General features: G+C 42.1%; 2 protein-coding genes across 4 annotated transcripts; both read right to left on the bottom strand.

Moving 5' to 3' along the window:
* Positions 1 to 1391: 1391 nt before the first annotated feature.
* Positions 1392 to 28136, bottom strand: BVES (blood vessel epicardial substance). Of its 2 annotated transcripts, none has more exons than XM_059842376.1 (8): positions 28012 to 28136; positions 23035 to 23268; positions 20764 to 20888; positions 14813 to 15000; positions 13787 to 13895; positions 11662 to 11829; positions 9408 to 9549; positions 1392 to 1706 (listed from the first exon to the last, which is right to left on the bottom strand). In XM_059842376.1, exons 2-8 carry the CDS (start codon positions 23255 to 23257, stop codon positions 1582 to 1584), a joined length of 1080 nt encoding a protein of 359 aa, XP_059698359.1. In that variant the 5' UTR covers positions 23258 to 23268; positions 28012 to 28136; the 3' UTR covers positions 1392 to 1581. The 2 variants fall into 2 exon arrangements, with proteins under 2 accessions (XP_059698359.1, XP_059698360.1); XM_059842377.1 differs by lacking the exon at positions 1392 to 1706 and adding an exon at positions 5483 to 6062.
* A 10492-nt stretch (positions 28137 to 38628) lies between these two features.
* On the bottom strand, positions 38629 to 52133 carry POPDC3 (popeye domain containing 3). 2 transcript variants are annotated; one of them, XM_059842379.1, is made up of 4 exons: positions 52019 to 52133; positions 42621 to 43360; positions 40770 to 40878; positions 38629 to 39798 (listed from the first exon to the last, which is right to left on the bottom strand). In XM_059842379.1, the coding sequence occupies exons 2-4, from the start codon at positions 43109 to 43111 to the stop codon at positions 39469 to 39471; spliced, it is 930 nt and encodes a 309-aa protein (XP_059698362.1). In that variant the 5' UTR covers positions 43112 to 43360; positions 52019 to 52133; the 3' UTR covers positions 38629 to 39468. The 2 variants fall into 2 exon arrangements, with proteins under 2 accessions (XP_059698362.1, XP_059698361.1); XM_059842378.1 differs by lacking the exon at positions 52019 to 52133 and adding an exon at positions 51351 to 51505.
* Positions 52134 to 55934: the final 3801 nt, after the last annotated feature.

Genomic DNA, 55934 nt, shown 5'->3' with positions numbered 1-55934 from the left:
TCCTCTTTAAAAGGAGTTTGAACCCCAGCAGAAGTTTGGGGATATGACAAGAGGGCAAGGACATTACTCTTTGTGTGTCCTCAAAAGTAAAACAGTTCCCATTTCCTCTCTTACTGCCCCAGTAGCCAAGGGGCAACCTCAGAGATATGACCACTGTCCCTGAGACATTGACCTAACGATGCTCTTAGACTACTCCATCACCTCCCCCAGGAGTCACTGTGATGCCTTTTGCATCTGTGAGGTCTAAAGATATTCTGTACCTATTTGTGTATGTCTCAGCTCTGCGTGCCATTTATAATAACGCAAAACTGTTGGAAGCACAAGACACAATGATGTAATCCTAAACAACAGATTTAAATTCCCAGAAGCAGGAATGCTGGCAACACAGGTCAAACCTCCAATCCCTTAACATGTATTTTGAGATTGCATGAGGTTTTAAGGAGAGAAGAAGCGGGTTGTATAACTTGGATGCAGGTTTATTCAAAGAAGCTCTGTCAAGATAAATTTTAGAAACAATAGGGAATTATATAAACAAAAAAACCCCAGACTATGACACTTCTAATTGCAAGAGAGTTGACACCAAACATCTATTATTCTATGTATCAGTTCTGTGCAATTCAATAAAAGAAGTCGTAGCTATTTTTTTTTTAATATTTAGTTAAAATATACTATTTGCTCCATGATTTTCAAGAGTTGTCAAAGCTAAGTGGTATAGCTACCATCTGCATGTCTACACATACCACAGGCAGGACTGCTACAAGCACCTTCTATAAAAGCTTCCCAATACCTCTCTTTATGAGACTGGGCTTTACTAAACTTGCAGCTACCCCGTTTTGGGGTTTGAACAGAATTTCCTATATCAAGTGTCATCTGTGTGCCTCTTTGGGGGAAGGTTAATTCAGAACAGCTCAGTCAGTCCATGGATAAGGCTAAGGAAAATCGTGAAGCTCAGTATAATATAGTTGCCTAAAGAAGAAAAAGTTAAGGTTGAAAAGGTAGCATTAAGTTTAAATCTTTGGCCAATAAAAACTAAAATTGAAGTCATTACTACAATTGTAGAATCAAGAGTGAGATTCAGAGGCAAATACCTTAAAAAAAAAATTGAGGCAGAAGACCGAGTGTGTTCTTCACATGAGACTGACATAACAATGATGGTTGGTAACAGCAACATGGCTCTGTAATCAGTTTCAAAATCTCCCACTGAAAACACTAAGATACAGGCTTCAAAGGAACACAGGTAAATGAAATGGGATATTCTCCATCAGGTAAGTCTAGAAATTTTCAGCTAGTCAGCAACACAATACTAAATTTATAATGGCAAAAGTCAAATTAGAAATAAAGCAACCAAATTAGAAATAAAGCAACCAAAAGCAACAAAAAACCCACACAAGTTTTTATTTATTTTATTTTATTTAGAAGTAAAATAATACATGACATTTCCATCTAGAAACCACTGGCATATGCTGCAGTAAATTCAAACATGGAGAGGTGGGCTTAGCTTTCAGACTCCTCCCAAATCCAGCTCCTTCCTCTTGCACTGGAGCTTTGAGCAAGCTCTGATACACCTGAGGACACAACTGTTTAAGGCAGCCGCTGGAGCTCGAGCTTATCAGCAGACGGTGCTTCAAAGACATCGTCTTCAACACTTTCTTCTATGGGCTTCATCTTTGCTGAAGTTCTCAGGTAAGGAGATGTGCGGCCTGGGCCTGTCACAGGTACAAAGAAATTACCAGTTAATTTAACAACACACACCTGCTACATAGACCTGTTTGTGACAAAGTGGACACACACTGATGACCCTGCACTAGTTGCTTCATGAGAGGATTTCTAAGTGAAGGTTTGTTTGTTATCTGGCCAGAGGCGCCAGGAAATTCTAGACATGGAACAGCCATGCTGCTATGAACCAGCAATGCCTGCTGCTAACCACAGACACACCATTCTCCCCAGGTTCAGTGCAGACCCCAACTGCACAGGGTGCCCACTGCTTGTTCCCCAGAGATCATTTTCTCACCCTTACACTCCCTCACTGACCCATCTCCATTCAACCACAGCAACACGAGTGGCTGCCCCAAGTACAGAGGGTGCGTACATCTGCACCCTGCCCTGGCTGCGGGGAAGGCTCCTCAGTGCACTGGGCAAACCTTGGAGGGACACATCATCAAATCCACAACTGCCTTTAAAGCACTAAGTCACAGAATGTGCTGAGTTGGAAGGGACTCATCAGGATCAAGTCCAGCTCGTGGTCCTGCACAGGACATCCCAAGAGTCACACCATGTGCCTGAGAGCATTGTCCAGACACTCAGACACAACACTCTTGAACTCTGCCAAGCCTGGTGCTGTGACCACTTCCCTGGGGAGCCTACCCAACCACGCCCTGGGTGAAGAGCCTTATCCTAAAAGCTGACCTAAACCTCCTCTGACACATCTTCATAAGTTTTACGCAGCATGATAATGTAAAACTTATACAAGATTTATACCTCCATAAACAACCACAGAGAAAACAAGATTTACAGGCAAAAGACACATAACTTTCAACTGACAGTGATTTCACTGCAAAAAAACTACCTTTTAGAAAGGCAGCAACTTGTCTGCTCACCACAACTATCACTGTCAAGACATTAAATGGAGTTTTTGGGCAAGTTACCACTGCAAACTACCTCTACTGCAGTTAAATTTTCAGTATGAGGGTCAAACCAGAGGAACTCCTTTGAGTCATCAGCTGAACAGTTCTGTTTTCCACTGTTCATTCTGAAATCGAATCTACTCGTGGACATGTATTTTTCTCAGTACCCTCTTCTAAACTTAGACCACCCCAACAGTATGAGGTTGCAAACAGCTAGTATATGATGACCAAAAAGATTATGGAAATCTCTGAAATCCCATTTGAGAAGAAAACAACAAGAGATAAAGGCCATGCTAACAGACTGTTTGCATACAAGCTAAAAATTTAAATGTTTTTGAAAAAAATACTGATAGCTGTAACACACTCTTATTTTTAAGAAACATTTATCAGGTAGACAGTAAAGTGCTGTGTTAAGGAAGCCCACTTACGAGGAAAGACTCATTTACACTGGATGTGTTACACACAGAGAACAATATACAGACACAGGCAACACCAGCAAGTTATGACACTAATGCATTTTTAAGTCACATTCACAAAGACGCCGTTTGGAATTGGTGTTTCAGAACTTTTTATGTTGAAAATGTATTAGTGTTTTCTTTTGAGATTTAAAAATTACTTAAACTGCCACAATACAGGGTTACTCAAGCACATTTTTAGATGTGACATTATTAAACATTTTAAATTAAAATTATTTAAACATATTAAACTGAAATTATTAAACATTTCTTCCCAGACAGATATGTTTTATGGCCTAAGCAAAGGATAACGGAGCAATTAACTGGCTAATGTGCCCCACCCGACATCTGTGGGTACATTTGGATACAAAATTGGCTTTTCGGGGAGACACCCAAAGGTAAAAGGGCGCCTGAAAATTATGAGTTACAGTTCCAGCTGCTTTTTTTGAGTAGATCTTTGTTTCAGTGTAGTTTATTGTCATTTTTTAAATGGTTTTCTTCTGTTTAAAGCCACTTAATTCCCTCCAGAAAACAGAAGTAAGCAGCCATAAGTTTGTACAACAGGATCCAATATAAGGCTTAATTCCCTCAGCCTGTTTGTTTCAAAGACATGCTCTTATTTGCTCCAAATACAAAATTTTGTCTATTGATGCCATTATCCAGTGTTGGACAGATGTTCAAGTGACTGAGTCAGACCTTCCTTTCACTACATTTTGTTGCCCCTTCTTGAGGGTCTAAACCAAAATACGTATTTAAATTCCTGTGAAATCCAATCCTACTTTTAATCACAAGCAAGGAGCATATAATTTTATAATACCACTAAAACCATTACCAAACCAAAATCTTTTTACATTCCTGCTCAGCTTAGAAGTTAACAAATACAGATGCATAGACCAGCAAAACTGAGATGTCTAAAACAAGTACCACAGAAAAAGAGACTGCATCTCTAATAAATATGTGAATGGCTGTCAAGCAATAGAATTACAGGACAGAAACTAATACCAAAATATTATTTAAAGGACTGAAATTCAGGTAATACTAGGCTTGTGATCAGGTTAAACTATTTTTGCTTAACTCAAATTTTGGGAAAAGAGATACCCTTATTTCACTTACTAATGAATTACATACAGATGGACCACAGATGTCAAGCACAAATGTCCCATGATAAACAAACTCCACTTTAATACCTTTTTGAGGATGCCTGCTGAGTTAATGTGATGTTATCAACAGAAAACATCATGCTGCAAACGACTCACTCCGTAAGCATTATAGAACTCTTGTTGGTTATTTCCTTAATATAAAAGCAAACAGTTAGTTGGGTTTCTTAATTTATTAATTAAAAACATACTTTTGTTAGTAATTGTAGCTTGGGAACTACTAATTAGTAATTTTAACCCTTTTATTACTAAACACTTTGAAATAGGATTAATATTAATTTCTTGAGAAAATGAGTCAAAGCTTATAATTTATAGCACTGATAAATGCATAATTTTAAAAGATGGGATTATACAAAAATATAAATGCTCATTTTTTCAAGAATATGGAAATTAGGAGAAGAAAACTTATTTGGATTATAGTAGTAAAAGTTATATTTGTAGTGGGAGGCTTTGTCCACACAACAATCACCTAGCAATGACAGAACAGTATTCCTATAGAGTTCCTGTACAAGAAAGTTTCCTTCATTAATTTTTTATTCTACTTTTATAAAAAGAAAAAAAAAAACCCTGAAATTTCCATATGTTTCTCACAAAATCTTTTGAGGATTTTGGATTGTGTTTTTCTGTTCTAAGTTAACAAATGAATGCCTGTAGAAGGAGGATCCAGGGAACAGCACTGGAACTGTAAGCCTCAGCATGTGCCTTATAGTAAATCTTAAAAAAAAAAAACCAGACAAAAAAGCTGTTGCACTGAGAGCACCCAGCGGAAGATTTTTGAAAACATAGCAGTGACAAGGCAAATGGCAGATTTTTTTTTCAGTTTTCCCTGTTATCTGAAAAAAGGGCATACATGGCCACAATCCACACTGAATACAAATCTTTAAGCAGAGCTCACCTGGGTAGCAACCCCATCATTGGCAATGACAGTACCCAGGAAAAAACTAACAAGCTATCTTGGCCAAAACAAAGATTGAAGTATTACAGTTCTTGGAAATGAACAAACAGAAGTCAGAAATTTCACAATCAAAATACAAAGAAGAAATAACAATTCTTCCCAAGGTGTATGTTGCAATGGTATAGGGGCAATCCCTCTGCCTCCCCAAAAGGAAGGGAAAGTACTTGGACTTGGGACGCTGCTGCCTCAGCTGGGCTGAGGAATTTCAGAACATAAAAGACACATAAACCCCTTCTCTTGGGTAAAGCACACCCTGTATACAAAAAAAGGTACACAAACCAAGGAAAAGTACAACAGAGAAAAGTGTATTTATCAAGTATGTGCTAAGCACAAGTGCATCTTGGAGATTTATATAATTACAGCTGAACTTGTCATGCATTTCAAGTACTTTCTCCCAAAACTGAAATACTGGTGTAAGAGTTTTGCTGTTAAGCCTGAAAGAGACATTTTAATTGTAACTAATGACACAAGCACAGTTTTACAATTTCTTTCTGAGTGTGCAAGTTCACCCAAAGGCTCTCAATGCAAAGGAGTGGCTTCAATTTCACGGAACTTTGCTGTGTGTGGAACAGGTGAAAAGCCACTCGAGGGCTTAAAGGCAAAGATCAGAGAACAGACCAACAGAGGAGACTTCACGGCAGGAATCTCTACAGGCTGCCTGATCAAGCAGAGCAAGGAGAAGGGAGCCTTCTTTCAACTACTGGATCACAGGCCTTGGTGCTCCTGGGGAGTTTTAACCACCCTGGTATCCGGTGGGAAGGCAACAGGGCTGGGAGCAGGCAGTCCAGGAGATCTCTGGAACGTAGCAGGCAATTTCTTTGTGCAAGTGATCGATGAGTCAGCTAGGGAAGGCGCTCTGCTGGACCTGTCACTGATGAACAAGGAAGAACTCATCAGGGAGCTGAAGGCTGCTGGTCATCCAGCAGCTGCTGGCTGCAGCGTCCTGGAGCTGGTGGAGTTTAAGATACTGAGTGGTGTGCAAGACAAACAGTTGAATTACAACCTTACAGGACAGGGACTGTGGCTTACTCAGGGTTTTACTTGGCAGGAACTGATGGGACAAGGCCTGCAAAGGGACCTAGGGACAGATGGTTGATCTTCGAGGACACCTTCCCCAAAACACAAGGACAGTCCATTCCAGTGCACAAAAAGCTGAGCAACTAGGGTAGAAGGCTGGCATAGATGAACAGGAAAGTTCTGACAGATCTCAGACACACACAAAGTGTAAGTGGGGATGAGCTCCTTGGAGGGAACGCAGAGCCGTGGCCCAAGCATGCGGTGATGAAATGAGGGAAGCCAAATCTCAGCTAGACCTGGATCTATCTAGTGAAGGGCAACAAGAAAGGCATCTACAAATAAATCAGCAACAAAAGAAAGACCAGGGTAACTGCGAGGTGAGAGTTCAGTGATGCACAGGACACAGGAACGTGAGAAGTCTGAGATATTCAGTAACTTTTTTGTTTTGAGTTTTTTCTTTAGAGGTTTGTCCTGAGGTCTGTTGGGGCTCTGCATCCAGTGGTAGAGACAGAGAGTGATGCCTGACTGACAGGAAACCTGGACTGAGTTAGGAACACCTCAAGTCCATAGGGTGAACACAAGATTGTGGAGCCACATGGGCTGCATCTGAGGGTGCCAAGCATTGGCTGATACAATTGCAAGGCCCCCTCTATAATCTTGGAAAGGTGATTGCAGTCAGGGGAGACAAACGGAAATGCCAACATCACAGCCATTGTAACGAAGGGGAAGATGGAACACCCAGGCCTAATAGTCTAAATTCATTTCCCAGGAAGATTATGCAGCTTGTCTTCCTGGAAGCTATGCCCAAGCACACAAGGGATGGGAAGGTGACTGGGAAAGCCATCACAGATACTGCTTGCATCTGACCACTCTGACCACCTTCCATCTTTGGTGGTGAGATGACGGCCTCTGTGTATGAATGGAGTGCACTGGATGTTGTTTACATGGATGGTAGCACAGCCCTCCACAGTCTGCCACTGGGTCCTTCCAGACAAATGGAAAACAGAGTGGATACATGGACTACAGCTTGGGTGGAAAATCTGCTGTACTGCCAAGTTCAGAGGGTGGTGAACAGCAGGACAAAATCCAGCTGTCAGGTGGTTGGTTACCAGGAGTGTTCTCAAGGGCCAACATCATGGCCTATAATATTCAAGATATGAACGACCTGGTTGATGGGATGGAATGCACTCCCACCAAACTCACAGACAAGATCCAGGTAGTGAGGGAAACTGCAGACAGGCCAAAGGGTAGGGCAGTGAGTCTGGACAGGCCACTGGAAAAAGAGGAAAGAACTGACAAAAACGACAAGTTCATGAAAGACAAATCCCTGAACGCGGGACGTGACACACCTACACAGCATTACAGCCTAGGCCCCAGCTGGCTGGAAAGCAGCTTTGCAGAAACAAACCTGGTGGACACAAAATAGAACATCAGTCAGCAGAGTGCCCCTGCAGTGAAGTGTTCCATCCATATACGGGGTCACACTAGCAGCATGTATATAAGCAAGAGCATAGCCAGCAGGTCAATGGAAGAGATTAATCCTCTCTATCTGGCAATTGCGAGACAGGATCTGGAGTGCTGCAGCAGTTTTGTGCCTCTCTGTACAAGAAAGACATGGACATACTGGAGCAAGAGCATCAGAGTGCAACCCAGATGGCCAGAGGCTGGAGCAGTGGCGGAGAGGCTGCAGGACCTGAGTGTGTTCAGCCCTAGGAGCAGAAGGCTCCCAGGGGATCTGTGACTCTTGTCTGTGGCTACCTAATGGAAGGCAACACAGAAGACAGAGCCAGACCCTTCTCAGAGGCATGCACTAAAGAAAGAAGGAAAACAAGCATGAGTTGCAATACGGGAAATTTTTTCACTGTGAGGGTGCTAAGTCCCTGGAGCAGGTTGCCTAGGGAGGCTGGAAAATATTCCAGCTTGGAAATATTCAAAGCTTCACTGGACATGGCCCTGCTCTAGCTGATACTGCTTGGGACATGAGGCTGGACCTGATAATGTCCAGAGGTCTCTTACGACCTCAACTACCTCTGAATGTCCTTGCAGCGAACAGAGGAGAAAAGGAAAAAACACTGGAATTTTCATCAAACTATATCTCAGGTGTCACCCTTGATGATCTAGTAGGGTAAAACATTAGTTAGGGCTTTTTCTTCCATCTATCTGGGCATGCAGACGACACCAATGTTAAGGAGTAAAACCAGACAGGCCCTCCAGGTCTGAAGGTGTTACTGGATGAGAACTGTGAGGAACACAATGGAAAACAGATAATTAAACAGAAAGATGCAAATATTTGAAAACACTTCCTCTTCTTAGCAGAGACTTTAACCATAACAAATAGCAATGTTTTTTTTCTCAGATATTTGAATTCTAATCACTAAAAAATAATATTCCCAAAATCAAAAGAAATAATCCTACATGATCCTTTTAAATGCTGTTAAACTAACAACTTATGCCAAATGCAAAAATAGAGAATCCTCTGGGGGTTTTTTATTCAAACACTGGTTTCAGAATTCAAGCTAATGTTGATGTTTAGATTCAGATGATCTAAAAATAAATGACAGCAAAAGCCTAGGAAGAATAATTTAGAATGTTTTCATAAAGGAATAAATTAAAATAATAGAAGCAAAAAGGTCAGACATGATTTCTTCTCTCACTTCATCTGTTCTCTACTATTCCTGTCATACAAAGCAGAGGAGAGCCTGACAGGATACTTGGAGATTTTCCAGGTGAAACCAAAATATTGGTTGTATACCACATTCCTCCAGACCCTGCCAACACAAACTATCTCAGGAGGAAACGTAGGACACCAAGTTGCTGGAGGAAAATGTTTTGTTTGGGTTTTTAGTTTCTACAAGCACCAGTGACAGAACAAAGGACACACTACTGTGACCAGCACTGTACCTTCAGTTTTGCCCCATTACTACAAACATTCCATATTAGACCTAAACACAAACATTATGCCAAAGATTATTACTACACATGTTGGGGTCCTTTTCCAGTATGTACATGAGGTATCTGCATTTAAAGCCTCATGCACCTGATGACTGCCCTATAGTTAAGTCCCTTCATTTAGCTGATACAGCAGCACCCAAACAGCTACAGTCTCTGCTCCCACAGAGGGCAAGAGGAGTTCTGCAGTGGTCTCTAATGGTCAACTGAGCCGTGTTCAAAACTGGCACAAACTATTGTGAGCACTCACGAAGAGAGGACGCAGAGGAAGTCCCACGAAGAAACATCTGCAGGCCATCCTCGCTGTCACTGGTGCTGGCCATGCTGTTCCTCATCTGCATCACAGAGAGCTGAGAGCAAAGGCTGGGCTGTCGGTCAATCTTCTTTGAAGCCTAAAAAAGAAAAAAAATGATAACTTTAAAAAAAGATATCAAGCAAATTAAAATAAAAATGGAAAATTACTGCTTCCCTTGTAATAGATGCTCCGGTCTCAGGCGTGATTATACAAGAAAATTATTATAGGAGAAGATTCTATGCTGTGTAAATCAATTTAAATGACAATAGAAAATGCCAGTAATATACTGGAACTGGAACACTGACAAGTATGAAACTGCACATTAATTATTCAATCTCAAATTGCTTTTGTACTGAAATTTTCATGTATTTTCTTACAGAAAGCTTGGGGTTTATTATCTGGTAATTCATTATTTAAATATGATGCTCTGCAATTAAACATAGTCTTTATGATCCTCCTTGCTAAACAAAACAGCATGCTATATATAGAGGCAATTTGTACCTTAACAGAAGCATGTTCATTTTCCTGGCTTTTCATTTCATCATGTTAGAATAGTGGTGAATGTCCCTCCTTGCCAGTAGATGACCATTTGGCTCTTGATTCTACTGCAGACTAAGTGCAGTAGAATCCTCTCCCTGTCAAACAGTCTGAGGAGCTTCCATTTTGCTTGGAGCAGCCTTTCTGGGAAGCCTTTATACTCTAAAATTTATATGAAGCCATACATTGTACCTTGTAAGGTATCACTGCAAGCCAGAATGCTATTTTAGGTGTATGTGAAAGGTAGCAATCAATGACAAGACAATAATGGATAACTCCACTTTATGGAATTTGACAAGTCAGGAACTAGTATTCTATTTCATGCAGAAAGGAATGATTATTTTCCCAATACTAGTGAAAGTCTCCTTAGGTAGGAGAAAATGACAAGTTTTCTTACAAAACAGATTATACTTTTATAATATATTTAATAAAGTAGAATATACTTTAAAAAATTAATTACTTTTTAAATAAATAAAACATACTTTTTTGTTTTCCAACAAAAAATTATTTGATAGTTTTACCTTCTTACTACCATACTGAATAGGAATAATCAATACTCAATTGATTTCTGTAGTCCCCTACGTACACAAGTCGGCCTCAACATTTTCTGATGAGATTGACAACAGTTAAAAGACATCATAGATACCAATAATATTTATAATTGAAAGTGAAGCGTGTGATAGGTAATATGTACATATATACAATGTATATGGCAATGGGAAAATTAAGAATTTATTCAACAGTTCTCTTGCCAAGTTATGTAGGAAGAACTCATGCAGCGGGATTTTTATTTTAGGAAGAATAATAAGATACTACAAATTTCCCAAATGCTCACTCAATTTTTACAACACACATTTTCAAAACTTACTCCAATAAACCAGCTATAATAATCTTAAATTTATGTGACTTTTGCAACTAAAAACAAAGACGGTACAAACTGAAGATAAAGTGTGCAGATGCTAAGTCAAAAGAGGGTCAAAATTTGTTGGATTTTCTAATTCTTTGAAATTATAAGGAATAAGTAAGGAGACAAAAAGAAACTAAAGCAAGATAGTTCATATACTCATGAGTACACCCAGACCACTGAATGTTTTATATATTTATAAATATATAAATTATATTTTATTATATTTATTATATTTTATATGTATTTAATGATTTCTTCCACTAACTGTATCATATCAACATAATGTTTGTTTGGGGGTTTTTTTGCCTTTGCAACCCTCAAAGACATGTTGAAATTACTCTTCCTAGCAATCAGTACTACATTATTGTTTGCCCCCAGTAAGAAATTTTTTTGAAGAAAAAAACTCTGAAGCTTCTTTTTACAAAGAAACTCATTTGTCAGTGAGAAAGGATATCCAGGGAGAAGCACCTTTTTAGCTACTGGCCATCATGTCTAATTGTTAGGGAGAAATATTTCCACAAGCTGATCAGTTCTGAATCTCAGTTACTCATCTTTCTTGTACATTACTGTGCCAACTTTGCTAAATACTTCTTCTGACAGGAATGTTGCACTGACTCACACCTTGGCACTAAAAAGCCACGAGTGTGCATTAAGTAGCTGATGGCAGCAGGTTAAAATAAGGTGCTTTAAGAGCATTCAAAATTGAAGTAAAAACACATTTGTATGTGGGAGGAAAATTACCAAACAGAACATGAAGTTGCTTACCTTGTCATTTAAGGTTGGGTCATTCAATGAATAAAGTTTATTTGTAATATCTTTGCCAATAAGGTACTTAAAGATCTCATAAAGAAATGGCTCAGACTCCAGAAAGTAAGTCAGCCGTTCCCTGGACCAGCACAGGAACTTGCAATTATCATCTGCAATAATGGTGACCTGGAAAAAAAAATACATGTTCAGGATTAGCACATTTAAAAATGTCCTAAGATAAGCACACTTAAACATGCTTTAAAAGAAGTGATTACATTTTATTTGTGACTCCAGTTAGAGTAACTCTTAAAGCCATAAAGCTTTTCGGTGAAAGCTTTTATGAATGTGATATTTACAAATGTAAAAATTCTCAGCTATTTATTATCGTTGTATTTGTAACTGATATGTGTAGCCAGTTTGTTTTACAGAAAACCTGGGGGACAATAACAGGGGAAAATCCCTCATGTGTTCCCAAACAGGAAAAACACTTATGTAAGAGGAAATTTGTTTATGAAGTCAGTCCTTTAGTGATGACAAGCACTTGCAGTAGGCCTATATGTAGCTTGGTTCTATCACTGTCAACAAATAGGAACAACTGGTAACACCCAAAGGTCTCCATCAAAGAGTTTTTGGTGATTTAAAAAAAATATTTCCATCTTCCTCTCATTACTGTCACAAGTACAACCTTGCAGCAGTTGAGCCGAGGCTCTGTTTGCTCAGTTATTGATAATCCAGTTCTGGGTAGTTACAGGGGATTTTGCCCCCCTCTCATGGGAGGATGGACTTGCCAGGTTCATCCCCCTGTGCCAGCAGAGGGCAATGCCACACCAAAACCCACACTGGTCATACCCAGGGGCAGGTTTTGCAAGGGGGAGTCAGGCATTTATGAATAAATCAAAATGGGGCTCTCTGCTTTTACAAGACAACGTTACATCCTTAAAAATTTTTAAAAATCCATCAAGTCCTGGAAACAATGAAATACTGTCATATATCCATGGATTTTTAACTCCACAGACTGTAATATAAGCCCAGAGGCTGAGGAAGAATTCACCAGCATTGCCAGCAGATGGGGTCCTTAAGACTGAATCCGTGTGCTCTTACAAGGCTGCTGGTGTTCACATGGCAGTAACAAGCAGAACCCAGGAATCAAGGATGCACACTGCTCCAGATTACAATAACTTCCAAGGCAGGCAGGAGCTGAGGCATGACCCTTTTCCCTTGGGAGGGCCCGATTCCTATCCAGCTGCTCCCAAGAGAAAGGGGCTGTGCCAGGAGGGCAGCCGGGCTGTGGGAGGCCCCACTGCTGCGAGGTGTGTGCATCTGGACAAGTCTCTCCCCCTGGCGCTGAGCCCAGTGTTTGACTGGAACATATGACATCAATCACTGATTTTAGAGTCTGCACTGCTCTGCCTCCCTGCCTTCTGCCACGCTGTCAGTGTGGATGTACCAGTCAGTCACAGTCCCGTCATTATTACACACACCTAGCTAAAGAACAGCAAGTAAGAGGTAGCAAAATAGCCATTTCTACGGGGAAAAAACCCACCCTTCTCTAAAAGTATTCTACTTCCCCAAACTATAATCAAATATATTTAATATACCAGCATAATTACACTGCTAGAGAAATGTAGCCTTATTGTCCCCTATATGAATCTTTTTACTCAAAATACTGAGATAATTTTCAGCTTATGTTGCTTTAACAAATTGCAAAATGACAGAAGTATTAATACACTTTTATAAATACCAATTTCTAATTACTAGTGCCAGAACTTCTAGACTTCAATTATTACAGTAGCTCTTCTTCCCTTTTCTTTTTTTGATCCACTGATGAGACCTCTTCACATCATCTTTTTCCATCAAAACTGCCTCTTAAATTATTTGTCCTGAACAATCTCTTAACATAAAACAAACTTGGAAACAGCAAAAGAGAACAAAATAGCAAAAGCCAGACTGCTCAATACACACCATTATAACACTTTTTTTCAGCATTTAAAAGTTATTCTTGATATGGTCCATCTTCAAACACCTATACTAGAAGGATAGCAAAATTATGCAAGTCAAATAGTTCGCTGTTGATCAAATTTATATTCTATTTTTTTAATGGTCTCACCAGCTCATGTCCAGTGACATTTTAAACAAACTGTACCTGGAATTTCTCACCCCGGTTCATCTGCGTTGACCGAAATTCAGGAGAATCTATAAAGGCACAGGGGTAAATATTATGCAGAAAATGCCCTCGATAAGACACCTTCATTCTGGAAATAAAAATGTATAAAACAACATTTTAAAATCATGGAGGCTGATTAATTTAATCAAAAACTGGGTAGGACTACTGACAATGGTAATGCAGTAGGTAACAGCGATAAATACATTCATCTTCTGGAATATCACTCCCAGAGCTACCCTGTTTTCTGCCTAACTGATTCCAAGCAGAACAGGCTGCCAGACAAATAGAGAATTGATGAACGTGGCACATATCCACAAAACATTGTTATTCAATATGTGAAAGGTCATGTTACACAGCCAGACCAGAATCAGGCTTCCCTGAGGTGAGCAGCTTTGTGTTAATGAGTACAAAAAGCAATGAAGCCTGACATCGCTGCTGCTGTCAACAAAAACTGGTTAAAATACTGGCCAGAATTTAGCATGAGTTTCAAGATTACAGCTTGGCCATGGGCATGTTTTACCCCTTCTCACCTGGAGTCCTGTCCTGGTGTCTGCCTCTGGGCAGTGCACCTGCCCCCTCTCGACTTGCACGTACAAGTGCAATGAATCAATTCCAAAGGCCTGCTGTTTTAAATCCTACTGGAGACATACTTCTTCTTCCCTCATGCACCAAATTTTTTAACCTTAAAACCTGAGAATAGATTGAGGGGACAACTAGGATATCTAAGACTCAAACAAATCTCTTGCTTATTTTGCAAGACACTGCCTTTGGTATTACACAAATATAATTCCCACCAAAATCCACGCAGCTGCACACAGAAGTGGATACACAATATGCTCCCAGTAAGAGATCACTGCCACCTGAAAATGGTGTCACAAAACAGACTATAAGTATAGACTATTTGACTATAGACATACTACGAACAATTGCAACCTCAATAATTTTCTAATTTATTCAGCCATGACACAAAGCATACAACTGTCCCCAAGCTTTAACAGAACCTACTTCCCCTTCAGCAGGATGCTCAGCCTATCATCAACTGATGTTTTATCTTCTGCTGCATAGGCTTGACCTGTCTTCAAAGTCTGAATGTTGCAGAATTGTCCAGTTAGTCTTTGGAAGAGCTCTGGAGGCACATGGAGAGGTTCAAACATTCTCTTGTAGAGGCTGCTAAGCTCCTTCTCTATCTTGATCTAGATTGGAAAACCAAGAGAGATCAATAAACACAGATTCATTAGTTAAAAATGGGTAAGACAGCACACGTGCTTTAGCTTGAGGGACATCTTTGGCTTCGTTATGCTTAAACAAGGAAAGAAGTGGTAAATGTGTGATGTCTATCCACAAATACTGCCCGTGATAGGGTGACCAAAACCTTATCTAAAATGAGGCAGGATGGTGCTTTAGAATGCTGTTCCATCCAAGTGGCACATTAAATCACACACAAGGAGCCCTCTGAGATGTCTGTTGATGCAGTAGTGAATAGGAAGGACCTGGGCAAGAATTATGCAGAGAAAAAAAAAAAGAGGTTGTTTTTCACACTGCATGCATGCATCACTGTGGATATCCCTCAGGCTCTCCTGGGAGCCCCTCTCCTCCCTGAGCTTCTTGGCTTACTTGCAGTAGAAAAGCAAGTCCTGAAAAACAAACCAATTATATTGAAACCGCATGTGACGAGGGAGGAAAAAAAAAGACCAAAAAACATTGCCAGCTGAACATCCCACATCTAAGAGCCCACCCAAACTCAGGCAGCAGCAATGAGGGAAAGGATGTTGGCTGAAATCCTAAGCCTGGAAGTCTTCCCTGAATGAAGGAAGCAGGGGATGAGACAATATTACAGCCTTCCTGAAAGCAGAGGCAGCCTGAATAAAGCCTGCATATTTGCCATGAGGAAGACAAATCAGAACAATAAGCATCAGATAATGAAAAAAAAAAAATACATAGAAGAGAGAATAAGGACAAACAACTGAGAAAGAATGTCAGAAAAGAAGAGAAAGAGGCAAGTTTCTGACACATGATCAACTCTTCCCCCAGGACCTGCAGGTCCTTTTCTACAAAGCTGCTTTCCAGCTGGTCAGTCTGTGCCAAGTGGTGATGCATGGTTATTCCTCCCTGGAGCAGTACTCCACACTTTCTGTTGAACTCTATGAGATTGGTCCATTTCTCCAGCCTACTGAGGCCCCTCTAGATGGCTTCCCAACCTTCTAGCCTATCAGCCACTCCTCACAGTTTTGTGTCATCAGGGTTCACATATGCCCCAACATCCAGACCATGAATGAAGATGTCAAACAGCACTGGGACTAGCACTGGCCCCGAGGTTACACACCACACACTAATGAATGTGTAGGACCCAGCTCCAACTGGACTTCCTACCTCTGATTAGCACACTCACCCTGCCTTTCAGCCAGATTTCAATCCATCTCACTGTGTCCTCATCCAGGCCACACTTCAACAGATTCTCTATCAGGATTTTGTACAAGAGAGTGTTGAAAACCCTACCAAAATTAAGGTTGAAGATATTCATCATTCTCATAGATGGCCAGTCATTTCATTGTGGAAGGTTAAAATAGAATGGCTTGGGTTGGAAGGGACCTTAAAGATCACCCAGTCCCACCGCCTCTGCCATGGGCAGGGACATCTTCCACGAGACCAGGTAGCATCAGAGCTTCAACCTGACCTTGAACACGTCTAGGGATTGTGCATGTACAGCTTCTCTGGGCAAGCTGCCTCAGTGCCTCACTCCCCACAGAGTAAAGACCATCTTCCTAATATCTAATCTAAACCTACTCAGTTTGAAACCATTCCCCCTTATGCTGTCACTACATGCCCTTGTAAAATGTCCCTCTCCATCCTTCTTGTAGTTTCCCTTCCAGTAGGGAAGGCCACAATCTGGCCACCCCAAAGTCTTCTCTTTTCCAGGCTGAACAACTCCAATTGTCCCAGCCTTTCCTCACAGAACACCTCTTCTGTCTCTGTGCTTGGGACCTCAGAGCACTTCCACTCTGATGGGATCTCATCAGAGCAGTCACTTCCCTCACTCTGCTGGCCACTCTGCTTTTGATGCAGCTCAGGATACAACTGGGTTTCTGTGGCTGTGAGTGCACATTTCCAGGTCAAGTCCAGCCTCTCATCCACACCCAAGTCCTTCTCTGTCCTCAATCTGTCCATTCCTCAGCCTGTGCTGATACTGGGGGTAGCCCCAACCAGGTGCAGCACCTTGCACTTGGTCATGTTGCATTTCATGAGATTTCCATTGGCCCACTTCTCAAGCTTGTCCAAGTCCCTTTGGATGGTATCCCATCCTTCAGGTGTGTCAAACAACTTCACTTGGTGTCATCTGTAGATTTGATAAGGGTGCACTCAATCCCTTTACCTATGTCATTAATGAAGACAGTAAATAACACCAGTCTCAATAAAGACCCAAACAGGACATCACTTGTCACTGATGTCCATCAGAACTCTGAACCTTTGACCATTACCCTCTGGAGGTGACCATTCAATCAGTTTCTTATCCATCTATTATCAGGCTGGTTAAGCATGGCTTCCCCTTGGTAAACCCTTGCTGACTTGTGTTCTATGTGCCCAAAAATGTTTTCCAGTACTATCTATTCCTTCTTTTCAGAGATAAAGTTGAGGTTGACCATGCTGCAGGTCCCTGGGTTCTCCTTCTTGCCCTTTTGGAGGAAAGGAGTGGCATTTGCTTCCTCTGTTCCCCACTCACTCCTCTGAGACACCACCATTATTCCAAGACTATCAGGAATGGCCTTGCAGTGACACGAGCTCTTGTGGCTGTGTGACATCAGGGCTCATGGACTTACTATGGCAGTGCATCACCTGACCTAAAGTAACACTGGTTTCACACTAAATGAATTACTAGTTAAATATTCCACTAGCAACTACACTCATATGAAACCCAGGTTTTGAATTTCCTGGATGTTCCTTATGCCACAATCTTTAATCCCTCAGAGGACACTGACACAGACAAAACAAGGATTAAAAACAAACACGCAAGAGAAACTGTATTATGTTAAGGATTGTCCTGAACATATTTTGTTGCTCCATAATACCCAAAAATTGTTGAAAATCTGTTCCATATACCCACAAAGTTAGATCACTGTCTTACCATCATGTTCTCTAGGACCTCCCCTATTTTTAACAGCTGTACCAATTTCATTTGCACCTCTCCATACATGACCACTGCAACTTAAAGAAATACATTCCCATCTGAAAAAGGAATTTACATAGCTCCCAAGACTCCTGAACCCAAAACTAGGCACATAGACATGAGGGCAAATTTTGGCCCTGGAGTGTTAATCCAATCCCTTAACTAGCACGTGGTTCATGTTTCATGATCTTCCTCTAGTGTGTAATACTTTGAGGGGAAAGCAGGTGTGGCCACTTTCTTAAAGACTGATCAGATTGCAGGCTGGAGCTGTGCTTTAGATGGGCTCCCTTATAACAGACCATTCCCCCTTCCCAAGCACAGCTGACTGCTCCTCCAGTCATGCTTGTGGGTCATATTCCAAACAAGCCATATGGGTAGGTGTAATGTTTTCTTCAGCAGGGGTTGAAATATTCTGGGATGCTGCCAGGACTCCGAGTCACAGTGATTAGACTCAGCTTCCACTCCAACTAAAAAAGCCAAATTTGTAAAGCTCCAAGGAATCAAAACCACTGAAATAATCTTCTGGCCAGAAAAGAAACTCACTGTGATTCTGCATGCTCCATTTAATAAAATAAATATTTAACAACCGAACATATCAATTATTCATTTTGTAATATGACTAACTTGTAATTATTCTGCCATTCCTTTCTTTCCTTGGAAAGATCTTTTCTGAGAATTACCAAAACTGATTGAGATGGGCAATACAATAGCTGCAGAGAGAAAATCTCATTCAAAAATTAGTTCATATGAGTTTTAATTCTTTTTCCCCTCTATTCTTTGTCCTCGTGTAGGAAAAACACTTAAAACAGCCTTGGGGTTTATAGTAAACATGTTAGACAGCTAAAGAGACATGTGTGACTATCAGGCATCACTTCAAGTATGCTTGTTGATCATAGTTTGCAGCAAAGATTCATATATTTTTGAAAAATTACTGAAAATATTATGTATTGCAGCAATTCAAATAATATTTTCCATGCAATGTTCAGAACTACAGTAATTTTTCAATGGAAAGAAGACTGTTGAAATTAAGCCCTAATATGCAAAGGAACAGCACTACCTGCCTAGTCTATCAGATCTAATTTTTGGCTAAGCTTTTAAGTTGCTCAGGTCACATAGCACAGCTGATGCTAATCTTTGGGTGAACCTGTATTCCATATTGGAGGAACACTGCTGTAGGTAGAGCCTCTTCCTTTTTTAACACATGTACTCAATTTATCAACTTGTTGTAGACAGATGCAATTTAACCTTCAGCCTCCTTTTATATGCTGTGGTTGCCTGCCAGAGGGTGTTCAGAGCAGTTTGTGGGAGTGCCAAGCACCTCAGTCCTGCTGTGGTTACTCTGACACTGGGCAAGGGCTACAGAGAAAGCGAAGGAAAGGCAGGTGCTCCAGGCCTCCCCCTCTTAAAAAGCAATTTTTTACCAACTTTGGTGACTGAGTTTATCAGTCAAGTTTCATATTCTCACAAAATTCCTTCTTTTTGTATCCACCCACAGAGTACTTCAATCACTTCTATCACTTGACCTAACTCCTACAAATAATTCTGCAAACAAATTTACTAGAGGATTTAGTGAAAATAGCTGCCTCTTCAATAGGATGAAATCTATACCATAATGCACAAGGCACCCCAATCTATGCCAACATAGCTTTTAGTAGAGAACTGTAATTACAAAATAATGTATTTCCTTCTTCATTCAGTATTGATTTACACATTGCAGGGTGAGTTTTTGTTTGGTTGCTTTTTTTCACTCAAGCCCAAACCAGCACATCATCCTCCCAGGATGCTTTTTCACTCACCAATAACTTTTTATTTAGATTTTTGGAAAGGGTTGGACAGGTACAAAGTCAAGGACCATTACCTATGTTTAAGGATGCCACAATTCAGTTTTAAAATAGAGGTAAGATGAAAGGCTTGGTTTCCCAGGGAAATGGGTTTCTATCAGCTGAGCACTCCTGCCTTTTGCAATAATTTCTGACTTTGGTGGCCATTTCCTGTCCCATCTGACGGAAGATTAGAAGCCTCAAGATTTATTAAAAAGGCTTAATTGGTGGGGGGGTTGAAGGGAAGTAGAACATGCTAATTTGGTTGAGGGAAAAGACTGCAAATAAGCTAATCTCATATTAGAAACTAGAGTACCTGCATGGGATATTTAACTGTGGACACCTTCAGAGTAGGTAGAGTCTGGCCTCACTGGCTCTCCCTTATCTATCTCTGTTATCACAACTGCTATTGTGTGTGTGTTCTGGACAGCATGGCCATGGCCACCTAGCAGAAATACAATGCAGTTTCATCATTTGCTGCATCTCAATGGTGACATAAAGCAATTGAATAGGCTGAAAAAATAGCATTAGTAATTGCATTTAGTAACTAAAGAGGAAGTTGCCCTTTAAGTAGTAAGACGACCCTTCAAGAGCAATTTGAACTAGAAATATTTACTACACATCTACAATTCTCTAGTAACAGATCAGTCTAGCTTGTTTTAAGCTACTTCCTAGGCAAGACAGAAGTCAAGCTTCATGCTGCCTTGCCAGCTAATTTCCTAGCAGCTTTCTTGCATAGGCAGTGGTGAATTGGTGAAGAGCTTATTTCCAGGTAGGTTCTGTTTTCTCTTTTTTTTTTGGTACAGGTTGTTGCACACTTCCAGAGTGTGTCCAGAGTGTGATTTTGGGCAAAACCACAAAAGTATTCTGCTGAAAATGTGTACTAATCCATTGGTTTGTCTAGCAAACATGGGCAAAACTCCCTTTTCCTGCATCTTACTAGAGTGCTTGTGAAATTCAGCTGTTATACATACCGGTCTCCTTTTATACACTAGGTATATGAAATGCAAAAGGTTGACAACCAAAAACACAGAATTCCAGATCATTATGTCCAAGGCACAACGATAGAGTGTAGCCCAAATGATGAATAATGCGCATCCTGTAAAAATTAACAAAAAAAGAGGAAGTTAAATTTCGCCAAATAACACATATTCCTAGAAAACCATCAAGAATACATCCACTGAGTATAATTACGCAATATATTCTACAAACTTTAATACAGGTGAGCTCTCTGGATGAAGGCATGAAACAATAGCTAATCACTGCTATACTGCAAAGAGGCACTGAGGGCAGGTGGACAGACTGCAGTCCTGTTACATGGGACTGCAATACTGAAATCACAGTAATTCAGATCAGGATGGGGCAAGCAGAAAGGTGCAGTTCACGATGATTTCTTACTGAAATGAAGTAGAAAAGAGATGGGGGAAAATTAGGCAGCTCACAAAAATTTGTGTTGCATTAATTAGACAAAAAAGGCTTAGAAATTAACATTCACATCTAATTAGCAAGGAAGAGTTGCATAAAAACTTCCTAAAGTTACATGCAGATATTTCTGAAAATTAAAAGAAACTATTATTGCTGATGTGACAAGGTCAGGAATTCAGGAACCTGAATTCTCCTGTGTAACATCAAAGACAAAATTTCTTTTTTTAGTTGCCTTTGAATAATGACACTTGCTTTAAAAGACAAGGCATCGTGTATGAATAGGGATTCCATTTTCAGCCTACAAAGACAATATTTATCAAATGATGGATTATTTATTAATGAGCCTCTCCCAGATAACTGTGAGCCTACCATCCGACAGAGATGGCTGGAGAGGTCAGTTATATTTGCTCTTAAGCTTCCTGCAAAGACAAAAAGGAGACAATGCTAAATGAGTGTTCCTACCCCCTTTCTCCCTGAAAATGACCTTGACTTAATGAACTCAGTACTATCTAGTCTGTCTGTCTCATCTAACTGATGAGGCAGCGCTTGCAAATGGATTAGAAAAATCAAAATAAAAGTGACTCTTGACCTTCTTAATAGTTAGACTGCTAGGCACAGGAGGATACGAAGTCTGGATGTACTGAAGAGCAGCAATATTGCAGAGCAGCACAGAGGTGGGACAGGGTCAAAGGAACCAGGCCTCGCTATTCGTTCTGCCCACAGAGTAAATCTGCTCCCTGCTGCCACCTCAGCTTGTAAAACTCTGTTTCCCTATCTGCTGAAAACACTATAAGACCTACAGATCAAAATGGCAGGCTCAGCAAATGCAGAGCTCCTTTTGCTTTTAAAGCCAAGATAAAAAGTCTTGCAATGCTCAGATCCTTGGTCACCAGTGCAGTGTGTTTTAAGAAGTTACCCTATCACAAATAGAAAATGCAAGAGCATTGTAAATTCAAATTCTGTCATAAAATTGACCCACACTATAATGCCAATAAGCGCTCACTTAAAAATACTTGAGCATGCTCTTATTGGATTGGATTTATCCTTCTTACACTGCAATGAGTCACTATTCCTTGTTTGATCACAAGGATCTTGTCCCACACAAGGTACAGAGGCTTTGAAATAGCTGTGAGACTGCAATGTTACAAATCCAACCACATTCACTCAGTCTCAAGCACGCCAAATTTAGGTTTTCCTCTCAAGTCAGATTCTGGTGTCACAAGATTCCTACAGTGGCAGAAGAAACACAACTGATACCAGAACACAGAATACACTCCCCATCGAAAGACTGCACTTCTAAATCAGCAATGAAAATAATGCTGGTGACCCACAAGTGCCACAGGCTTGAACCCACATTAAAAGAACACCTGGGCTCACAGCAAGCTCCTCCAGGAAAAGCTCACCTACCTCAGACATGCAAAACCAGTGCACCTGCCAATACACAGTCCCAGTACTTTCTTAAAAAGTAAAGGTAAAAAAGAAGTCTAAAATAAAGGTCTTAATGATCAGACATAACTGATTTGAAATAAGTGGATTTTAAACATCCAGTTACACCTGACGTAAATGAAGTCCACTTGTTTTCAAGCTGACATCTTCATAGGTTTGAAATTGCAAATTACAGTCCTAGGAAGTTTTAAGAGTTATATAAATCTTTCTAGAAAAGGTATATCAAGGTCAAAACAGATCCAGTCTTAGACCAAAACCACTTTCATCAGAGCACAACGGCCATCAACAGAGGCAGTCATTTCACCATAAGCTGCAGGGACAAGCTCCATAATGGTCAAACCCAGCCATTCCTGACTCCAGGATAACTCTCCTACCTATGGTGAGCAGGCCTCGCAGAAGAATCATATGAAGATTCAAAGTAGTTGGAATAACCAGTCCAACTGCAAAGCAAATGTTTGCCACGTGGAAAACAAGATGATGAATCTCTTTCCAGTTCTCACATGCAGTCTCATTGAGAGGATCAAGGGTGGAATTTTTTAAGTCTGGAACAAAACCTAGTGGAGTAACAGTGAGTGGGCTCATTGCTGTAGTATTCATCTTGGAGACTCCTGCAAAGAGAGGAAAAATATGCACTATGCATTAAACTGAGACACAGTAGACACACATATAGATTTTAGGGTTATTCTCTCCCTTCCCAAGATATATTTTCCATTACATTCATGGAAAAAAAAAATATTAAAAAATGCTTTAAAAGGGTAAGCTAGGTCTATAGTTCAGTAGTGCTTTGCTATCTCTTTCACCTAAATCATAGCTACCAAAACAGAGAGGCTACTAAGTCTGCTACCAGTCTTTTAGGGGAATCACTTGGTCTACACAGTTTGAACAAGCTTGCAAGACCCTTGTCTGTGTGGGGGACTACTGGAGAAACTGAGACAGCTAAAGACTATTTCTAATCTAAACATACATGAGATGTTTTTGTTGTTGTAATAATAAATATAACACATATACCTTTTGCCTCAATGAAATGGAAAAATATCTGTGGGCAAATCCCAATGCAAAACAAAAATTACTATTAAAAACAAACTACAGAGAGAAACCGGAAGATTTCAGGACATTATCTTTAGAAAATTAAAAGCTGGTCTCTCTGGGTAACTACAGTCAGTGCTACAAGCTCTACAGAAGGTCTTCTGAACCCAGAGCAGGTCTCAGCTGAAGGAACACGACTGCTCCTAGAGATGTCTGCTGTCAAACACAGGAGAACCCTGCTTCCAGCAAGGCATGTATGGTCTCTCACTGCCAGAGCAGTAGAAATTATATGGAGGTAGGCTTAAGTCTCATTAACGACCTATATGCACTTCATCACTGAGCCAACAAGCTCCAGAAAATACAATGCAGTGGGATTTGCAGTCGATCAAATTCTGCAGAGACAGGGCACGTCCCTGATGTGTGTCATCACTAACTGCCATATAATTCATCTGCTCAGCAGACAACCTTGGGTCACAGTTAACACACTCTGTTTCCTGCAGACTTGAATATACTCTGAAGCATCTCTGTTAATTGAGAGTGTTTCTTGGCCTGTGAAATAAAATTGAGTTGCTTCATCCCTTCCTTTTATTGTTTTCTTGTGATCGACCTGTGTACAGGGCATAAGCAAGCTGGAGAGTTTTCAAAATTAATCAGTGTTTTAGACCTCTTCTGAAAGCAGTGGGAAGAAAGAAATCCTCAACCCTCTCTGACAGTTCATCTCCTATGCCCAGAGCCTGTCCCAGCCAAGGGATGCTACAGAATGTGGAGAGGCATCCTATCAAACACTAGCACAGATGCAGTGCATCTATATCTGGTTTGAAATGATTTTCAAGGAAAAAAAAATTAACTAATCCTAAATATCTAATCCAAAATACACAATTCACTTATTTCTTAAGATATCACTTTCCTATTTTCATTCCCACATTAGTTATTCACAAAGATTAATTAAAATGTGGGGGTTCATCATAAACTATGCACTCAACTGTTAGCAAACATCAGGCCTATCTGAATACACTCCTACTTTCTTTCAGCTCTTTCACATGAGCTCATCAAGAGAGTCATTAGAGCAGTTTCACTGTCCTGACAAAGCCTCTCACACAGTGAGCCAAAGCCTGAGCCCATGAGAGGCTGCAGGACTGGCATTTTAACGGGCTCATAAACAGGAGGGAATTGCTAACTGGATAACTATGTCTGTGCTCATCTTACACACAGCTCATCTGGTGCTCCTGTTGTTTCCAAACAATATAAACTCCTTACACTAGAACAGCAGGATCTCTGGATCTCTTAAAAAAAAAAAATAATAATCGGCCGAGTTTCTACCTGTATTCAGCCTTTCACTTCCCAGTCACGTGCCAGTAAAAGCACCACTCAAAATGCCAACAGAACAAGTAGGGACAACCAAACTCACACATAGATACAGAACCAGTCATAAGTCTTTAAACTCAACATCAAAAGAGGCTGCAAGAAATAGTTTCAGCTGCCTCTGATTACAGATCAAGGCAGCCTTCCAGATGCTTGATATTTTTTATTAGCATAAGTTTGTACTGCTCCACTGTGGGACTTGAGGCTACCTGACCCTTTTCAGCTCAGCTCTAAAGCATCACACATTAGAAGACCGGAAACCCAATGAACCAAATTAAATATACAGCACCTGACAATCTCATTCTCCTGGCAGCCCAGCCAAAACACGGCTCCCCTTGCTCTTCCAGACACTGATGCAACAAATCACCTGCCATAAACTGAAATAATGGGAAGGAGTTTCTCCAAGTGTTGATCAAGCAATTTAGTGTCTACATATGTAAGAGGACATTTAACACTTTTGAAGGTCAGGCTCACCTACTAGATTGCCTAAAATAGAACCCAGGAACCTAAATCTGCCCACCCCCAGTTTTTTTATAAGTTTTGTCTTTACTACCTCAAAGTCTTTATATGAATACCTCTGAACTTCACTTACTACTCACAAACAATAATTACAGGTCCCCTGACATACTGGAAACAGCAGAAACAAGAACTTCTCCATCATGGTGGTATTAAAAAGCTGACAGAAATAGATTGATGCTATCTGCAAAATGACACAAGGACAGACTTAGACACGGGCTCTGAATTTCAACTAAGGAGACTGCTTTGGGGATCAGGAGAGAAGGCAGGCAGGCAGAGCTACAAGCTGCGACCTAAAGTGCTTGTCTACAGGTAACAACAGAAAGACAAATATCCAAAATGTCAAAAAACAACACCACTGTAATTTTTAGATCAATCCTTTAGTCCCAGCACCTACTGTTGCCAAATAACACTGAAGAACAAGGGAAAAGTCTGCAGTTCCATAAAAGAGCAAGCAATTATCATTTTTCACCTTATATGACTGCAGAAAGCAAAAAATTATTTGGAAGTACAGATTCAGGCCTTTAAAACTGTAATTATGTCTACCAAGGATTAATATAACACAAGACTATTTAGTCATATGCTTAAGTCTTCAATGCAAAGATATATATTAATATCAGGAGTTAAAAAAACAACTAACATAGTCCAATCATTTTGGAAAGTTAGGGTAAAATAGCATCCTCAGAAATGAAAGCTTTATGGGGCATAAGACAAATCACTAAAAGAGCATTTTTTAATATCCAGTATATATCTATCATATGGATTTAGATTTAGCAAACTAAGAATTTATAATTCAGATGATTGAGAACTCAAGCTGATTTGTTGTTCAAACAGGAGGGAAAAAGAGGATATGAAAAAAAAAAAAAAAACCTCACTGACTCTTTAATATTGAACCTAAAAGAAATTAGTGTAGTTTTAGAAAAAGGCTTAATAATTTTTTTTGTGCATGAACTTGATAGAAAGTTAAGGTGATCTTAGGTCAGAAAATACAAATTCTCACAATATAAACGAGGCGAGCTTACTCTAGGATTTTGCTACACTCAACAACAGTTTTATACAAGAGACCAAACTTCTGAAAAGCATTCCCAAAAGATTTAGTCTACAAATATCTGGACACCAAGATGGCTTTGAAAAAAGCGTGAATTTTATGGATACCTAAACAATATTCACAGAAGAGAGACATAGAAGAAAACTGTAAAGCATTTGGTTCTACTATGAGAACCAGTCAGCCAAGCTGATAGTGGGACAGTGCTGAGTGTCCCAGTCGTGTCATTACCCACTTTATTGAGATTATTCATATCCCACAGCTTTACTGATCAACATTATTCAAGTGAACTTCTTAAATCTTGCAGTATGTTTCTATATACTTGAGTAAATACTTGAGTATGTTTCTATAACTTTACAGTTATAGAGTATGTTTCTATAACTTGAGTATGTTTTCTATAACTTTGAGTATGTTTCTACAACTTTATAGTCAATGCAATTTTTAAGAAATAATTTAATTATACCTGCAGAACTTTAAACTACTTTTCTATGGACTTACAGCACAGAAGCTGCATAGATATTTTAGGCAATAATTCTTCTGTGAATACAAACTACTAGAGGTAGCATAGCTGAGTTAATTACAGTTTAAGTTACCAATTCCCTCTTTTACAATGCAGTAAGAACGATCAGGAAAGTGGTATAAAAAAGCATACTCAATATGCTCCTTGCCGCAAGTCACATTCAATTAAATGCGTCAGCAACTACAGAAATTTGTTACTCTCTTTAGTCACTTTAATCAAGAGAAAATTTAACAACACGTTCATTCTTCATAGTCAACAAAGTATCCACACAGTGAGAAAACCTTCCCCCGCGACAGCGCAGCCCCGCAGCCTCCAAGCGGAGCGGACCCGAGGCTGTGAGTGCCCTGGGGCTCGCTCTCCCCTCCGCCAGCAGCGCTTACGGATGCGCCGGGCGCCCGAACCCCGCGGCGCGCCCGAACCCCGCGGCGCGCCCGAACCCCGCGGCGCGCCCGAACCCCGCGGCGCGCCCGAACCCCGCGGCGCGCCCGCAGCTGCCGGTTCGCAGCCCCGCTCTGCGCTCCGCAGCTTCATTTTGGCCCACGACGCGCGAACGCCAAACCCACCCTTCGTACCAAACAATCGTGAAAATAATTTTTAAAAATTGAACAGAGTCGAGGAACTAGTCCTTTTTCCCCCAAAAAGGGCCACTTCGAAAGCTGCAACCCGTCCCTCCTCCCCGCGGGCAGGGCACAGGAGAGCGACCGAAGGCAACGAGGGACCAGGGACGGGACCGCGCGTTCTCCCCGCTGGCCGGGCAGCTCCACAGCGGAGCCCGGCGCCCACCCTTGCTGCCGCCGCCGGTGGAGCGGCACCCCCGGCCCCGGGACCCTCCGCTGCCCCGCACCCGCGAGGCCGCCGGCGCACGGCAGGAGCGCCCCTCACCTGCCCCGCGGAAAACTTTCCGGGCCGCCCGGACAGGACGGCAACAGCCCGGGGCTGCCGCTCGTCGCCGCTGGCGGTCCCGCAGCGGGCACGGAGCCGCGGCTGTGACTAAAATAGGCAGAGGAGCCGCGGGAGCTGCGGGCGGCGCCAGCGGGGCCGGCACCGAGCGGCCGCAGCGCGCAGGCGCCTCCGCCGGGCCCGGGGCTGCGGGCGGGTCGTGAGAGGCGGGAGCGGCCGCGACCCCCGCGACCCTCAGAGCATCACCCCGGGCACCCCCGCCCGGGCCGGGGCCTGTGGCCACCGAGCAGTGCTCAACCGAGGCGCCTGAAACAGGTGGGGAGAGGCACCGCGTAGAGGTGCAGCCAGAGCCCCGCGCAGCCAGAGCCCCGCGCAGCCAGAGCCCCGCGCCCGGGCAGCCTGCCCAGCTGTTGTGTGGTTAAAATTAGAAGAGCTGAATTCTCCCCTAAACCTGGGGCAAGCAGTATTGCCCCTACATGGTGTGTCAAGGAGCCTCAACAGCCTTTATAAAACCGCTCTTCTTAACTCGGCACCTGCTGTGGTTGGTTGGTCACGAGCGTGATGTTTAAGAAATGTCACCAAGTTCGCTCGTGTGGCAGTTTGACAGCTCCCAGAAACGGCGTGCTTCCAAAGCGGGACGTGTCTGTCCCCGCGTGTTGGCGTCGGCTCTGCCCGTGTCCTGTCCAGCCCCCGCCGGCACTACCAGTCTTACAGGACAGGCGAAGCAGTCACCGAGCGTGCCTTCATCCCCAGGAGGCTGAGGAGTAGCATTGAGTGATGAAAGGCATTCCAGCCCATCTCAAAACCTGACCGTCAGTGATAAATGACGACTGCCAAGGCAGAAAAACCCTTTCAATACATTGATGAGCTAGCTACAAAGTGGGGTTTTCAGCAGCCAAGAGCATATGGTCAGCATTATTCTTAAATATTTTTGGAAAGCATACAGGATCCCAACTTGTTTTTGAAGTAACAGTTTATACACATACACATCACATGTGCCCGAGGAGGCCCTGCCTTTGTCACAGTTATTCTTGGTTTTGCACCTTGGACAAGAGGTCAGGATCTCCTCAGGAAAGCGTGCCATGTGAACAGGGGTTTTATGAATCCTGCTGCCTTGTGTAAGATCTGATTTTCAAAAATATATTATAAAATAATCATAAGGGACTTGATTTTGCACTACGTTTCCTCTGACTGGCCAGCCATTTTTATGGATATACCTTCTCTTTCCTGAGTTATGCAGAGTAAGTGAGCTGAAAAAAGGGTAGGAAGGAGTCAGAATAGCATGGCTGCAGGAATGGTCATGAGTGATAGCATCTAGCATGTGTTTGAGATTGATAGTATTCAGCTACGCTTGCTGGAGCAAAGCCAAGTAGCTTCCAAAAGCTGCACAAAGCAGCCTGTCAGAGAGTTCCCACCCCAATCCAAACTGATGTGTAAGCCTTTTCTAGCATGTTACTGAACATTATGTATTGGAGAAGCACAGTTTGTTCTACTGGTTGTGTCTTCTATAGTCTTTGTACCTCTCTCATTTCCCTCTAGGTCTTCTCTAATTTTGGGGAAGCCTTGGTGGTAAACAGCGTGTGCTTAGCCCAGTGAGGGGAAAAAAAAAAAAAAAGTTTGTTAGAAAAGCTTGGCAACAAACTAATAATATTTGCAGCCATGTGACAATGTAGAGCCTTGTCCTGATTGCAGCTAGTCTCCTGGGATCTTCATATGTATTCACGATTAAATGCCATTTCCCCTCTGCAGCAGTGCAGTAAAAACCAAGATTACATGGGGGTGGTGGCATCTACCAGTACAGCTATCAGCAGGAAGAGGGAAATGGGAGAGGAGCAAAGAGATGCCCCTATATCCTCTCTCTCCAGGAGGACCATAAGCAGGGGGAGCACATAGCCATGGCTCTGACAGACTCTGGTCTTGGGCTGTGGTGTGCACCTGTGCATAGAAGAAAAACTTGCCCTAAAAGAATCACTGGCATTAATTTTATAAAATAGATTATTGGCCTTTAGTTTTACAGATAATATTAGAGAACATTACCTACACTTATACAGATAACAAACATTCTCTATGTAAAAAGTACTTAGTAGCACCTTAGTAGTCCTTAAAATAAGGACCCATGTACTGTAGGAGAGTAGGCTGGTTTAATTAAATTAATGTCCTACTGCTAAATGACTATAAAGATTGCTTTAACCTATCTTTGTCAACAAGCTGCAGGTTCTTTGAAGTCTGCTCATACAAATTAATCTGACAGGGGCAAGAAATAAAAACTGTTTGCAATTACACAAAATGAGGAATTGGCTTTGGACAGACCAATTTTTTGAGATTTGTGTTGAATTGATGCATTTTGTTAGCAGAGACAGGTTTAATGGTGTTGCAGCTGTTCATTGATGCAGGCTTCTTCCCCTTCTTTTGCTATTAGATTCTTGATAGCTTAAGTACTTTCTCCAATCATACAGTTATTTTTCATAGTAATAGTCCACAGTAGAAAATGTCACATGGGTGTTGCAAATTGCTCAGTCTTGTTCCTTATCTCCAGCAGCCAGCTTTGTGATCCTCAACAGTATACTTTAATCTCTTGGTGCCTGTCTTTCCCTCTGTATTCCAGGGAAAATATCATCCTGCTGATAATGCAGGAAGGTGTTGGACCTCAGAAGAGGACAGGCAGGAGTTCAGAGGCACATCTGAGACCTGAACTTCCCTCTCCTGTCTCTCAGTTTAGCTTAGATAAACTTAAAGGAAAACTTTATTAAGCAGATGAGGAAGAAACTTTTCGTGAAACAGCAAGCACTGTGCCTCTTCCAAATGAGAGCCCAATGTCACAGCCTTTTTTAGGCAAAGTTTTCACTAAAGAGAACAAATGCTTTGTATTCAGGATCCCAGATGTGCCAGGCTGACAGGGCTATTTTCAGACAATGGCAAGATCTATGAAATGTTTCCATTTATAGTTTCAGGAAGCGTACTCAGCATCTACTCTAAACTAATCTTTTAAAATCCCTCCACAGGGTCTGTAAGTGGGCTCCTTTAGAAAGCAATTCATCCTGGGTGTGTTTGACAACTGTCTGGAGTGGGATGAAATACACCAGCAAATCCCATCCCACCTGCTGAAATGTTGTGCCGTACAACTGAAAAATCACACACATTTTCCACAGAAAATTTATTTATATGTGTTTTGCCTGAAAGCATCCTCAAGAATTATGTTGTATTGGAAGGAAGTTTGTATGGAAGAGATTGTGAATGACAAATACTCTCTCAGCTCTTTAGTATTCTGGAGGTTTATTTAAGAGGAGTATGTGCATTCCAGTGCATGTTTACCTCAGGCCCTCTGACAGACACTTCCTGATGTATAGTCAGGCAATTCTTCCAATGCAAGACCTGAAGGAAGGTGTCTCCTGTTAATACAAGGAGGGCTATCTTTTTGTTTGAATCCAAGATATAAAACACCACATCCCAGGGCTTCCAGGTATCCAATAGCATAGTAACTGATTGTTGCCAATTTTTTTCTAAAATAATCAAAGTATTCAAAGTTCAACAGTTGGTTGATGTAGATGTTTATCTAAAGAGTACATGATCCTGAGGTATAAGGACAGAGTAAAATTGTTTGCTATTAAAGTTATCTAAACTGTATGCAGTAAACAATTTATTCACTCACACTGAACAATTATCCCTGTTCCCAAATTATGCACGAGCAGCTCCCTGCTGACACTTTATTTTGTATGTTCATTATCTGAAATTGCTCAGTGAACAGTTTCTATGAACTGCTTGCGAGTGATTTTTCTGGGACTTGATAGAAGGGCCTGCTATGCTTGCTCTAGCTCTACCTAAACCACATGATTCCCCCAAAAAAACAGGAGAGCTGATATAAAGTGGGTTGGATTTCCTAAAGCAGAGCCATGGCACGCTTGTCACTGCCCTGCCAGGGCAGCTTGCTAACGGCATTGGGGAATAATGGGAACCTGTCCCAGGGGGCTTGCTCCTTTCTGCACATAGAGGAATACCAAATATGGAGTCTGACCACATTGCTTGCCTGGAACTCAAATAGTTATCGACACATTGCTCTCTGTTAACGTGAGGCAGCTCTTACTTCATACAAAATTGGAAGTCAAGAAATAGAGCCATGCTTTTGCATTGCATCTGTCCCCACCCTGGGGGACAGCCCATTTTTAGGGGTCCCCCCTACAGCAGATTTGGCAGCACTGGGTGAACTGGCTGTGATTTTTCTGTTCCCTTTTTGGACAACTTCCATGCACAAATAAAGTTCAAAACAATCATGGAGAGGTGTCTGCATTAATCCTGAAGTAAATGCCTTTCAGCTGCAGCTCTCAACATTGTTTCTGCAGAGATCCCTACGAATTTGTGTGAGTCTGTGTCTGTATAGACCAAAGGAATCACAGATAGTGTCAGAGTACAAATGTATGCATGCTTTTGGGTGTTGGTACAGTGACAATTAATGTTTTGTTACAGTGTTAATCCTTTTTTAGCTGTGCATTTTAATATTTACTGTGGCTGGTTTTGAGAAGCAAAAACTAGGACTGAACCTTCAGAGTGTTGCATATTTGCATCACTATCAACCATTTTCTAGGAATTTTAGAAATTATTGATAAGGATTTAGAATTTTATGTAAAGATATGAAAAGTAACTAAATAACAAGTGTTTAACATCTCTGGAGAGACAGAACTAAAAAAAATAAACTAAAAAACCTAACATAAAAACGTGAGGAACAATGACAAAAAAGAAGTAGGGGGAGGCTGAACGTGAGTCTTAGGAATTACTTTAACAAGTGACAGAGAAAGCATACGTGATTTGATAGTGAAGATACTCCACAGTGAGGGGAAGCAAAAGATAACCATATTAGCTCAGAAGAACTTTGAAATGGAAAGAGATAACTTGTTTAAATTTAATAAACTGTGCATATTATAAAGGACTGCCAACATGTGTGCTGAGTTAGAGGATGCCACAACTGCTTCTTGTTACCCTGATCTTTAAGAGTAAAGGCAAACAGAGATTTTTTTTTTAATATATTTTCTTCTAATTTCAATGAATAAATAAGACCAACCTTCTGAATGATGTTTATTATACTTCTTTGTTCTGTAAAGAAAAAATAAACTAACAAAATCTTATTATGTAGAGTTAAAAGCAGGGATACAGACTGAAATAAACATACAGGTATATGTGATTATTGCTTATGCCTGTAGCTGAAGTACATGGACCACTGTAAAAAGCACTTTTGGAACTAAAATGGCAATCAATATAGTTAACAAAAAGATACTAACAGTTTGTAAAATCAAAACCAATGTAAAAATGTTTTGTGTAGCAGTATTTCCTGTATTTTTTCTATGAGTACTCACTCATTAATTCTTTAAATAATGAACATATTTCCTGTAAGAACATTATATTTTTGAAAAGCTGTAACCAAACAATAAAATGGAGACCCAGTGATAAATAGAACAGAGTGCTGGATATCTGACTGTTCTTAAGAAGCACTTCATTCCCCTCCCTAGTGAGATCTGCTTGAAAATATCATTTGAGAGGACTCAACTTTTCTGTAAATGAAAGCAGGACAGTTTTGCTTCATATTCAAAATAAGTATTCAAGATATTTTATCTTTTAGTAAGATAGAATAGCTGGATTCTGTAAAAGCTTTAAAGATTTCAATGTGAGAGAGTGAGATTACCAAAGCACAGCAGTAAGGAATTCCTGCACAACAGCTGTTCTGTAGGAACTGCTGATACCCATCCTTGGGTATCCTGGCAGAGGTGAACTGGCTTGCCTCACTTTTGTTATGGATTAAGCTGTTTTTCTTTTACCCAGTGTAAGAGAGCACATATGGGAAGATACAGGGTCATACCTAATGTGTTTTAAACTCATCCCAAATTTTACCTGCCAGTATCCCACCCCTGTCCTACAGCTGGACATAGGAAGTCCAAGTGCAGCATTGGTATCTGGATTGTCCTGCACTCATCCTAAAACCCACACAGGGAAATATTAAAGACATATGTGTGCTTCATCCCCACTGAGCCCAGACTTCTGCAGTCTGCTTGGGACCACCCCACAGAATCCCTGTCTGGGGACAGGCACCTGCTCACCTCCTTTCACAGACCTGAGATGCTTTGATGCTTGCCTATGAGGTGCAGTTTCTGTAAAAGGGGAAGGTGCAGCCCACTTCTATACAATTACACGGTTAGAGCATTTATCCATTAGATGGGATTTTTGCCTCAGCGTCTTTCTTGGCCTAATGTCCCTTTTACTCCCAAAAAATTATTATATTCCCCAGATTTAGACAAGTTTAGGTGGAGAGTCACTAGTGGATACAATGAAAAGTATGGGATTCACTGCTGAAATCGTTTATCACCATTAGTTATTTATCACCATTATTTTATTGCAGTTGATTATTTATATGCCTTTGATATCTTAGTTTTTGGTCATCTATCTTTTATCACCATTTGTCTTCAACACGCCACTCGGGTAGTGAAATAGTCCTGCTCCTACAATACACCACTGATCCCTCAAATTAGGAGCTGCAGCTCTACTGAATAATATTGCCTGTGAATACACAGCAGAAGAATAACTGCTATAAAATCCTTCTGCTCTCACAAGATTTTGGGAAAGTCCCATCTTTTTTTTTTTTTTTTTTTTTTTCCCTACTCCAGAGCAAGGTTTAACAACATCTGTAGCTTGCAGAAAGATGATTTGGGTCCAAACCCTTTGCTGGCAGAACCCTCTGCCACATGACCCTCTAGGAGGGCATTGCTAGCCATGGTTTGGGACACGACCCCAAAAATCTAGAGCTGAGTGATGACATGCTTGTGCTGCCTTTCTCCTACACACTCCTGCTGATGAAGCTCCACCTACATGGTTTGATTCATCAGCATGAGGTGGCTTCATTTACATGTCAAGTTCAATACATCTTTTGATTCCCAGAGAAGCAGAATTACAGCAAGTAGAAACTGATGGGATAAAAAAAATCTAAAAGAAAGGAAAGTTAATCTGAATTAGACAGAAAGAAAGGGTGTTTCTCTTCATGAGCCCTGAACTTATTATATTTTAATGCATATTAATGTAAATAAGGTAAGCATATTCAATAGGGATTAACAAATCAGTTGAATATGGTACTTATTTTGTTGTATAGTGAAAAATCTGTTCTGCAGTAACAGCTAGGGAGGAAAAATATGCATTCAATTATTACAGGAATAGAAAGAAAAATATTACTCTGATCATGTCTGAATTCAACAAATAGATAATAATTTTTTCATTTCCTATTTAAATAGTTTTCTTCTATATAAAGAGCTGCAGATTTGTTTTACTTTTAACACATGGTTTGCAATATCAGCTCATATGAGCAATGCAATATTGTGTTTTAATACTTTAAATGTACATTGAGACCAAATATATCTTATATTTATCACTCACAATAAGCAAAATCTGTAGAGCACTTTTTTTTCTGTAAATGTATCAACAACATATTTTTAAATTACTACTAGCATATGTCTTTTTTGTGGTATGGCAAATCTGTGCAATATCATCCAAGCATGTATTCCAGCTTCCCCAGTTTAATCCTAGGGGAGCTCATATCTCTATATGTATAATCTGCTTTGTTGCCAGGAAAATAGTTCCTGAAAACATAGATCCTGGATGGCCCTCCTCAGCCACAAAGCACAGCCTGTTATCACAGGCAAGTGAATAAAGTAACCTGTTCCTTTAAGCACTTTAAATTTGCCTTGCATAGTGTATTAGCAACAACAGTACATCGGGCTGTATCCTCTCAGGTTATTCCATAGTTTCTGTAGCTTTGAGTTTAGTTTCATGATGGAACCTGTTCCCTGTACTTACACTATTAGTAGTTAAAAAAATACTACACAATGAAAGAATTGCAAGGTCAGCCCCATGCTCCTAAGTAGGCAAGACTTGTTTTGAAGCTCTAACTACATACTGCTGCACCCAAAAAACTAATCTGCCAGAAGTTCATTTTGAAATAAACCTCTCTTGGATAAAATTTGTATGAAATTTTGTTGTCTCTTCCTCTACTCCTCCTCCCCCTCTGTTTTGGACTGCCTTAGGCCATACAGTTTCTTACCTTATGCAGCAAATTTGAACCCTTCTGCAGGCTGTGGGAACAATTCCAACATGATGTCCATATAATTACAAAAATTTAGAAAAATCAGCTGATGAATGACCACATCATCACGTGCACAGGTTCTGCCACTCTTACCTATAGCAGTATATAAATGTAGACATAACTCCACAGAAGGTTATGGAACTGGTAAAAATGCAAAATGTGAGTAAAGGGGAATCACTGAAGGATCAAGAAGAGGAGTCACTGATAGCAGCGGGGACTCAAGTAGCCACTTGTTTAAACCAATTATGAAGGAATCTGATCACCTCACTAACAGTTATTTCTGAGCTGTTACACAGGCATGAACTGGATGATGCTCAAGTCAGAACTTCATCTAGCTCCAAATGTTTATTAAGCTACAAATAATCATAGAATAGTCTGGGTTGGAAGGGACCTTTAAAGGCCATCTTGCCCAGCCCCCTTGAATAAGTGAGGATATCTTCAAATAGATCAAGCTGCCCAGAGCTCCATCCAATTTGAATGTTCCCAAGGACCAGGAACCCACCATCTCTCTGGACAGCCTGTTTCAGTGTTTCATCACACTCATAATAATAATAAAATTCCTCCTGATATCTAAATATATCCTTAAATATATTAATAAAGCCATTACCCCTTGTCCTATCACAAGAGGCTCTGCTCATCTTTCTTGCAGGCCCTTTTAAGTACTGAAAGGCAGCAATATAATGTCACCTGGAGCCTTCTCTTCTCCAGGCTGAGTGACCCCAACTCTCTAATGGCTGGGTGTTTATGATCTCACAAAACTTGTCTAATTTCACTGTCATCATCCTGAGTGTGTCTTCCCAAAACACTGCTTTATGAGTGGCATTTCAGAGCATATTTCACTGTATGTTTTAGAAGTACTGTCCACATTAAAGTAAAAAGAGAGGTAGAGAGAACTTCTGTCTTGCTTCCAGCCCTTTTGTGTAGACTTCTATTATTGCAGACATCTATTTAACAGCTGATTTTTCCAGCTCAATGTTCTGCTAGTCATGTCTCAAACAGATGCTGGAAAACTAGAAACAATTTTTTAGAAATGACTCAAAGCCCAGACAGCACAATAGCAACACCTAAACAAGATTAGCTAAGAGTATGTTCAGATACTGACTCAGACATGTCCTGGCAGAGATTTCTGACAGTAACCAATTCCAGCAGAGAAAAGCATCACAGAGGATTGTGTGTGGAAAGTGTGTGATGGAAACCAAGGCATACAGCAGTCACAAAAAAGAAAAAATTATCAAAGTATGTCATGAAGCACCCATCATTCCCCAGTATCTTTCTAAGCAGTATGCTACAGGTTAAATTGAACATACAAGCTTGATATAGAAATTGGGTAAGTAAGACTCCTTGGTCTTATTTTAAGGTGAAGACAATCAAGCTAATTCACTTCAGTAGGGTCAGAATTTAGTAGAGACAAGTTTTCTTGAATAAATAGGCCAAACTCAAATATCCAAGAAAACCAAGGAGAACACTAATAAATTATTTCTATTGCACCTAAGTCTAGAATAAGATCTCTTTTATGCATTTAAAATATTTTTATGTTTGCAGACTGTTACACAAATGTACATCCTTACAACATGCTGCCAGCCTCTGGCACTTTGTGCCTTAGTGATCATCTGAACAGGTCATTAAAAGCCATCAGTGAACTGTTTGCATTTTTTTCCAATTCTCTTTCGGCCAAGACAAAGTAGCTCTGTGACTCAGGGACTTCATGCATTAAGCAGTACATACAGAATACACTGCCTGGAAGGGTCATGAGAATGATTTGGGGATTATCACATTGCATGCTGGGGTATTTATGTTTGGCTGGTTTTCCTCTCTGAGGAAGCAACATAAACCTAAAAGCAAAACTTGTACAATCTTATCTGCTCTACACGAAATGTCCTTCAAACAGGTAGTGTTTCACATCACTCCTAATAGCTTTTTTATACAGACTGCATGATTATCCTTCAAGTGTAAGAGCGTATCATCATTTTAAGTCCTCCAGAAAAGACTCACAAGATCTGAACTTATACATATACCCACACACAGAGAAGCACACAGGGGTCGTCCTACCAAACAAGCCAGCAATTTTAAAATATTAAAAATATTATCTACTTTCAGACATATCAAGCAGCAATCCATTCTCATAAAATATTAATGCTTCTTACTTTTTGATTATTGGTAGGCATCAGGCAGACCAGCAGGAAGGTTAGTTAGCAAAGACATTTGGACACTTCTCTTCAAAGGCACAGAGACCCCGAGGGTCGGAATGAACTCTCTCCTACTGAAGTGCAATCTGAGGCTCCCTAATGTCATTAAAACACCATGGAATTAGGGAGAGAACATCTTTTGAATCAAGAATTTCATAGGCACAGAAAAGTTACTCTGGAAGCTACACAAAAATGTGTCAGTTAAAAATTGTATTTATTGCTGCAGCTGTTTTAGTCTCTTCCCGACAAACATAGCTGAAAGGAATATTATAAAACAAACTCCAATGGTTTGGCAGTAGATTGATTAACATCATTTATTGTACATGTCACAAAGGGCACTGACGCTGCAGTAGCCCAGGTCCTATATCATCGCATTCTATCAGAAATGCTACACAACCATTTCCCTAAGTTGTATTTGCAGCAGTTACAGCTCTTGTATTTTTCTAATGCCAGCAATGACACCTATGTTTGTTTTCATGTATTACCTGTTAAGGACAGTCGGAGAGAAACCAGTTACTCATGGGACAGAATTCCTTGTTTTGTTTTGTTTAGGCTTTTAACAATCTTGCTGTGCATCTCAAAATCTTTCATTTCTTTAAGAAACAAACCCAATGCGATCGTTCCTTAGTCTTTTTTCTGCAACATTATTCATGTAAATTGAGAGAATGTTCACATGGCATAAAAAAGAACTTTATAAGCCAGTTGGTATATTTTGAAGACAACTTAGTTGTTTTCATTGACTATTCTGACTATACTTCATTGTGACAAAATTTTTTGAGGAAAATATAATTACAATGGGCTTGCTTAAAAAACAAAAAACAAAAAACAACAATAAAATAAAAAAAAGCCAACACGCCACCACAGAGGCCACCACAATTGCAATGAGACCTCCTATTGTTATGATTTGCTCTCCTCCCAAACAAAAGAGATGAAGGAGTATCAAAAGAAAGTAAACATATTGCACGGACAGTCAAAATGCAAAAGCCAACCTGCTGGCTTGAGAGAACGCAACCTACTCCAGTTAATGGCACTTGTCAGTCAAATTTGGCTTCATCTGCTTTCCCCTCTCCGCTCTTCTGCTCCGCCACCTTCCATCTCCCTTCGGCGCTCTGAGGAATGGCTGCAGCAGGCTTTCCCTGCCTAGGAGGGTGCGAGCTGGGAGCCGCAGTTGGCGAGCGCCGCGGGCTGGCGGCGGGGCGAGCCCCGCTGCAGGCGGTGGGAGCGGGGCGGCGGCGGCACCGGAGGCGGCTCCGGCAGCGCCACGTGGTAGAAGTTGGGCAGGCGGATGTCGTACCTGAAGCCTTGCCCCACGTGCACCCTGTCGTTCAGGGCGTACAGTTTCTCGGCGATGTCGCTCCCGATCAGAATCGAGAAGAGGCGGGAGATGAAGCGGTGTTTAGCGAACAGCAGGTAGAGCTTCTTTCTCCTCCAGGCCACGTACCGACAATCTGTCTCTGCGGTGAGTGTCACCTAGAGAAGAGAGAATTGAGCAGCCAGGTGACAAGGTGGTGCCGCTGCTGCTGCTGCCCTTGCTCAGACGGCATCCCCCTCTCCCAGCAGAAACTCTCTACTGCAATCAGAGCCTTTTAACCGAGCCAGAGAGCTCTGGGAGGTATCTCAGAGGTCACTTCCAACCTCATTGTTCTGTGATTCTGTGTGGGAGGCTACTGTATGCAAAAGACAAATGAGCAAGGTGACTGGATATGGACTAAGTGATCACGTCTAGTTAACCTCAATGACAATATGCCTGTGCCCATATGGCGTGCCTTGTTCAGTGCCACATGGATGCCCTGGTTCAGCCCTGCGCTCCCTGCTCCACCCTTGGCAGCCTCAGCTGAAAAGGCAGCTCTAAAGAAAGCTCCCAACAAATGCCATTTGCTCTCGTGACAGCAGCCATCAGATCCAACACGGCCAGGAGCCAGCGTGCCAGGCAAGTGACAGCAGCGTGAGGGCTCACAGAGCGCAGGGGCACCGCAGCTGACACCGTGTCCCGTGCTGTAACCCTTGCCAAGCTGTGGCCCAGACACGGCTTCCCCTGGCTCGTCTCCCACCGGGAAACCTCTGCAGCACCAGCTTCTTCCCACCCCGAGGAAACCTGGCTTCTCAGGGCTGCATAGCAGCGCAGCCAGAGAATGCAAACAGAGCCTGCCACCCAGATGAGCTTTAAGAAAACCCCTGCTCCTTGTAACAAGACACAAACAGCAAAAACAGTCCCACAGATAAAGACGACTTCCCAAACTAATGGGATGCCACTTGTTTGCATAGTATCCCAAAGGAAACCCACAACTGAACAAGTTTATTTCTAAATCAAACTGTGCTTGAACAATTTCCTGTAGCACTAAAAAAAAAAAAAAAAAAAAAACCAACAAAAAAACCCAAAAAATAAAACCCAACAAAAAACCAAGAAACAACAACAACAAAAAACCCCCCCTTACTTTTACCTGGAAAATTCCCTCTTCTGTGGGCCTCAGTGAATCCCATTCAGGAGAGTCCAGAAATTGAAGAGGAAAAATATAATGCAGAAACTCCCCATCAACTGTCACTCTGATCCTACCAAGATAAGATGTGTTAATTTGTTAGTGCTACCTGTACACCAATGACTACCACGAGAATGTGCTATTTCTACTGTCTGAGGAATTCAAATAGAGCTCTGAAAGCATTAAAAAGCCATCAATGGCCAATTATAATTATCCTAATTATATTTTTGAACCCAACTTGCTCAGGCCAGTTGAAAGACAATACAAGACAATCATGCAACTGAAAGGGAAATCTTTCCAGGCCTTTTTCAAACCACATTATTCTGTCTGAGGTAGGTCTGTACAGTGATGCACAAGCTTTGCCATTAAAGGCCATCATGCACTGGAGAGGTGAAGGACCAATGCTCATAACACCATTTACCTGCTTCTCCTGAAAACCATGGGATTTACTTCTAGTTTAGGCAAATGCACATTTTAGAGAGAACAAAGTGGCAAAAACTGGGAGTGGGAAGCAGGAGTGCCCCATGGCATGTGTTAGGTAGGCCTCTCTCCATGTTTAACAGGAGTTATACGGCCACAGGACTATGCCTGGAGCCAGAAGAACAGCCTGGTGTTATGGGATCTCTGTGTAAATGCTGTGGCCTTCTGAAGATGCCAAAGAAAAACTTCCTTTCCTTGCTACTTTTTAAATAACAAATAAATTTGAAGGCACACAAGCAGCCCTGTACCACCATGGTGAAGGGCAGCAGGAACTCTGGGTGATCACTGACTGGCTGGGCATGTAGAAGGATGGATACCGCTCCTTTGGTAAGACCAAAAGCAACTTCCATGAGGTACTTCCTAGAGAGCTCCCAAGAACTCTGTGAACCAGGGTGTTGCTAAGGAAAACTGCCCACAGTCCATATTGTTCATTGCAGGTAGTCCTAAATCAGCTGAGTGTCACGCTGCCTACAGGTTCCATCTATCCATGCAGCAAAAAGCACCCACCAAGTGTCCCATCAGGGACAGTCCATGTCCATCACCTCTGGGTGTCCCACCTACTCTTGTGGTGGTCTGGGACTGCACCCTGCTTTGCATACAGTACAAAAGCTAGTGTTTCACTCCAGGAAAGCATCAGCAGGGCTGCCAGAAGGCTCTCCTGGAAGCAGGGAGTACAAGCAGGTGGAGTTACTGCCTCGGGGTCTAACACAGGCCACAGTATACAGTAACTGTAGACCCAGGTATGCAAGTCTTGAAAAGGCTCAGCTACATCCTCTTGTAATGAAAGGGCCTTTTAAGTCTTTTTCTCTTCCTTATTGATACCCTTCTCCCACCCCCTTGAAAGCAACTGAATGCAATCTATATCAAAGTCAAGATCTCTATTAAACAGTTTATCTCAGTATATTCAGTTTTGTAACTAACTTTTTGTCCCATTTCAGATGACACTAGTAAAGAAGAATAGGACAGATGCTGTGCTCAGCAGCTGGGCAGTAGATAGCCAGCAAGCCATAACCTGAACACTGAAAATCCACATTTATTCCCTTTATCTCCCTAACCTGTTAAATGATGTGATACAGCAGCCTGGAAAAGAATTACTTCAAATTCTTTTCTTTATGCTATTTCAGATTCTGTGCTTAGTGCTTTCATGCTAGTACTATCCTAGACAAGTGTTTTTAACCTATTAATATTTATATTACTTGCATTCATATTTAATCTATTGTACTGGAAAATAAACAAACAATGCACAAGTCAGGTTTTTTCCTTTTTTTTCTTTCATTTTCAATAAGGAGAGGAAAAGAAAGACCTTGCAGAAAACCTGTACAAAGCAATACCAACCTGCCTGACACGAGCAAGGACAGTTTGTCAATAGGTGTTTTGCCCTGCATGGCGTAACAGTGCTCCTTCTCCAGGCTGACCACTTCTGCATCACAGCACAAGACAATCTTCCTGTACACAGTCAAGGAAATTCCCAGAGGCTGGAAGAGAGCACTGTAGAGTTCCTGAAATTCCCTGTCAAAGGCAACACTCCGGACTTGGTAGGTAACATAAACGAACTGGACGAAGCATATAGCGAACAGTACAAAATTCCAGGAGAATATATCAGCAGCACACACATCCAGCCAAGCCCAAACAGAAGAGCAGAGAAAGCCCAGTCCAAGCAAACTGAAGACGTAGAGGAGCCCAAAGAATCCACTTCCACCCATGAAGCCCACGACAAAGAAAATACTGGCTAGGTGGTAGATAGATCCCTCTGCCTCTTGCTTCCAGGTGGTACACGTAGGATGTGCATATATCAGACTTTCCCAAAAACTTGCATTTTCTCCCATGGCTGGAATAATATTTTGATTCAGCTGAATCTTGAAATCTTTTATTTATGAGATGTAACTAGTTTTGGTTTTCCTTTGGTTTTCCATTCTTGCCAACTGTGCTCAGTGATCACACAACATCAGGATCTCTTGGTAGTGAAGTTGCACTTAGGATTTCCAGCAATGAAGCAGCTAACGTTCTGAATGCTCTTTCTCATCAGTTCATGCATTGTTTTGACTTTGGTCATGTCATCTGTAGCTTCATCTGATCTGGACAAGTGAAGAAGAGATGAATTACTTATAAAATTATTTTCATCTATTAAATTTTATCAAAGTTTTATTGCCTAAACCACAGACTGCATTACGATCCAATTACCCTTGAAGCTCTGTGCTTCCAGGATCAAACTTTAATATTCACTCAGCTGAAGATCACGTTTTCTGTATCTGTGATCTGAGTAACAACCACTGAACTGCCACTGAATCCATGTAAATCTGTGTGTTGCATTCACAACATCCTGTGACAAGCCTTTGCACAGCCTCACTGCTGGCAAGGATTTGTTGGTCCAGACCCTGCTCCCTGAGAGCCTTTTAAATGTCCTACCCAGCTCTTTAACAAGAAGAGACAGTGAACTCTTCTTCCTTGTCCACCTCCCCCATCTCTCTCTGGATTTTGGTCAAATCATTCTCATTAATGGTTTGAGCATTCTCTCAAATCTCTGCTCTCTGTTCCTGGGGACAGCAAACTCCATCCCCAAACACCACAACAAGGGAAACCCAAGTGTCACAGGGGATGGTCTTTTCTGCTCCAAGGATAACAGGCAAAAAAACCCTTCACATATAGGGAAGACTACAAAGCTTAAAAGCATCCTGAGGCAGATTATGCTATTAGAACATGAAGTAAGTAGTCCGGCAAAATATGGCTCCAAGGACATTTACAAAGCAATTTTATAACATTCAAAGTTCTGCAGCATAGAATTTCATGCCATGGACCACACAATTTTATTGTTCAACACTCTCAAATGTGAAACATGCTATTCTTTTTCATATGGTGATGTACTCCTAAGAGTTTTCAAAGGAGAACACAGAACCAAGAAGCACGAAACTCCAAAATAAATCTAAAAAAACCAAAATAAATTCAAAACCAGCTTTCCATATCTGTCTTTTAAAATAAAAATACATACCTCAATGTGAGATTATACATGGTAGAAATTGCAAAGCCAGAATATATTAATGGTGTAATCAGTATTGAAACTTTCCAAAGCCTTACTGTCTGGCTCTTTTCCTGGTAGAACGGCAAGGAAACTAAGAACTATCTTGTTAACAAAATTATCAGATTCTCTAGAATATCAAAGTAGTTTGTTTTTTTTTTCCCCCTCATAAGAGCCACAGAAGTCAATACTTTAAAAGCACTGCTGTTGCAGTGAAGCATCCAACATCATTCATCAGGGCTTTCAGTGGCGCATCTTTTACAGTGACAGGTCTAAGAAATTAATAAAGAAAATTTGTATCGTATTTCCTAGCCACCACAGCATTACTTCTTTGAAGTTTACTCAAACCCCAACATTAATTCTATGATTGTATAACACTGGTGCCAAATAAAGACATAAAATCCCGCACTACTGAGCAGCAGAGCTCAGAAGAACGAGTTAGGAGGAGACTCTCCCTCTCTGGGAGTGGTGATAGGAAAGTCACTGGCCCATAAAAGCACCGCAGCTAAAGAGCACAGAATCTTTCCAAATTACAATGCTCAAAATCCTCCTGTAAGTGTAAGAACCAGCATTACAAGAATAATGTAATTTACAACTAAAACCTTTGCAGTTTGTTTCTTTATCCAAATACTCTCCTCTGGTACGGGATTCCCCTCAGATGTAGGATTTATCCTTTGGAGGCTGGGAGATGGAAGATGCACCAGTTATAAAGAAGTTACCTAGGTATGGTAAGGTCATGAGGAATTTTAGGTGGTGGTTCTGTGATCAAGGGGTAAGATTTTTGAATCAAAAGAAAATAAAACTGGAACATGCAGGTCGTAGGCCTTGTGTTCTAAATCCAGTCAGTATTTCCATTACACAGTCAGAAATCAGTGGCAGAATTTTTTTTTTGTTTGACTGATTGTTTGTTTAAAACAGAATCACTGATAATAGTGATTTTGGATTATTGTTAATACTTCTATTCTCCTGCCAACATTTTGCTCTAAGTTGTTTTACTGAAGACCCTAATTTCTCAAAGGAAACAATAAAAATCAGTGTTTTGAAGGGAACCATGACTGAGGAGTTACATTGGAAACTATATGCATGCCACAAACAAAACCACCGTGGAGCAGTAATTTGCTTTATATTACCAACATCTTTTCGTGGTGTAATGTCACACATTACAATCATTTGACACAACACAATAGTAATTTCACAGAATGTATGCACAATTTTGAATTCACTTATTGCTTTCTCAGTCTGCCCACACTACAGCTCACAGCATTTCTGTGAAGCATTTATTCATGACAAGATGGGCCAAAATAATTTGGAAAGAACAGTGTACCAGTAGGACATGGATATAGGCTCAACACACACAAAAACAGAGTCCTGAGAAAACTGTTCTGCATTTGTAACTGTTCATTTTCAGAATGGGACCTGCCTTCCAAAACCACTGTGTGGAAAATTCCCACTTACTCAATTAGTTCTACACAATGAGAACTTTTTCTGTGCTGCAGCATCTCCCAGACTGGAGAGGGCCTCTCTCCTTCCAGGCAAGAGGAAGGGCAAAGGAGGGAGGCCAGTGCTAGCCCAGAGCACAGCCTTACCAAAACAACACTTTCCTGAGCAACACAAGGTGTGCAGGAAAAACCAACCCCTCTGGAAATACTGACAAAACCCACTCCTAAATGAGACTAATTTCTCAGAGCTATGGTGAACAGTAGGCATACTTGCAGGCAGAAAGAGAAGGTGCAGCTCTTATCAAATAAGAAAATATTCTAATATTTGGGAGCTAAGAATCATTGGCAGTTGTAAATAGAGCAGAGGCAATAGTAGGTAGGGGCCTAAGTATAGTAAAATTTCCAGTTTTGAAGGGTATTTAGTGTTAGATGAGGCCTTACACATTTTTCTTTATAGTTCCTACAAGTCCAAAATTTAAACTCTAATTAAGCCATTGATCTACTGCAAGTGAGGTTGTGGGGGAGAAAAATCCCCCAAACCAAAAAAACCGAAGAGCTGTGATACCCACTGAGTCATCCTCCACAGCAGACAACATCTGTAAGCACCTGGAGGGGACACCATCCTGTCCCTGAGGTGCTTTGGACTTCTGCTTTGTTTGATGTCCTGCTTCGATTGCCCTGGCTGTGGTGAACAGCTATTGCTACAAGTTCATCTGATGGTGATGATCCAGCAAGCAGGAAAGTGCATTTAAAACACGTGCCTTGGCTGATAAAGCTGAAGGGCTGTGTCTTCCCAAGCAAACATTGAGCACTTTTGCTCCATCCCTGCCCATGGAGAAGGAGCACCATGCACAGCACACTCCCTGCTGTGGGACTGCTGTGATCAGAATGACACACATTGACATCTGGAGGCTGCCAAAACCCGAGCTTCATTCATGATGAGTCCTCCCAGCTCAGGAAGGAGATGTGCCCTGCCAACACAGCCTGAATTACTGGCATGCTTCAGTGTCCTGCCCCACCACACATCCCACCTTCTCCAGCAGGAGCAGATGAAGTGATTTGAAAAATCAGTGCAGGCTAGAGACGTGAGCAATACGCAGTGGCATGGGCTTCTTTAAAATAAGCAGCAGTGCTGAGAGGACTAAGTTGCCATCAGAAAGTGTTGAAATCACAGAGTTTGCTGGAGTTTCAAAGCAGAAAATGAAGTATTTCACTCATATGCTGCCAAATAAATACCTGCTGGCAACTTAAAATTTCATATAAACAGTACACTGAGCCAGTCAAAACAGAAAGGATTTGCATTGTACAAATGCACGCTACAACCTTTCCCCTCCTCAAATGGGTGTTTCCCCCCTACACTGCAGTGTAGAATTAGCTATTATGTACCTTTTTACTTTGCTTGAGAACCATGTGCTTTACCTAATTTTTGTCACTGATGATTCAAATTCAACTCTGAGAAGCTGAGTGTTAGTTACTGTGTCTGGATCACAATAATTCCTGCAAAGAAGAAACCCTAAAAGCCCTGAGGCCACCAGCAGTTCTCTCATTGGTCTTTTTTAATTAAGTCAAAAGTAAAGCTATTCAGTTTGAATAGTCCATTCTTCAGTTGCCTTATCCCAAGCACTCTGAAAGAAAGCCCTCAGCACTTTCACATTGTACATGGGGACAGGCCATAGAGCTGTACGTGCCAATCATGTAACCAGCCTGGGTGAATTGTTTGCTACACGTTTGGAAGCAAAAGGAAAGATTTTCCTTTACAGCATATACACTTCTTAGCACAAAATGAGATTATGATGGATTTAGCACACTACAGTGTGTATGTTTATACATGATCTGGGAGTCATAGCCTGGCTCGACACTCCAGCAACTCCAGGGGCAAGGCAGTCCCTCCATCCAGGGGGGGTCCTCCTGGCCTAGACACCCCCCACCTCCACAGGGATGAGCTCTGAGCACCCCCTCTAGGCTCACAAATTACATCTGGTCTAACACAATTTAGATTATAAAAGAAATTGCTCCTTAATTTCATCAAGAAGTTCCACATGTAGTTGAGACACCCCTTCCTTCCACTGCCCGCTATCCCTGGAATCCCCTCTGTGGCTCCTCCTGACACCTATGGCTCCCAATCCCTGTTTATACTGCATAGTTTCCCCAAGCTACTTTCCTCCTGCAGTGGGGCTAGACACCCCAGGGACCAGAGAACCAAACTCTTAATTGCTTTGCAGCATCTAACTCAGGGCACAGAAGAGCTCTGCATCTAGAGAAACCTAAGGCTATGTGCCTCCAGGCAAGAATGGGCAGGTAGACCAGCTATTTTCAGTGATCAGCTGCCCCTGGGCACACTTCAGGCTGAGAGCATGCATGCAGCAATAAGGGCAGTAACTAACAACACAAGCTACATCACCTTGAACTTCTTGAGACTATATCCCAGAGAAAGCTGTAATTACAATTCTGGAAACCACAAGGTTTCCCCAAGAAAATGCAGCCTGCAGGAAGGTGGAAGGAAGGTGAGGAAGAAAAGGACTACCCAATTTAAAAGACAATGGCATCAAGATAATCAGTCACTGTGAAAGTCACTAGATATATTCAGATTTCAAAGACACAAAAGCATACATAGCAAAGGTAATAAATTAGTGGAATGGCTTTAAAGATTTCCTTTGCTAGGAATTAAAGAAGTTAAGATGCTGTCTGGTCCCTAAAATAAGTCTGGGTATACTATTATTAAAAAAAATTATTTACTACGATTCTATTTTTTATGCTACAGGAAATCACATTAGATGATCACAACAGTGTCTCCTGAACTTTTGTCTTGAGTTACTTGATATAAAAAAGTTGTATATACCTAGAAAGCTTTGTAGCTGGTCTTCCCAGAGAAATCCAGAAGCCTATCTCAGAAACCAACTAAGAGCTACTTTAGACAACAGAAAACACTGAAGACAGGTTTATCTCTGGAACTATTCCTCCTGTAGACATTTTAGATGAAATTTTCATCGGTGTGGAGCCAGCATCCCTTCCTGTGAATGGTTTTCAAAGAAAGGGATGTCAATGCTTTACCATGGAGCCGGTCTGCAACCCGAGCAACCAAGCCTCAGGACCCAGTCCCTGGGTGGGCAGAGTGAAGAAGGGACTGCAGTGCAGTTCTGTGTCCCACCTGCACAACACCACAGCTGCAACAGGAAGGGCAGCAAGTGACCTACCCACACGAGTAAAAATGAGTCACTGGGAGCAGGCTCACGGGAGGAGGGAAGATGGATTAGCACTCCCTTGGTTGAGGCAGGCATCCCGTGTCCCATTCATGTCTCATCGCTGCCTCACCCAGTGCATCAGGGCTCTGACAGAGGCTGTCACATGGAAGGTGAAGTGCCTCAGACCTTAGAAGAGCAGTCAGACCACACTCTTCCTTAGTCCTTCCAGCACCCGCCTCGGCTGCCATTCCCAAACCGTACCTGCCACACTGATATCATCCATGTGATGTGATATCTCCCCAGACAGTAAATCCTTCCTTCTGGGAATGCTCAGAGCTGCAAAACAGGCAGCTGGGGCATGTGCAGCCAGCAGTGGTGCTTCACTGCCTTCAGGGCAGCTCTGAGACACGACCAGCAGCCCAGCAGGACTTCCCAGGGCCAAAGCCCTGCTCCGGTCAGGCAGAATTTAGCCATGCTTAAGGTTGTTCAGCCAAGCAGCCCCTTCAGCCAGCTGCTGCCCAGCCCTGGACACACCCCAATGCCACCTCTCCACTGAAGTCAACACTGCACACCAAGAGCCCACCAAATGGCACCAGGCCAGTGACTGCCTGTCCTTCTCACCAAGCCGGGCCTGTCTCCCATCTCCCTGTTGCAGCAGATGCAGAGCTGCTGTCTCCAAAGCACAGCTCTTCAACAGGAGACGTTTCATGGGACTTCCCACTCACTGAGCTTGTTTGGGTACAGCTGGGAAAGCCTGATTCTGCGTGCAATTTGCTTAAATTCCTACTAATCATTCTAGGAAGTGGAAAAAAGCTGGGCGGGGGGGGCCTTGAGAGAAGAAGAAACCCCACAATAATATAGAAAGAACACTTTGAAGCTTATTAGGAGCACTGCATACAGTGAAGCTGAAATTATTTAATCTTTAATTATTTAAAGACCAGCTAACTATACACAACTTCCAGTACTTCAACAACTCCTCATTTATCACTGTAAAATATACAATGCAACCCACTGTGGTTGCAAAGCCAATGTTGAAGATGCTATTTTATCATCTAGACAGTAGTTGAAATGAAAAAAAAAATACATATTTCTTTCAATTTGAATCAGAATTAATGAACCATAAGTAGATGGGGTATTCCCACCAAATTAAGAAGTAGAATCTCCTCTCTCATTTTTTTAAGCTCTTTTGCTCCTAGAATACAGAATGGCAATCAGACTTTTTTTTTAAGATCACCAACACTTGAATAAATTTGAGCAAGGCTCTTGAATATTGAATGGCATTACCAAAACCAATTCAGCTTGTCTGTTTTCTTGTGTTTTAGAATAAAACATGAAAGAAAGTACAAGTTCAAGCTTCTCTCCAATTCAACTTTTAAATTAACAGTGGAGAAAGCAGCCACAAGGCACATTTCACAAGTGCTTTAAAAGTGGGTTAATGAACTGCAGCTGAACTCTGCGGAATTCCGCTCAAATGAGTTTGTGTGGCGCAGTAGTGCCTTTCAATGGGAATGTATTCCATGAAACCGACCACCTGACATGAACTTTATTTCCCAAAGAAGAGGCTTGGCTCACCACACCCTACCTGCACGTACAACTGGCTTACAGAGACGTGCCATGAGTCCAAACACATAAACACAGGTTGACTGTCAACATCTGGAGACACTGACCAGAGCATTTCTTTGAAAAGCAGGGGAACACACTAAAAGAACAAAATAAAATCTCCTCTCTGAAGAAACCACACACTTAATAAAAAGATCAAATGTAGCTTCATTTAATGCTTTTCTTGAATCCTTAAAAAACTATCTGTTCTCAACTTGTGTCATAAGAGCTTTAAGATATCTGTGAAGGCAGAGTTTGTGTCAGGAACCACAACTGACCACAGTTACCATTTTCTTCTGTTTCACTAGAGGACTTGCAGTGTACTTACTATTTTGCAGGCAAGGCATTTCTTTAAAACTTGACATTTTAAGCTACTTTATTATTTGGCATCACACAGAACTTTGTGGAAAGCCTGTACAGGACCAGTTTTGCAGAAGTGGAAACAATCCCTTGTTTTGCTGTGGTCAGTGAAGACATTTAAACTTGTATGTGTACAATCAGATTCCCATTAAACAACAAAGTTAGTAAGAAGCCCTAGCTCTGGAACTCAGGTTTCATCACTGACATCTCTGTGACACTACCAGGTAGTCCATGATTCAGTATTACAAGATATTTGCCACATAAAATATTTGCCCATAAAGTGATTGACAGTCTAAAGGTACACAAAGACTTATAGAACAGATGAAGAAAATGTGATAAAATGTTAGAGTTTGGAAGAATATGTTTGGCAAAAAGAAATTTTAGTTTGGGGAAGGGAAGTGCTTTGTGTGGCTCGTTCTGTCTTCGGAAAGGAGCAACTGCAAATGCGATTTCAGGGTTCATCTGCTCTTACCATTAGTTGATGGAGAGGGAGAAGAATCAAATAACGCCAGCCTACGAGGCAAACCCCCAGCCGCAGGAAGAAATCCCCGGATCCCGAGGTGGTTTTGTGACAAGTAGAGATACTCCCCGAGCCAGCTCTTCTGTCAATGAGCGGCAGCACCCAGGCAGAATCAGAAACCCCGCTGTCCTAAGGGACAAACCCTAACCTGAGACACACAGCGGAGGGTCCCATTTCAGACAGATCGCTGGCGAGGAGCAGCGTTGGGCAGCGTGCCGCGCTCCTCTCCAGAGGGGACACGGCAGAGCTCTCCAACTTCCAGCCAGGGCTGACTCGGGAGCTCCGGTTACCCCCGCCGGGCACGCAGGGAGGGAGGGCTTCCCTCCCGGGACAGTGACCCCTGGTAACCCTGCTCAGGACGCCGCCGAATCCTCGGGGCGGGCAGCCCTCCCGGCACCGCCGCTCTCGCCGCCGCCCCCGCCCCGGCGCGGCCGTCCCGGAGCGCGGCGCTGCCGGAGGCGTCCCCGGCTCCGCACGCCCCCGGCCCCGGGCAGCGCGGGCGGCGCTCCGAGCGCTGCCTGGCTGGACAGCGCCGGCGGGGGGCGGGCGGAGGCAGCGCCGAGGCTTCTGCCCGCCCCGGCTCGGTCCGGCTCGGCCCCCGCCCTGCCCGCGCCCCTTACCTGCCCCGCGCCCCGGGAAAGTTTCCGGGCCGCCCGGACGGGACGGACTCGGGCTGCCGCTCGTCGCCGCCGGCGGCCCCGCGTCCCGCGGCGGGCACGGAGCCGCGGCTGTGACTAAAATAGGCAGAGGAGCCGCGGGAGCTGCGGGCGGCGCCAGCGGGGCCGGCACCGAGCGGCCGCAGCGCGCAGGCGCCTCCGCCGGGCCCGGGGCAGCCCCGGGAGAGCCCCGGGAAAGCTCCAGGAGAGCCCTGGGGAGCGGGCCGGGCCGGGGCAGCCGCGGCGGAGGGAGCTGCCACCCGTCCCGCACAGCCTCTCCTGCGGCGGCGGCCCCGGGCTGCCCCGGGGCTCCCGCGCCGCCGGTGGGCGCCGAAGCGTCGCGGAGGTGGGGGTGTGGTACGGGAGAGGCCGGGGCAGCCGGCGGCGGGGAGCCCTCGGGGACGGCGGAGCCCTGAACCTGGGCACCCTAAAACCCGCTGCGGGCGCAGCCCAGGTGCCGGGCTGGACGGGCAGGGAAAACCTGCCGCTCCTGGCGCGGCTGTCTGGGGTTAAACTGTCTGCAACTTGGGTTTGGAATAAAGGAAATTAAAATTCTCTTCTCTTTCACCTACTCACCCCAGCAAGGTGTTTCTTCAGAAGGGAGAAGGACGCCTTCAGGGTCGCCTTCATCACCAGGCTGGCGCACCGTTCATGCCCGGTTCTCATTTACTTCGTTTCGGAGGAAGCAAATCCCTCCCCAGGAACACAGAGGTGTCACTGCAGGAGCCTTTCCGTGTGCTAGCTTGTTCTGGTCATTACTTTGTGTCTCGGGGAGAGCGAGTTTATTGACGGGGGAGGAGGAGGCAGATTTACAAGTTGTTAAGACAGAAAAACCCACAGCCTATTAAATGCGCAATTCCTGTTACTACCGAAGGTATTTGTCAGTAACTGGAGCATAAGCAATAACATGTTCTATGTAGTAGGGGTGGAGAAGCCCGGTGTGCGGCCAGCTCTGAGGTTCCACATAGGCTGGCACGCTCGTCGTGCAGCAGTGCGATGCAGGGCAGGGCGATGCACCTTCCCCAGAAGTCAAAGGACAGAGCAACCTGTCCTGCTCTAGGTAAAGGGATCAACACTTCTGAGAACTTGCTTTCCCGAGGAGGTTCTTTATTTTCAAAGATTTTTTATCTCCATGTTTTCCAGGGAAGAAGATATATGCATTTTTGTTTGTATAATAATTGATTCTCTTTAAAACTTGAGAAAGCAACAAGCCAGAGCACTTTAAGCTATCCTGAGTTACATATATTCAGATCTTCATTATCTGATAGCAGTACTTATTTTTTTATTTATTATTTTTGAGGAAAAAAGGTATTTTTATATATCTATTAGAGTATGTATTAAGGTTCTTGTAGTTAATGAAACATTTAAAGGGGTTTGCAGTGTAGCTCCAATACTTACCTTCCAGGCATGCTTTTTCACAACTAGTTTATGCTATTTCACAACTAGTTTAATTTTAGCAGTATAAGTTGAGAGACTTCTATACTGGCAAAATGGAGGCAATACTGATTTGTTTTATTTCCCCTTTTTGTTCTTTATACTTGGGTGGAGTTGAAAGCACTAATTTAGATTTATACCCAGTTACATTAGGCATAAATTTGATCATTATATTTACTCTTCACTGAAATGATAACAAAGAGATGAGGAAAAACATAACAAAAGAAGTATACTAAAGTGTTGTATTCGAGCTGTGTATCTACTGAGATTTCATTATTCCAATAAACCACTGTTACATCAATTAAATTATGTTCCCTCTAATCACCATAAAAGAAGCAAGGAAATACTGATGGCATGTCTGTAAGGTACTTTTTGAGTTGTACTTAGTTGGAAGCAGTGGCCATCATAATCTTCCACAGGTATATAGATCACCAAGGAACAAGGGCCACTATCATATATTTGATTTTAAATCAGTCAACTCCATGTCAATATTATCTAGTGCTGTAAGACTGAGACTACAAATGACCTCAATCTAGCCTTGGAAATCAAACCTGGATGAGAGACCAAAGGAAGGCAATAATAAGATGGCTAAGTCACCCTGTGCTACAAAGAAACTGGCTCTGCCCAGTGTGCTTGAACCAACCACTTGAGTCACCAGACTATGCTGATATTTCTTAAACTGCTGGTTGTACTTAAAAAAAAAGTCTGTTTCTAAAAGGTCAGATAATCTAGTAAGTGTAAAGCCAAATCAGAACCAATATTATTCTTTGTAGCAGTATGGTAAGATATAAAGGCCATTCTTAGAGGCAGACTTACAAGGGAGCCTGTGGTAAGACTAAGAAATCCAATATTGGACTCGAGAAGCTGTAGGAGACTTTGTGGCCCTGGATCAAGAGAGAGGCTCAGCTGTGGCAAATGCTCTGCACAGAGGGTGGGAAGGCAGCTGGCCAAGGGGCCTCGAGGGCCAGCTGGGAACGCATAGCAGAAAGGACAAGATTAGTTCCAGTGGTGCTGGGCAGGAACCTGAACACTTGCACAGGCATCTTTGGGCCAGTCCCACTGCTTAGCCGTGAGACTGGGCATCGGGAGCCTCTGACGGTTTGTAAATAGCTCCCTCTTCTCACAACTGCTATTGGGTTTTTGGGCCTTAGACACACCTATACCTGGACATGATTCATCCTGTGAGAAGCCTGGCAGCTCTATAAAACATGCAGAAAGCCTTGCTGTTTGTTGGCTTCTCTGGTGCCCTGTCTCCAGATGCCTCTTGTACTGTTGCTGCAGCCAAGGCAGGATTGTCCAAGCAGGCATCCAAAAGTGCCCCCTTAGAGCTGGCACCAGACCTGCCCTTGGGTGTGCTGGCAACTTCCCCAAGAGAGAGGGAAAAGAAAGTTCAGTCTATGATTTCACTGCCTAGAAAACAGGCCCATCCATTTCCTCAGCAAGTGCTTAAGGAGGGTCTGACTTACAGCATCAGATGGCTGCCTTCTGCGTTATCTCTGAAGTAAAGTAATGGTGTTCCCTACATCATGCTGTCCTCCAAGAGGAGAAGTTATCAATAACTGTTTAATGGGAAGATTTTTTCTATTTTCTTAGACTTTTAAAATGTTTAATACATCTCTACTTCATTTTTCTTTCCCTGCATTGTCCTTGGTCAATAAAAATAAGTTATGAAGCATGGGGACATGGTAGCAGGTGGCATGATGAATTACCTCTTTAAGAAGTGATGTTCTTTTCCACTCTGGATGTAATGTTCTTCCCAGGTAGTCGTAAGAGGGCTCTTCTGTAGGAGCTCTTAGTCATTTTGGAAAGAGAATTAGACTCTCTGTGTACTTTGAAAAGGTTTTAGCAGACTTATGTATAGTTAAGTTCTAATGAAACTCCTCCCTTTATTTGTGAGTAATGAAGTAAACAGAATCAGGTTTGCATTTTTATAGTGAACTAGTTTTTGTTGCTAACACTTACAAGCAAGACATCATCAAGTCCTGTCATAACATAATGTAATACTGTAATTCCAATCATACCCAGCCTGCAGAACTGAGCAAAATTCAAACTGGAAACCTTTTTAAAAATGTCATTCAACTAACATCATTCCCTGCCAGGTAAAGATAAAAAAGTTTTAGTTTACAGTTTAAATGTAGGGAAAATGTTCTTTTTTTTTTTTTCCTTTTTTTTTTTTTAACACATTCAGTAAAATAAAATGCTAAGTAGCACATTTAAATTTTTATCTTTCCAAATGTAAAGGTTCTCAGGTAATGGACTTGGAATTGAGTATCTCTGTACCTTCACCTTAAGTTGGAGTTAAGGTGGAGAGCCTTAGCTGCTTCTTCACCCAGTTCTCCATAAGGAAGAGTCTGGGAGGCATAGCTCACTGTCCAAGTGGCCTCATGCCTTGAAGCAGCCTGACCACAGAGATTTCTCCTTCTGGAAATTGGCTTTTCCCCTCCTG

This window comes from Haemorhous mexicanus, chromosome 3, assembly GCF_027477595.1.
Source record: "Haemorhous mexicanus isolate bHaeMex1 chromosome 3, bHaeMex1.pri, whole genome shotgun sequence".
NCBI lineage: Eukaryota > Metazoa > Chordata > Aves > Passeriformes > Fringillidae > Haemorhous > Haemorhous mexicanus.
This window is presented reverse-complemented; position numbering and strand designations above follow the sequence as displayed.

What these genes read in the sequence shown, in the direction of transcription:
- BVES (XM_059842376.1), bottom strand. Translation starts at nt 23,257, where the DNA reads ATGAATACTACAGCAATGAGCCCACTCACTGTTACTCCACTAGGTTTT. An exon ending in TAGTGTATAAAAGGAGACCG is followed by an intron (nt 15,001 to 20,763) that starts GTATGTATAACA and finishes TTTCCAATCTAG; the next exon opens with ATCAAGATAGAGAAGGAGCT. An exon ending in ACCCAACCTTAAATGACAAG is followed by an intron (nt 9,550 to 11,661) that starts GTAAGCAACTTC and finishes TTTCTTTTTTAG; the next exon opens with GCTTCAAAGAAGATTGACCG.
- POPDC3 (XM_059842379.1), bottom strand. Translation starts at nt 43,111, where the DNA reads ATGGGAGAAAATGCAAGTTTTTGGGAAAGTCTGATATATGCACATCCT. An exon ending in TCCTTGCTCGTGTCAGGCAG is followed by an intron (nt 40,879 to 42,620) that starts GTTGGTATTGCT and finishes TTATCTTGGTAG; the next exon opens with GATCAGAGTGACAGTTGATG. An exon ending in CAGAAGAGGGAATTTTCCAG is followed by an intron (nt 39,799 to 40,769) that starts GTAAAAGTAAGG and finishes TCTCTTCTCTAG; the next exon opens with GTGACACTCACCGCAGAGAC.